Below are 72,089 nucleotides of genomic sequence, written 5' to 3'. Positions count from 1 at the left end.
GCAAAGCACGACATATGTGAAAGCAAAGCGCGGCGTATCACCATGCCTTAGTCAAAAAATTTAAATTTTTTGGATTTTTCAAATTTTTTATTTTTTATTTTAATTTTTAATTTTTTTTAATTTCTTGTATTTTTTTAATTTTTTAATTTTTTTGTATTTTAATTTTTAATATTTTTTTTGTTTTTTGAATTTAAAAGACACTAACTCTAACCTATACTAATTAGGACAGCTATATTTACAACTATGCTTTAAAAAAGTGGGGGTCCCCATTTGCAATGGGGTGATGTGTGATTTGGTCACAACACCACTGTGTTTAATATTTCTTCATAGTCATTGTCAAAATTAGTTTCTGCAATTTGTTTTATCTTTTTAAGACATGGATGTAAAGGGAAATTACAAAATGGTTGCAAAAGAAATCTCAATCAATTAATTTAGGGTTTTTTAAAGATGTTGGTAATAAATATTCTTTTGCAAATTTCTATGGATAGTTAGAAACATACCTATATGTTTCTTTGGTGTCTATCTTCTCTTGGGTTCCATGCACGAATGATTTTGTTGAAATATTTTTCTGCACTTTTTCATTGTTCATCATTCGACCAATCAAGTTATCCATGTCTGGTGATCCATGTATCCATAGAAATTCGTGTACATGTGTAGATCCTCTATGTTGTCATTCATATTGACACCAATAATCTTTAACTTGCAATCCTTTCTCAAATATCTCTTTTCTAAAATTTGAGTTTCGTAGATGCATATATTGGGCAACAATATGTGAATAATCGATGACATTTTGTTTGTACCACGATTGAGCTTCAGGTCATTAGTGCATGTAAGTCCGACCAATATAAATCAGTTGCACTTAAAGTGAAAATATATGGTCGGTGTTCCAATCTGATGTTGCATGTTTGTTAGTTCGGCTTGACATTTTGTCCAGTAAGATCTTGTACCTCTTTTACTTATTCCAAATCGCATCAACCTATCAGCTAAATATGATTTGGGAATATTCTTCATATGTTCATGTAGTTCCATTATAGTGATTGGCATTTCTCTGAAGCTTCTTTTGACAAAAACTGTAGTTGACATTTGTGCACGATGCCTCTTAATCATATTTGTCATGTAAATCGGAACCTAGGATGCTTTCCAAAATAGTTATCTTTGTATCGTAATAGATGCTTAGCATATTCATGAAGATGTACTTGTTTGATCCGAGGTTCCAACCAGTCACATTTCCTATCATGAAACAATGTCAGAAATGTCATATCAAGTAGTCCCACTATAGTATATTCATTGACTAGAGATCCACCAATTGTCAGCCAATCAATCAATGTTGATAGATTCGTGTTTTTGTTGTTTATCCATGCACTAATCAACTCCATCTCTCTTTGTGCATTTGGTGGTCTTGATGCCATTTACCTTGTGTGATCAATGATATTATCTTCTTCAATTTCTATGACTAGTCCCACAAACACTATTTCATTTCTATCAGAATCAAAATCCATGTTCATAGTTCTCAATTGTTCCAAGATATTTTGAATATCCTCATGACCCAACCTTAGTGCCCAACCTGGCTTACCTTGGGCTTAAATAAAATAAATTTTTAACTAAACAATATACATAAAATTAAATTAAATGGAGAGACCTTATTAACATGATTTCTTATATAATGAACATAAAATGTTTCATGTAGTGATTGTGTTTAACCTTTTTTTTGTAAATATGATTAACATATGATTAAAAATTAATACAATTAAAGTAAATGAATTATATAGCCAACATAAAAAATGATATGTAAATATACACAATCTTTATAAAAATATTATGCTATAAAATAAACTAGATTGAAATATTATCAACTAACAATAGGTTTAAAGTTAGTATAATGAAAAAATCAACAAATTAAATGTAGAGTTTTCTTTAATTTTTCATTTAAAAAAATAATATTATTAAGATATATTCAAGTGTGTCAGAAAATTTTGTCCTCTTATAGTATCTACTATTCTTCAGCTTGGTTATTCAGTAACTACCAGATCCAAGACATTCAGAGCGCCATCAGATCTTTCCTCTGGTCCGATGGTAAAGGTAATAAGAAGTGTCATGCTGTCAGGTGGGCTTGGTGTCATGTGGACAAGTCCTTTGGTGGTTTAGGGCTTAAGGACCTGAAACTCCAAGGGATTGCCCTCTCCGCCAAGTGGATATTTCTCTCTTTGAATGGTGACTGCCCTTGGAAAGTGCTTGTTAGGCACAACATTGAGAGAGGTTATCCCAAGAAAGCTAAGTCTTGGAAGAATCTCCCTTTTGGTGATCTTCTGTTGGGGGAATTCCCGGTTGCGGTTCAAGGTTCTATGGTTTTTAAGGCCATTTGGAAGGCCTGGGAATAGGTCAGGGACCACATTATGAATAAGAGCTGGTACCACCAAGGCTCTCTCCACGGTGAGAGATCCATTTGGTGGAATCTTGTCATTAATGGGAAACCCCTTGCCTTAATGCAGGGCTGCTCTGCTAGATCTTGGGCTAAAAAAGGTATCAAGCAGTTTGTAGACCTGTTCGAGGGTGATCTTCTCCCATCTTGGGACGCTATCAAATCTAAATTTGATATTCCTAACTCTCAGAGAAGAACGTACAATATGGTGAGACAAGCCTCCAGACACCTCCCCTCTGTTTGCAACGTGGACTCCCTTAGACATCTTCATTGCTTGTGGCCCGGAGGTGTGGCTATGGACTGCCTTAAAGCCAAACACATTCATTCTGTTATTAATCAGAATAAAGACATTTTCAGTCATGTGAACTCTACGTGGCATCTATCCCTTAATGACAAGATGTGGAGTAAAGTTTTTCAGCGGCTCTGGAAAAGTCCTGTTGAGCCGAAAATCAATTGTTTTAGATGGCTTGTTTTACTTGACAGACTTCCTATCAAGAGGTTTAGTACTGATTCTGATTCTCATTTTGATCTATGCAATCTGTGTAAGGTTCCTGAAACCGGTAAACATATCCTTTTTGATTGTCTCTTTGCTAAGGAAATTTGGAATAGATTTGGCATTATTTATCCGTTCAATATGAGCATTCTTAATATTATTTTTGGTTATGTGCCTGGCTTGCATAAGGATTCGAATTTATTTTGGAATATGCTGTCTTCTAACGTTCTTTGGTAGATCTGGAAATGCAGGAACGAAGAAAAGTTTCAAGGTAAGCCGAGAGTTCTTACTGAGTTTTTCAGGAAACTCACACATTTCAAAAATTTTCTGCAGGTTCATGTTACGATGATGGTGGAAAGGAAGAAGTTAAAGAGGTTCATTCAATGCGGTCATGCATCCTTTTATTTTCACGAGTTGAAGAATGGCCCCCTTTGGCGGAGAACCCTGGATGACCTACATGCGTTCGAGGTTGCCTGCGAGAAGTTTAAAGATGAAATCGGGAAGAATGGGAACCCCAGATTAGATGAGCTTTCCTTGCTGGCTCAGGTGCAAGCTCACAAAGACTTGGTCTGGATGGATGGTCCTCTTGGCTGGGTGGCTTGGGTTGATCGCTCATTGGACATTCTATCTTAGTCCTGTTGCAGATCTTGGTTGTAATTATATTTTTTTTGATCAGTGTCGTCCTCTGTAAACTGTATATGTTTTTGATCGAGTGAGGCTAGGCCTCTGGTTGATGTAATCTTGAACTCTTATGTAATTTTGAACTCATTATCTTTAATAATAAAAAAAAAATATCTAAGCTTTCAAACTCATGATAGGGGAAGGGTACTAGTAGCCGTTATAGCTACCTATTGTTTTGGCTTTTGGGTAGTCAAGACAAACACTTGGGATATGATATGCTAATACCTACTTTAAAGGATGCCTCAATAATTGTGCACTACAACCACCTCAACAATGTACACAACTGATCCAACATAGATTCCTCTAAGAACCAATACATTTTACTCTAATAACTATTTCTACCAATACTTATGCATAAATGCACTAATAGTCATGGGCTATGGGTACCAATAAAGTTACACAACTCCTCCAATTAAGTCTAGAAATTTTATCTACTAGGGGTATAAGTGGGCAGCTATTAGAACATGTGAAATAATTAATGTGCTTTTAATCATCATTTATTTGGTTTCTTTAGAGTTAGTGATTGGAGGATTGGGTGAGCAAAGAGTGAATGCACATGTTGGATTATGGAAGGCAACTAGGCCCCTTCTTGAGGTATATTTGATGTGCTATTTATTAATATATAATAATTTTCTTGAAAATTATTATTATTATTATTATTATTATGGCGTTCTACAATAGTAGGGTCTATAGGAGGTCATGTAAGAAAAAAATTAATTAGGTACAATAGTAGGGTCTATAGAAGGTCATGTAAGAAAAATAGAAAGTAGATTTTACCATATAAAAAAGAAATTAGATTTTATTTATTTAAAGTAATAATAACAATTTTGATTTATTTTTTATTACCTTAATGATAATAGCTATGAACATTAATTTTACATAATTATTTTTAAAATATTAGTAGACTAGTTCAAAATCATGTCTAATCTACAACTTTTAAATTACAAAAATCATTGACTTATGATTTAAAAGACACATAGATTAAATGTAGGTGATTTGTTCTAGAAGATTTAATTATATCAAAAATATTTTCAATTGAATGAATGAGTGTTAATGACGTCCATGAGATCATTAGTCTATGGGACCAAGAGCATCCTTGCTAACAACTTTCAAATTATTTTCATTGTCAACTCTTTTGTTGTGGATCTTGATCATTGGTGTAGGAGCACCTAGGGGTTGAAATGCCCTTAACCAATTTTGGCTTGTGAGACCTTCCAATGGTCATGTAAATACATAAGGATTGGCTCTAGTCCATTTTGTATGGTTGTTTAATTTGCAGTTTTTGAATTTTTCTTATCGGCAAGACCTACCCCAATCGAAGAGTCTTACCCCAATGAGTTCGCCAGAGTTTGGAGTGGTTGTATCGGGTATCGGTAGGAGTGGTTCACACTTACCTCGATGACCCGATAAGTTGTCAGTGCTCGGAGTATTGTCATCGGGTATCGGGGGAAGTAGTTTCAAGTTACCTTGACGACCCGATGAGAAAGCATAGGCATGGAATGGAGCCATCGGGTATCGGGAGGAGCTATTTCATGTTACCCTAAGGACTCGATGAGTGTTGCTATCGGAGATCGGGAAGAGTAGTTTCACGCTACACCGATGACTCAATGAGACCGCCTCGCTTGCCAAGTTGTCATCGACCATCAGAAGTCAGGTTTTGGAGTCTTCTCGATGACCCGATCGGAAGTGTGGAGCGCGGAAAGTTGTCAATGGCCATCAGAAGTCAGGTTTTGAAGTCTTCCCGATGACCTGATAGGAAGTGCAGAGTGCCGAAAGTTGTCATCGGCCATCAAAAGTCAGGATTTGTTGTTACGTCGATGAACCGATGGAACCTGTGAGATGGTTGCATATGGAAACCGTTGGTAACGAGATCTATCTCGTCCAATAGGAGGAGTTCACAACAGGGGATGAAGTGTATAAAAAGACCCAATGAGCATCTATAAGGGGTTGATCGTTGATTGTCGATTGCCTCGGAGAACACATTTGTTTTTTTGAAATGCGATAGAAAAGTCCATTTTCTGGTTTTCAATTAGAGATTAATTTATGTCCATTTCACGTATACTGTTAGTGTAATTGTTTCTTTTCTCTATTCTGTGAGTTACTGTTTGAACAAGTGAATAAACTCAGGGTCTGTAAATAAAGCTTTCCTTTTCAATTTTTGTTCTCTGTACGCAATAATCATATGGCTCTGACTTGAAACTCCATAAGATCATTGGAGGTTGTCAAGCACAGCCAAATATGTACAGTAGGTTTTCATTTGAAAGTGACTAGGAAATGGCAATCGCCATTTCTGCAAACTGGCCCTAGGCGAGCTTGGTGATAGTCTGGCTAGGTGTCAGTAATTTTGAAGGAGATAACTTGCAAGGAAAGGAAACTGCTGAGAACTGGGAAAAGATCCAGAAGCCTATAAGCCTGAAAATGAGACATTGTGTAACCATAGGGAAAGTTTACTAAACCAAACAAGATGGGTGGTTTTGCAATGAGAGAACAAATGTTGTGTGTCCTACACCATTGTAAGGATATAGTGAGCAATCTTACCTTGTGAGCTTGATGAAGGTGAAACAAGCAAACTAATGGTAGGGGAGTACATAGGAGGAGACTGCGAGCCCTAAGAGAGAATAGGATTATGCCACCAAAGAACTCCAGTTGGTGGTAAATTAGGATTCTCCCTATCATATTGGAATTAGAGAAAGTTTACACTTGGAAAGAAAATAGTTGATGTCAGGCACTGAATCAATAGGAGAAAATAGTCTCGGAATGGTGACCAATGCGGAGTTAGCCAAGAAGGTAGAAGACCAAGACGAAGAAAATAGGCCCCTCAAAGAAAGGTTATTACAACTGGAGAGAAAACTTGATGCAGTTGAAGATAAAACTGAGAAAGTGACAATCAAGGTCAATGAGGGAAAGGGCAAAGAAGTTTTAGAAGAGGATAGGACTCCTAAACTGGACCCTATTCTACCTGAAGAACCTTTCCTTAAATCCATTAAAGCCTTAGGAGGAAAATCCCTAGAAGGAGTGCCACTTTTTTCATGGGAAAATGGAACCTGAAGTAGTTATGGAATGGATTGAAGGATTGGAGAATCACTTTGAGTGTGATGAAATTAGTGAAGCCCAAAAGGTTAAGGTAGCTAAGTCTAGATTGAGAGGAGCAACCTTGACTTGGTGGAAATTTATCCAAGAAGAAAGGCAAAAAGAGGGTAAGAACGAAATAGCCAGTTGGAAAGGAATGGTAGCCAAGGTGAGGGAAGCTTATATCCCTAAAGATTATGAGATCCAACTGCACAAAAGGAGACAAAACCTGAGACAAAGAGACTTGGATGTAAGCAGCTATACTGAGGAATTTTAGAAGTTGTGTTTGAGATCCAAGGTGGTAGAGGATGAGAGCATCAAGGTAGCCAGATACTTGAATGGCTTGAGATGGAATATTCAAGAGGAGTTGAGTTTGTTATGTCCTAACACTGTGCATAAGTGCTATCAATTGGCACTAAAGGCATGAAGGAAAAGAGTAAAAATAAGAAAGAACAAAGCAACAGAGGAAGAGGCAGAGGAAAAGATGGCAGAGGCCAAAGAGGTAGTTTTGGTGGAAGAGGAGCAAATCAAAGGTCCGAAGGAGAGTCCAAACTTATAGAGAAAAGTGAGGATTCACATAGAAAGAGAAGCTATAGAGGAAGGGGATCATCTAGCAACCCAGGAAGAGGTAGATCTAGTGGATCGGGAAGAGGGTCCTACTTCTCCATCATGAAGTGTTACAATTGCCAAAAGTTGGGTCACCCTGCCTATAGATGTCCAGAGAAATCCTCTTCATCTCAAGGAAGTGAAAGAAGAGTGACATATGCGCAAGAAGATGCAGAAAGCAACAAGACACAAGATGTGAGCTTAGCTCCTGAAGATGGAGAAAATTTAATGATGAGAAGAGCCTTGACAAAGGAGCCAATGAAAGAAGAACCAACTCAAAGAAGATCTTTGTTTATAATCAAATGCAAAGTCCTTGGTAAGGTTTGTAGAGTGGTGATAGACTTAGGGTCTACTGACAACATTATGTCAGAGGAAGCAGTGAGTAAACTGAAATTGGAAAGAATCCCACATAGTAATCCATATAGGGTCACTTGGCTCAACAAGGAGCAACATGTGGTAGTGAATGAACAAACATGAGTTGAGTTCAACATAGGTAGTTATAACCTGGATAAAGTCTTGTGTGACATCCTGCCTATGGATGCTTGCCATCTACTTCTTGGTAGACCATGGTAGTTTGACAGAAAGGCCATTCACAACAGAGAGCAGAACTCTTATTCTTTTTAGAAGGATGGAGTTACATACCATATTTAGTCCCTAAGTGATGAAGGAGAGGGAAACAAAACTAAAGGCCCAAATGCATTATTGGTAGGTGAAAAAGAGTTCATTAACACTCTCAAGGAAGGAGAAGGAGTGGGGTTTACTCTCATAGCAAAACCAAAGGAAGCAAATCAAGAAAAGAAGGTTCAAATACCTCATGAAGTCCAGCAGATACTAGACAACTTCAAAGCGATCATAAGTGATGGAGCACCAGCAACCCTACCTCCCATTAGAGCCATAAGCCATCAAATTGATTTCATTCCAAGAGCATTATTAGCCAACAAAGCAGCCTATAAGATGACTCCGGAATAGAACAAGGAAGTGGCTAGACAAGTCCAAGAATTGTTGGACCAAGGGTTGATAAAGAAGAGCATAAGTCCTTGTGCCATACCTACAGTGTTGGCACCCAAGAAAGGAGGAACATGGAGGCTATGCACAGATTCAAGAGCCATAAATAGAATCACTATCAGGTACAAATTTCCTATCCCAAGAATTGAAGACTTGATGGATTGCTTGGGAGGTGCAAATTACTTCACTAAGATTGATCTCAAGAGTGGATACCACCAGATCAGGATAAAAGAAGGTGATGAATGGAAAACAACCTTCAAAACCAATGAAGGACTTTATGAGTGGCTTGTTATGCCCTTCGGTCTTAGTAATGCTCCCAATACATTCATGAGACTCATGAATGAACTGCTGAAAGATTTTATTGGTAAATTTGTTGTTGTATACCTAGATGATATCTTGATTTTCAGTAGAATTAAAGAGGAAAACCTAGAGCATCTTAGTATTGTATTGCAAAAATTGTATGATGAGCAACTAACAATAAACTTGGAGAAGTGTGAGTTTATGAAGCAAGAACTTGTCTATCTTGGATTTGTAGTTTCAGGAGGAGATTTGAAGATGGACACATCAAAGGTGGAAGCCATCACAAAATGGCCAACACCAAAGACAGAAAGTGAAGTAAGAAGTTTTCATGGTTTGGCACAGTTCTACAAGAAGTTTATCAGAGGGTTCAGTGAGATTTGTGCACCCATGCTAAATACCATCAAAGGAGGAGTTAAAACTAAGTTTCAGTGGACCAATGCAGCTAACAAAGGGTTTGAAATTTTGAAACAAAAGCTAGCTACACAACCAGTACTCATTCTTCCTAGTTTTGATAAGTTGTTCACAATTGAATGTGATGCAAGTAATATAGCAGTTGGTGTTGTTTTGAGTCAAGAGAATAGACCTGTATCTTTCTTTAGTGAGAAGCTCAATGATGCCAAGAAGAAGTATTTGTCCTATGATCTCGAGTTGTATGCTCTTGTCCAAGCTCTTAGGAAGTGGAGGCACTACTTGTTACCTAAGGAGTTTGTTGTTTACATAGATAATCAAGCTTTAAGTTTTATGAATTCACAAGATAAGTTGAGTCATAGGCATGTTAAATGGGTTGAGTATTTGCAGTCATATACTTTTTCTATTAATCATAAGAAAGGACAGTGTAATAAAGTAGTAGATGCTTTGAGTAGAAGGCTACTAACAGTGCAAGCAGTGTAGATTCAGAGTATTGGAGTTGATTACTTCAAGGATTTGTACCCCAATGATGAAGATTTTGCAGCCATTTACAAGGTTTGTCAAGAATTTCAGAATCACTTTCATAGTGAATATGCTGATTTTACTTTGTAGAATGGTTTGTTGTTTAAAGGTGGACAATTGTGTGTTCCCAAAGGATCGATGAGGGAAAATCTGATCCAAGAAAAGCACAATGGATGTTTGAGTGGTCATTTTGGTCTTAATAAGACATTGGAACATGTTCAAAGGTTCTACTGTTGGCCCAAAATGCAGAGGGATATCAGAAGGTATGTTGAGAAGTGTATGATTTGTTAGAAAGCTAAAGGTACAACTACTAATGTTGGTCTTTATCAGCCATTACCTATTCCTACAAGGCCATGGGATGTGTAAGTATGGATTTTGTGGTTGGATTACCCAAAACCAATCTTGGTTGTGATAGCATTTTTGTTGTTATTGACAAATTTAGTAAGATGACACATTTTGTTCCTTGTAAAACTACTCATGATGCTAGTCACATTGCACACTTGATTTTCAAAGAGGTTATTAGAATCCATGGTTTGTCGGTTAGTATTGTTTCAGATAGAGATGTCAAATTCCTTGGACATTTTTGGAAAACTCTTTGAAAAAGACTGGAAACTAATTTGTCTTTTGGTTCAGCCTATCATCCCCAAACGAATGGTGAAACAGAGGTGGTCAATAGGACACTTGGAAACCTTTTAAGGTGCTTGAAAAAAGAGTATGGACAGAGTTGGGATCAGGCTCTTCACCAGGCAGAGTTTGCGTATAATGACAGTGTCAACAGGTCTACTGGGAAGAGTCCTTTTGAGATAGTGTATGGTATGCACCCACGAGGTGTTATGGAATTACGAGATCTTGGTAATATGTCACACAAAAGTGGTCAAGCTGATGATGTCGCTCAATCTATGAAGGAGGTTCATGAACAAGTCAGGCGGGCTCTCCAAGATTCTTCACAAAAAGTTAAAGCCAGAGTTGATACCACATGGAGAGATGTGCAATTTTTAGTTGGAGATTTGGTGATGGTACATTTGAACAAGGCTTGACTTCAGAAAGGGGTTCCCAACAAGCTACAAATGAGGAGAATAGTCCCATGTAAAGTTTTAGCCAAGTATGGCTCTAATGCCTATAAGATTGATTTGCCATCTGATATTGCTTTGTCTCCCATTTTCAATGTCGCAGATTTGGTTGCCTACAAGGGACAACTTCCCAAGGAGGATGCGCGAGTTTCAGATGTTCAACAGTCACTTGCCGACTTTCCATTACTTTCTCCTCCAATGCCTCAGGCTGAGAAAGTGTTGGATTCCTGCGTTCTCAAGAAGACTAGACAACATGTCTACATGGAACATTTGGTCAAGTGGATGCATAAACCTGATTCTGAAGCGACTTGGCTCCTTGAATCAAACTTTGTTAAGTCGGGAATTGATCTTTCCTTGTTGTTGAGCTTTTGGGGGGAGTATGGTGTAGGAGCACCTAGGGGTTGAAATGCCCTTAACCAATTTTAACTTGTGAGACCTTCCAGTGGTCATGTAAATACATAAGGACTGGCTCTGGTCCATTTTGTATGGTTGTTTAATTTGCAGTTTTTGAATTTTTCTTATTTGCAAGACCTACCCCGATCGGCAAGTCTTACCCCGATGAGTTCGCCAAAGTTTGGAGTGGTTGTATCGGGTATCGACAGGAGTGGTTCACACTTACCCCGATGACCCAATAAGTCGTCAGTGCTCAGAGTATTGTCATCACGTATCGAGGAAAGTAGTTTCAAGTTACCCCAATGACCCGATGAGAAAGCATAGGCGTGGAGTGGAGCCATCAGGTATCAGGAGGAGCTATTTCATGTTACCTCGACGACTCGATGAGTAAACATTGGCTTGGAGCACACTCAATGAGTATTGCTATCAGAGATCGGGAAGAGTAGTTTCACGCTACACCGATGACCCGATGAGACCGCCTCGCTTGCCAAGTTGTCATCAGCAATTGGAAGTCAGGTTTTGGAGTCTTCCCGATGACCCGATAGAAAGTGTGGAGCGCAGAAAGTTGTAATCAACCATCGAAAGTCAGGTTTTGAAGTCTTCTGGATGACCCGATAGGAAGTGTAGAGTGCGGAAAGTTGTCATCGACCATCGAAAGTCAGGATTTGTTGTTACGTCAATGACCCGATGGAACCTGTGAGACGGTTGCATATAGAAACTGTTGGTAACGAGATCTATCTCGTCCAATAGGAGGAGTTCACAACAGGGGATGAAGTGTATAAAAAGACCTAATGAGCATCTGTAAGGGGTTGATCATTGATTGTTGATTGTCAATTGCCTCGGAGAACACATTTGTTTTTCTGAAATGAGATAGAGAAGTCCATTTTCTGGTTTTCAATTAGAGATTAATTTCTATTCGTTTCACGTATACTATTAATGTAATTGTTTCTTTTCTCTATTCTGTGAGTTACTGTTTGAACCCGTGAATAACCTCGGGGTTTGTAAATAAAGCTTTCCTTTTCAATTTTTGTTCTCTGTTCGCAATAATCATATGGCTCTGACTTGAAACTCCATAAGATCATTGGAGGTTGTCAAGCACAACCAAATATGTACAGTAGGTTTTCATTTGAAAGTGACTAGGAAATGGCAATCGCCATTTCTGCAAACTGGCCCTAGGTGAGCTTGGTGATAGTCCGGCTAGGTGTCAGTAATTTTGAAGGAGATAACTTGCAAGGAAAGGAAACTGCTGAGAACTGGGAAAAGATCCAGAAGCCTATAAGCCTGAAAACGAGACATTGTGTAACCATAGGGAAAGTTTACTAAACCAAACAAGATGGGTGGTTTTGCAATGACAAAACAAATGTTGTGTGTTCTACAACCCTGCAAGGATATAGTGAGAAAGCTTACCTTGTGAGCTTGATGAAAGTGAAACAAGCAAACTAATGGTAGGGGAGTACGTAGGAGGAGACTATGGGCCCTAAGAGAGAATAGGATTATGCCACCAAAGAACTCTAGTTGGTGGTAAACTAAGAGTCTCCCTATCAATCATGAAGCTTGATGTTTTGTGCAATCTTGTTTCCTCAAGTAACTCATTTAGACTGCACCCCTGCAAATTGTCTTCATATTGCTTACGAATATTGTTTTAGGCAGCACGCTCAAAGATGAAACGCTGCTCAATTTCTTTCGTCCCACTCTTCCTTGGGAACAACCCATTTACCTATCTCACACCTAAGATGTTGAGACCTAGTTTTGATTTGCACAAATAGAAGTCTAGCTTTTCCTTTAACTGCTGCCCTTATATAATCTTATTCATCATGCTCCCATAAGGGGTTTAACTCTTTAATATAGTGTGCTTTCTTCTGGCCAACTTGCTTTGTCCACATGGTAGTTCTAAATTTTTAAAACACGAACATTTTTATCTCATCATTATTGTTGGGACAATTTTGCATATCAATGTCCCACGTGTTGATCCTATTGTTGTTCTATTTCATCCAAGTTTTCTTCCTCTATTTTAATTCCTCCCCAACAACCATTTTGGGCCAGTGTTGCTTGTCCATATTTTTAACTTTTATAAAAAATAGCTTAAAAACAAACTATTGCTAAAGCTTCTACTAGAAATATTCCTACTTCTGCTAAAAGAATCTCATATGAGACTGTAGACTTGACTTTAAGATTGGTAATGATTACATGCTTTTGGATCCTTTCTAATTGTCTTCATTTGTGGTTTGACATACTACTCCCCCAAATCTCACATCCATAGAGAACAATTGAACCAATAAACCAAAAATGATTTTCTTGATTTTCCAATCCCACAACTTAGAGAGATAGAAGCCTTCCATCCTCCTTATATCCTTTAAATAAAAACCTATTAAATAACTAAAATAATCATTACTAATATTAAAAATAAAAATTAAATGGGCATTGGCATGGCCCACATGGGTATGCTAATTTCCACACAACATCTCTATTCCAGCTGTTCTTTCGCGCCTTCTAAGACCCCTCGGTGACTTCCTCGACAAGCTAAATATAAACATCGCAAAGGCGAGGAATTAAGGTGACTGGAGAGTTCTTCTTGCATGACAATTCAGGAGGGTTGTTAGACGTGGAAGAAATGTTCCAAACCCAGGGTTCCAATACATATGTGAAAATGATCTGCTAAGATTTTGGCTCTCAAAGCAGTGAGAAGAAGAAATCTCTTTCAAGTTTTTTGAGCTGAAAGATTGGAAGGTCTCTCACCTGTTTGTTCTTGGAGGTGGTTTTTGTGGAGCTCCGGGTAAGCTTCTAACTCTTGTTGTTTCAAGAAATGGAAACTGGAAAATATGATTGTCGTAATTTAGGGAAATGAGAAAGAGTTTGAGTGTTAAATGTTTTGCCATAGTATTCTTAACAATGGATAGAGTTAGAGTTTGTTTGTTCTTTCCGTATCCGAGTGCTTCCTTAGGCTTATTTTCACTGTCAATCAAACTGTTCGGTATGTTGCGATATTTGTGGCTGCTTATTGTTCATCACCTTTGAATTGATAACATTGTTTCCACAATGACCTCCGACCTAGGAGGCTCGTCGGTTGTGCGGTTATGCCTTCACAGTGATTGAGGTTATGCACTCGATGTTCTTATGAATGTTTCAACTTTAGGGTTTGTGTCAATTAATATCTCTGATATACCATTAAACTCGCATCTCTGTAATACATAATCTTGTTGTTCTCTCTGATGTTTTTTCAATGGAATCTAGTTTTTTTCCAATTAGATTGCCCTTGTCAACTTCTTGATTGCCAATCTTGCCAGGACAAAAACCTGAGAATGAGGATATGTCTATGTTTGCACATTGATAGGGTTACAGTGAGAATATTGGGTGAAGTCTATATCAATTCACCTTCTCGTATAGACTGTCTATACGGGTGGATGGAGGAACCTAGGTTGACAACTTTTTCTGTATTACGGTTTCCTGTGGCTGCAAGGGCTTCTGACTCTTTCCTACTGGCAACAGTAAGTCCTGATTATTGACTGGTTTTTGATCCACCTTGTTTTCTGTAAGGCTGGGGTCTGAGGTATGGGGGTATAAAATATTTCAGTAGGTGCTGTTAGAATTTGGAATATTTTAAAGCTGCTGGTTTCAAATTTTTGAAAAGTTTCAGCTCTGAAATTTAGGGAAGCTGGTGGAATGAACTTTAAATACAGATTAGGGCTGCTATTGTTCAGAAAAAGATTCCTTTTAATTCTGTAGCATATTTTTTTCCTTCATGAGACCCCCGCTTCTTCAAAATAGATCCTGAAGCCCTGAAACCCCAGTGTAAGTGGACTGTAAGGATGATTAGGCTCTTAGGGTGCATATTTTAATTGTTTGATAAGAATGTGATAAGAAAATTTTCTTGTAGAGATTGTGTAATGTGATAGTTGTGTTTGAACCTTCATTTATTTGTGGCTGACCTGCTCACTTTCTGAGCATGGCTCTATCTAAAGTCATGGTTATGGCTACTCGAGAAGCACCTAGTGGCAAGTCTCACTAGCTAAGTCACAGGCTCTTGTGGTTCAATCCATCATCATGTTAAATATTGGCTTATGAGTACGTCTGAGTCTGGCGATACTTCATGATAAATATGGTACAGTCCATCGGTCCTCAGTTGGGGATTAGGTTGCTGCTCCTAGGTTAGGACCCAGTTGTCCACTGTCTCTCCCATCTGTGCTAAGGACCCTTCACCATTGGCAAGGAAGCATGGATTAACTGTTGTAACTCGGTGATTGTGAGGTTTGTACCTGAGAAGGGTGATTTTAAGTTTAAATATTGAACTTAGCTATCTTGTGAAACAAATTCTAGCTCAAAAGAAGGTATAAACACATTTTTATTTGGATTGAATATGTTTAGTTGTGACAATGAATTTTGAAAAAGAATTGATTGATACTTTATTTGCTATATTAATGATAGCTGCAAAGTTGAATTATTTAAATGTTACTCCCTAGACTGCATGCAAATGTCTAGGTAACCTTGGGTAGATCTAGACATTAATAAACTTGATCCGAGTGGAAATGCTTCTTGGTAATGAACCCTAGCCTTGTGAAACTACTGAAAACCTAAAAGGGGGTGATTAGATGAGACAAGGTTTCTCAAAAAAAAATTGAAGTAAAATGCATGCAGGACAGGAGCACACTTTGTGAATTTTTTGTTGTTAGGAGCAAAGGAACAAAATGAGCCAACTGATTGCATCAAGGACATTAACCTAATTGGTTGAAACGATGAATCAAAATAAGATAACCTTAGTATGATGGGAACTGATCCTAACTTGTAATATGTTATGAAGGCTACACTGTAATGCCCCCTTTTATGAATGTAGATGGAATTAAGTATGACTGTCATTCATATTGCAGACTATATTAATATTACTATTAAATTCTGCATAAGAATATCATCAGACTTCATATATTAAGTACATCCCCATTCATACCACCGAGAACAAGGATGTTACTGCCTGCAGCTTAATAACAGTTCTGATCTGATCTGATCTGATCTGATCGATGGTGATCTCACTAATTGTGTTTGATTCCTTTCCTTTATATCTCTCAATTTAAGGGAGAGGTCACACCTCTTCGTCATATATGCCCTTTGGCAAGAGACACACCCTTTCACCATTAGCACCCTTTGAAAGAGTGCAACTCTTCATTATTTCTGCCCTTTGAAAGGGGCACAACTTTTCACAATCAGATCTGCACTTCTGATTCCCCAAAATATCCCCCTCAAATGAGGCTCTCTTCTCCCTTTTATATCTCATGTTTGAGGGAGTCGCATCTTTTCATTTCATGTCTTTTGACCATTCATTAACTTAACTAAAATTTAGTTATATTAATTATACTTGTATATTTAAATTTTAAATTTTATTATTATTTACCATTAACTTGTATTTCAGAGTGGGGACATTACAGTCCGCCCCACTCAAGATTGCTTGTCCTAAAGCAATGATCAATTTAACTGAATTTTCCCAATGCAAGGATTCCTAACTAATTCTTGAAGATTTGTAATCTTAAGACAAGTTTTTTCTCATCAATTGTAATCGTAAAAACTGTGTTTGGTTGTTTCCTTGAGACAAACAAAGGTGAAATCCTATTCATTGAGAATAGGATTAGAAGCATGGCACACATGTATGACCTTCAACTCCATTTGGTTCACTATTGTTATTCTCATATTATAGATTAACTTAAATTATAGAGCAAAACACGAAGCATACACTTGAAAATATGGAGTATACACATGAAAACACAGAGTATACACTTGAAAACACGAAGTAGTGTTGTGACCATTTCACACATCGCCCCATTTGGAATGGGGACCCCCTCTTTTTGCTCGTTTTTCGCTCGCCTTTCGCTTCGTTTTTTAGGGTTTTGTTAGTTTGTCAATTGTCTGGATTTAGGGTCAAGCCTTAGGGTTCCCTTTTCGTCTTTTCAGGCCAGAATCCAGTCAGTCTTGAGAGCTTTTTGAGCTTCCTTTCGTAGGATGCAAATTTTGAATGCAATGAATTCACCAGAATGGTCTATTTTCAATTGGAATTTTTGAGTGCAAAGTCTTAGTTTTTCTAAGTGTTAGTGATGAAATGTGAAATTTTGTCCAATTGAGCAATTTTGACCAAATTTTGAGGTTTTTGATTTTTGATCTTGGGCATGGGGAATGATTTGTTTTTGCCTTGTGAAGTGATTAAACTTGTGAAATCTTGATATTTTGGCCTGTAGGAGCAAAATCGCTCCTGTCCCTCAGTCAAGGACCGGAGCTCGTTTTCAAATATCTTACTGTCCCTGCAGAGTCAAGATGAATTTCGAATTGCAAGTGATGAAGAAAGGCGTGATCTTTCCGTTGAATATAAATTGAAGAATTTCACGAACACGGAAGTGCCTCCAGGAGTCAAAATCGCTCCTGTCCCTCAGTGAAGGACTGGAGCTAAAAATCAAATATTGCTTTGTCCTTGCAAGATTTTAACGACTTGACGATTTGAAGAGATCCAAGGAGATGCATTTTATCAAATGAATATAACTTGAAGTGCCGACATGAAGGAGAATGACCCAGAATGCCAAAATCGCTCCTGTCCCTCAGTCAGGGACCAGGGCGAAGTTCTTTGTAGCTCCCGTCCCTCTCCTAGGGACCAGAGCGAAGTTCTTCATAAGGCAAAATTCAGGCAAAAATCAAGTAAGTTATAAGTTTGAAGACAAGAAAGGAGGCGAGATGAACTCGTTGAGGACAAATTGAAGATTATGAAACGTCAACAAGGGACCCAAATGCCCAAGTTCGCTCCTGTCCCTCAGGGAGGGACCAGAGCGATTTATACCTTAGACAAATTTCTTGCTAAGTTACAATCAATCCCAAGGCATGGATGAATGAAATGAGGTATAACGAATCCATTGAATATAATTTTTGAAGGAGATAAAGTGAAATGAAGCCTACAAGAGCAAAATCGCTCCTGTCCCTCTCCAAGGGACCAGGGCGATATAATGATTATATTGCTTTTATCCAAGTTCCGACCACTCCAAGACGAAGAACAAGGTGGCAAGGACGTCTTAAGGCATCTCAATCAAGCACAAAGTTACAAAGGTCGCCAAGTTGAAGAATTTGCATTAAAATTACCTAAGTTCGCTCCTGTCCCTCAGGAAGGGACCAGAGCGATATTAATCATATTGGCTAAATCTCTCAAAAATCACGTGAGGTCAAGGTTTTTGCAGATCACACAAGGTCTAAGGCATCATAACAAGGTGATATGCAAAAGGGTTAAACGTTAAATGATCATCGAATTGAACAAAGAGGCTATATCGCTCCTGTCCCTCAGGAAGGGACCAGAGCGATTTGCATAGGAACCTTCATTTTTCTTCAAATGCATGACAAGGCAAGGATAGGCAAGGTCAAGGACGCTATTTGGAAAGCAATGAACAAAGAACAAAGATCAAAAGTTTGCAAATTTGAGCCAAGACACAAGGATCGCTCCTGTCCCTCAGGAAGGGACCAGAGCGATATTGGTTAGAACACTCGTTATCCTTTAAAGATCACGTTGAAACAAAGTTGCACAAGGTTTCAAACATCATTTGGAAGGCGATACAAAGGAGGTGAATGTTAAGATGTTATCAATTTAAGCTTGAAATGGAGAAAACACATGAATCGCTCCTGTCCCTCTCCAAGGGACAAGGGCGATGATCCTCTAAACATCAAAAACGCCTTATAGAATTCAAGTGAAACGAAAAAGGAATGAAGAAATAATATTGCTTGTCTCTCACAATGAAGATTTAAGATCGAAGATGCAAGATCTAGGAGAAAGCATGAGGATCGCTCCTGTCCCTCTCCAAGGGACCAGGGCGATATCACATTTAAAGACATTCAATCGCAAGGATAAGTTAATCAAGCTCGAAGGACCCAACGTAAATGGCAAATTCAACATGGAGATAATGACTTTGGACGTCAAAATGCAAGGATCAAGACCAAATTGATGGATCGCTCCTGTCCCCCAGTCAGGGACCAGGGCGATGAGGTACGTATATTTTATTGTCAAAATTTGGCGCTCAAAACAAATATTTTTGAATTTATTTAAATGCTAAAAATCGATAATTTTTGAAAATTCAATTTAAATGGCATTTAAAATTTGCGCTTGGTATTAATTAATTGTTTTTGCCTTGTAAAAAAATTGAAATTATTAAATTAAAAAACGTTGGCAAATAATTAATTAATTATTTTAATAAAAAATTAAATATAGCGCTTGGTATTTATTTGTTTTATGGAGGTCGGCCCTTGTATTTAATTTAAAATCGTTTTAATTTGCCTTAATTTTAACAAAGTCGGCCTAAGTGATTGGTGATGTGAGCGCTATAAAGGGAGGGTGGTGAAGATTTTTATTTTCACATTGTCATTTTACCATCTCAAGTGCGATTTGAGGAAGACAAAGAAGGTGTGAGTTGTATTCAAGGAGCGAATTTTAGTTTATGCAAGGTGGTGTGAGGTATCATCCAAGGCGTTAACTACTATCCAAAGGGGTGCGAATTTGAAGATCCATTTGTGCGAACTTGTTAAAGACATTGAGATCACGTCAAAGATTTGAGGGGTGGCGAAGTTGATAAGAAGGACATTTATTTGAAGATCACGTTGAAATATCAATTTTGCCTAGGCGATTTTGTTCATTTTGCATTCTAGAGTTAGCTCTCTATTGAGGTATGGCGATATTGCTTTATTGTTTTAATTTTGAACGTTGATCGTCATAGCCTAAATTTTGAAATTTTGAATTTTGAATTCCTAGCTCAATTATTTTTAGGAAATGATAACTCTAAGACTTATCATGAGGTTTCCTAAAAATACTCTCTAATCCATGTTATTCATTGCAAAATCTAGTTTCTCATTATGAAATGTTGTGTAGGTATGGCAACCCCGAAGGCGGGAGCATCCACCAGTCGTTCAGCTCTCATGAAAGAAGATCAGAAGACCGAAGAAGTGGAGACCAAGATCGTGTCGAAGTGGAGCAACATTGGAGATACAAACTTAGGCAACTTCAGCACGAAGAAGTTCCGAGAGGTCCCTTATATTGGCAAGCCATCACCTGTCGCCCGGAGAATAATCGAGAGTGGCATCATTAAGGCGGCCGGCTTTCCTCCAGCTGTTCAGTGCCATGAGTTGATGATCGAGTGTGCTCGTCACTATGATCCACAGTCCAGAACGATCGTGTCCAGTGAGGGAAACACTTTGGTGTACCTTTCAGAGGAAGCTATAAGTGAAGCTTTCCATCTTCCAGAGCACAGGGACATGATATACAAGAGCATAGAAGGAGCCAGGTCGATGTACGAAGATGATCCAGATGCTTGTCTAAGCATTATCAATAAGAACTGGTTACTCAAGAGCCGTCCCCGTCTAAGCAAGATCCCGAACACACCTCACAGGATTGATTTTCAGGAGGAGTACAGAGATTTGATTACCATGCTCAACCGAGTTACAGGAGCCCCTCACGCCTTCTATTTTGAGAAGTGGATGTTTTACTTCATCCAGGTGATCGTTCAAGGGAAAGGTACGATACATTGGGCTAGAATGATTAGCCATTGCTTAGACGTACAGTTGAGGAGACTCAAGGCTACTAAGTCCTTCCACACGAGTTCATACGTTATCTATGCCTTGATCAGGAGTGTTGAGTACGCAGGACTACCTCACAGAGGAGTGATTGGAAGAGGACCCAGCGAGGTCAGAGCTTGCAATTCCTATGCCTACTTGCATCATCCGCCAGGGAGCAACTATAAGTTGGTTAATGATACTTTCACGATGAACATCACAAGGACGTTGCAAGGTGGGATTCACAACAGATTATCTCAGGATGCACAGGAATTCATAAGGAGGTACGGTGCTTGGTTCATTCAGTTTCCCAAGTTCACTTATATTAGAGTGCATGGATGTCCTTTACCCCCATACATGTTGCCGAGGTATCCGACGGACATAATTGTGTTACTTGAAGTAATAAGACAGTTGGTAGCATATGCGAAGGCATTCAGACACAGACATCAGAATGGAGTTCCAGTGCCTATCATTTTGGGCAATTCAGTTGAGGTATGTCCTAATGCTTTAGCCATGGATGACGCAGAGAAGGAGTTAGCCTTGTATTCTTTTTCATCTTTTGCTTTGAGAGAAAGCTTTGATCCACATGGACATTTAGAGGAGACAGTCGGCAGAAAGTTTAAACATGAGTACCAAATAGAAGATTTTATGATGAATCTCTTAGATGATCTTGAAGTGAAACGAAAAATGCATTCTAGATTGCCTTTAGATTTCATCAGGAAATGCAGGATTTACAGAGTGGCCGACCAAGCTCAGGACAGTGGCAGACATATCCAGTCATCCTATGATCGAGAAAGTAAATCAATAAGGTTAGATTGGAATGAGCCCGAGGTCGTGGATCTAGATACTTTGATGGCTCCAGTTTTGTCTTGTACTCGCAGATGGGTTGACGTACAGCATCAGAAGTTGAGAGAGCAAGGCATAGCTATGACTTTCACTTTGGAAGAGAAACCAGCCGAAGGTGGAGCTAGTGTGAGTGAAGGCAATCCTAATCCTAGAAATTCAGGTGAAGGTAACCTTCGATGTGCCAGTGAGGGCGATCTCCATCCAAGAGGTTCGAAGAGAAAAGAGAGACCTGGAAAGAGAGAATCTTCCAAGAAGAAACCAGAGGCCAACAGAGATCGATCATCCGGTACTTCTTCTAGACCTGAGAAGAGGACACTTCAAGTGGAAGAATCCATGGAGTCGATGGTACAGAACGACAGGCAGGAAGAAGGACAGGCACAGCAAGGGTCACCAGATGGATCTCTCCAGGATTATGAGTTAGATGAAGATAAAGAGGACAACGAAATGACATCTCCTCCCAGACAAGAAGAAATAGTACATAAAGAAATTCAAGTTCAAGAGACAAGATCGATTATTCCAGATTGGTTGAAGGAAAGATTAACCAAGGTGATCGTAGTAGAGGACGAGGACAGTGCAATTGATTTAGAGAGCCTTGTTGGACGCTCACATGAAGTAACAGAAAAGAGGAAGGCTACCAAGATGTCCAAGATGATTCGAGATGAGACTCGATCCAGAAAACTGCAGATAGCTACACCGGCAGTAGACAAATATGAAGGTGAGATCCTAGCAGAGGAATATGATATACAGACATTTGAGCTAGGACCATCCACATCAGAGCAGACATTGGACGATGCTACCGACTCATTTGAGGCATTGAAAGACAAGCTTAGAGAAGAAATGGAGAAGAACAGAAAGCTTGAGAGAGAGGTCGGTGCATGGAGGACATATTTCAGTCACATCAATGAACCTTTGGGACGTTAGGATCCAGCTAGATCACCAGTGCAAGCACTTCCACTTCAATCAATCAATGAGGCAGAAAGATTCAAGAATATGGTCCAGCGCACAAGTACTTGGATGGATAAATCTCATACAGTTGCCATAGAGTTTGTAACAAGGATGATGAAGATTATTCATCAAGCTATCCAGGTTCTTGAGATAATCCACAATTTGATGATAACAGTAGCCGCATTTGCCCATACCAAAGATGTTATCATTCCTGTCTTGAAAGTAATAAGACACACATCAAGGAAGGTCTTGGCACAAGAGAAGATCATGGATGGAGGACCTCACAGTTTGCTTCAGTGGTCAACCTTACTCCATATGAAGAGTGTTTTCTTTGAGGACATCAGTACTAGATGTAGCCAAGTTGAGGAGGTGATCAATCCGATCCAGGACAGAGTATTTGAGGTACTTCGTACCATTCTTGGCAGAAGGATCGAGGTCGAGACAGATGTGGATATGCAGGAATTAGAGGATAGAATCAAGGCCATCTTTTGCAAGGACGCAAATGTTATAGATGAGCAATATGATCAGATGTTTGCCACCATGCTCCTGATTGAAAGAACGAAAGAACTTGAAACTTCATGGGACGTAGCTCTTCTAGATGCATTCGATCAAGTCATCCACTTAGAAGAGAGTATGAAGAATCTTCCCGAGATTCCAATTGCAGAAATCGAAGGAATCGTGTCAAGATTCATTGCATATGCTAAAAAAGAGAATTGGAAAGGGAATAAGATTCTAGATGAGAGGTTGTTATAGATGACATGGCATCTTATTTGTCATTGGTTTACGTCTCCTAGGTTTTTGTGCCAAATTTAATATTTGGCTATGCATTTAATATTGTTCAGTAAAAAGGAGGCCATTTGTAACAAACCCTAATTAGGGTTTAGGTGTCATGATCTTGACCGTTGATCTACTTTCAATCTGGACCTTTCATTGTAATTGAGGATGCTATTTATACCCTCATTTTTTCATTTCATAGAGTAGTAGTTGATGTAATAGTTAGATATCAGAGAGTTTATTGTATTAGAGAATTTAGAGTTAGAAGCAATTTTATCTTGTAGCAAGATTGAGTTGAGGAAAGGAATTCAAGCAATTGTTGTACATGATGACTTGGAAATCAATAAAATATTGAAGTTATGGTGTTTTGTTGCAACTTTCTTGGTTATCTTCATGGTTGTTTAATTTACTTGAATCATGCTCAATCAAAGTAGTGTATAAGTTTGAAGGACATAGTGTGAGACTTGATTTTTGGTAGGATTCGCTTTCCATACCACTAGCTTCTTGCTGATTGTAGGAACGCCTTGTGTGGTCGACTGGAGAATACTTTGAGTCCCTTAATCTTCAATCATTATTGTATCTTGGATATGTACCTTCGTGGTAGTGTCTTTGATCTTTGATGCATTGAATATCATTTTGTTACCTTAGAAGATCGCATCAATTTCAATTGAGTTGTTATCTTATGGCAAAATTGAAATTGGTTGAATCTTGCCAAGTCTTGTTCACACGAAGTCATTCTTAGGGTTAGATTAGATTAGACCTCTTTCAAACCCTACTCTTTTGTTATTTTTGAAAAGTTTCTTTAGTTTAGCAAATCTTGAACTTTCGGAAGCGTAAGACCCCTTGGAGGAAACAACAAATCACATCATACCACTGGAAGCTTGTCCACACGTAGAGACCCTACTAACCAGAACCTTGGAGTCTTTCTAACTGATCCTTTATGCGAATCTTCAGCAGTTAGAGGCTTTTTCTCAAGAGAGGATAAGATGCCTATTGGTATTTTATTCTGTGTATGATGGTGTATAAAATACACGTCAACAAGTAGACACATGGATATATTCAGCTACAAGCATACACATGTAGATATAGTTTACTTGGTTCACAAGAAGCATGAATGTCCAACCAAAACCAGATCCATCCCTTGGGCCAATCACTCTATCATTTCATCCACGAGAGGTAGGAGCGTCCAACCAGGACCATTTTCATCTCTCGAAGTAACCAATCCACAACTAGCTTGCCGGTTCGGGTTCGAAGAAGTGGTACGCCGTTTCGGCAAAATTTTGAAAAGGGGTTTGGGTTCATTAGTACAAAAACATGTAAATTTTTTTTTATATATATATATTTTAATATTTGTGCAACCTGTAAGCATGAATTAAGATTAGCATGTCACATAGCATCATATAAACAACAAAACAAACATAAACTTGTAATCATAGCATCACAATCATACCATAATGACATCATATACATCAAGTTTATTATCAAAATGACAAAATATTCAAGTATCATTGTTTCAACTTTCAACAATATAAAGTTTAATCATCAAATGGATCAGCTAATTCATCCTCCTCATCCTCCTCATCATTGACATTGACATTAGATGAGCCAACGCCACTTGCACTTGGACTATAAGTTTGCTCGCCCTCCAAGTCATCAAGTGTCAATGCAAGAAGCTGAGAACTGAGAGCATCCAAATCAGTATGCTTTGGCTCTATATCCCACATCTTCGTTTTCCCTTGTGTGTAGTCACGTTGTTTGTGTGAAAGAAGATGTAGGTTGGAATGCACATATACTAAATTCTCCGCTCTTTTTGATAGCAACCTATTGCGCTTTACTGAGTGGATGAAAGAATATGTGCTCCAATTTATTTATGAAGCAGTTGAACTAGCAACCTATGAAGACAAAGTAAACAATTAAAGTTATACATTAATAAAATTAAAATTAAAAATTACTAGCAACCTATGAAGACAAAGTAAACTATAAATAAACTTGTGATAACTTTTAATTAATTAAACTTACTTGTGATAAAACTTTTACAGCGAGGGGGTGTAGGTGTTGGAAGCATGCACCATGGAAGTACCACCAGCTATGAGCATCCTTCTTGGATCTATGACGAAGTGCCAACACTATCTCGCAAATCGTCATCAGGATATAGTCCAAGAAATGCTGCCTTGTACCCATCAGATACTTCTAGATCTCTCCATGGTGGAATTCTTCTTGGTTTATCAAGAAATTGATTGCTATAGTACTTTGGTGTCAAGGCATAGGCAAGAAGATGCAAAGGAGTGGTCATCTTATTCCACCTTTCTACAATAATTGCTTTCACTTCTTTGAAGAATTTCTACTCTGGGTCATTCTCTTTTGCATTTATAGTGAACTTTATTTTTTCAAGCATTGAGTCAATGCCATCATAAATCTCACCAATGCAAGGCCTATCCATGTCGGTATAGTGAATCATACTCATAATGGGCTCAGTGATACTTAGGAGATATGTAACAAGATCCCACCATTTCTCATTCAATATTCTCTCCCTAATTTTTTCTACCCTCTCACTGCTACTCTGCTTCCATACAGTCCAATTGTTGCTGATCACCATATTGCATAGTGCCACTCTAACATTCACAAGTCGTTCTAAGACGATTGTGTTTGATGCAAAATGAGTCTCAGCAACCTATAACACAAATTAATGCCAAAATGATTAAAAAATAAAGCCAAACTTTAAAGAAGAATACACAATATAGCTTACACAATGATATTATGAACATTGAAATAAAAAAAATAAAAAAATGTAAAATTAAATTACTATTTCACTTACCTTCAATAGCTCCAAATTCGAAAAGGATCTAAAGATCCCTCGAGACATGTGGTGGTTTGTGATGAACATTTGGATGTCCCCAGCCTTTGCATACACATCTCTAATCCATTTTATTTCAGTCCCAATCGTTTGTAGCGCAAGATTGAGTGAATGGACCGCACAAGGTGTCTAAAAGATGTGATCATAGCGTTCATCAACCAACAAACCAGCAGCTCTACAATTTCTTGCATTGTCCATTATGACTTGGACAACATTGCGGGGTTCCACTGACTCAATGGTGGAGATGAGAATTTCTGCAATAAATTGGCCATCTTTTACTTGGCCTTCACAATCTACAACTTTCAAAAACATTGCCCCTTTAGGGGACACCGCTATGACATTGATCAATGGACGATTTTTAGCATCTTTCTACCCATCTGAAACAATTGTTACACCTGTCTCAGCCCATGAATCCCTTATGGGTTTCAATGCATCTTCAACCCTCTTCACCTCTTTGTCCAATAATGTTCGACGTACCTTCTCATAACATGGGCCCTTATACCCTCTTGGAGCTTCATTAACACTTTTTATCATTTGCTTCCAATATGGGGAGCGAACAATATTGAAAGCCAACCCATTTGCACAAATGCACCTTTCTATATTTTGGTCAGCAATGTCTCTACTCTCATTTTGAAATGCGGTTTCTAAAGGCCCCTTTGTTCTTTTGCGTGTCAAGGGTGGTTCATTTTTAGGTTCATTTGTGGAAAAGGTGTGGTCTTGTACTACAACGTCGGGATTAGATGGCGCTTGCATTCCACTTGTTTTCTTTGCTGCGGTTTGATTCAATCTACGAGCTTCTCTCTCTTCTGCCTGATGCTCCTTAAAATATTTCATCACTGTCTCATCTGGTATAGGTTTACCATCTTTTCCAGGGCATTTTTTGATGCCTCTTTTCCTTTTATTCCACACAAATGGCCTACCACCTGATAATATGAACTATTACGTTCAATACCACATCCTTGGCATCTCCAACAGAATCCCCCACCTCTTGGAAGTTGGTTTAAAATGTCAACATACTTCCATAAGGGAGAATTCAGATCATTTATTTGTTTTGTAATTGTTTGTTCATTGCCAACGGAGGAAAAGGTAGATGCCATTCTAGTTCCTATGGCAAGAAATAACATAAACATATTCAAAAACAAAAACAAAATAATGAAAAACAATTAACGTTTCATGTTTGACAATTTGTGAAACAAAAATAGTTGGAAAAAAATGTTAAAAAACCTACCTCTTGTAGCCAATGGGAGCTTGCCAATGTATGGAAATGATGCTGCAACACTTGTTGAAGCTTCAAAAATCAGTCTTCAACTCCTCCTATTTGATCTTGGAAGCCAAACTTTGTTCACCCTTTCTTCAACCTGCTGTCAAAAAACTTTTGTTTGCAACACAAATGAGGAGAAATGAGCCAAGATTATGTTTTAGAAGTCACTTTTAGGGTATAAAATTGACTTTTTACATGGCGGATTTCAAAATTTTTTTAAATTTTGCATAAAAATACCCGTTTTGGGCTGCCCAGCAGTCTGGGTTGGACTTGGGTCTGCCCGAGTTCAACCTGGTTCGATCTTGGTCCACCCGAGTTTGAACTAGGTCAAACCCCCTCCGGGAAATTCGACCCCTGGTCGAACCAAGGCCTGACCGGACCCGAACCAGGGACCCGGACCGTACCGGACCCAAACCAGGGGGGTGTGGAGGCGAACCCAGTAAGCTAGATCCACAAGAGGTAGGAATGTTCAACCAGGACTAGAACCATCTCTTGGGCCAATTCACTTTACTCTCAAGAGGCAGGAGTGTCCAACTAGGACCAAAACCATCCCTTAGAGTAACCAATCCACAAGAGGCGGGAGCATCCAACTAGGATCAAAACCATCTTTTGGGTCAATTCACTTTACTCATAGGAGGAAGAAGCGTCCAACCAGGACTAGAAACATCTCTCGGAGTAACCAATCCACAAGAGGCAAGAGCATCCAACCAGGACCAAAACCATCTCTTGGGCCAAATCACTTTCCTCACAAGAGGCAAGAGCGTCCAACCAGGACTAGAACCATCTCTCAAAGTAACCAATCCACAAGAGGTAGGAGTGTCCAACTAGGACTAGAACCATCTCTATCCACAAGAGGCAGGAGCATCCAACCAGGAATTGAACCATTTCTTGGAGTAACCAATCCACAAGAGGCAGGAGCGTCCAACCAAGACCAAAACCATCTCTTGGGCCAAATCACTTTACTCACAAGAGGCAGGAGCATCCAACCAGGACTAGATCCATCTCTTGGGGTAATCAATTCATCACTTAGCCCACAAGAGGCAGGAATGTCCAACTATGACCAATTCCATCTCTTGGGGTAATCATTATTCCACAATTCACAATAAATCTCTTTCACAAATCTGCTATAAAGTTTTCCACAAATCTGCTATAGAGTCTTCTATAATCTGATCATAAGATTGTCATAAAGAATCCACAATCTCTTCTCAAAAGTCTGTTACAAACTCTTCATATACTTCACCTCAAATCTTCATATAATATTCTCTCTTAATCTGGTGTATATATGATACCATTGTCATTTAGTTGTTGCCATATTTTTGGATGGAGTTAGTATATCCCTTCTCATTGATTAGAATACATAATTGATTTATCCTTACCCTATAGGCTGGCAAGTTCATGCTCTGATACCACTTGTAATGTCCCCTTTTATGAATGTAGATGGAATTAAGTATGACTGTCATTCATATTGCAGTCTATATTAATATTACTATTAAATTCTGCATAAGAATATCATCAGACTTAATATACTACGTTACTCGAGGATGCGTTCCTGATTTTTTTTAGGCATCCCCGTCCCTGGGACAGGGGACTCCTAGGGGACGACCCCATAAATTCTGCATACAGACAGTGAATTTTGATGATGAATTCTATAAGCAATTTGACGTTGACTCTCAATTTAACACAAATTTGCCATAAGAACTCTGCTGGTTCTTATATGTTAAGGTTCTATAATGTATATGTGCATGTTTTATCCATGTTTTCATATGAATTTTATAAATTTCTTTATATATTCTAATTTTCCCTATTTTTATATAGCCGTCCCCTTTGCCGTCCCCTAGCTGTTAGTGTTTGGTAGCTTCAGGAGATATTTTTTCTCTAAATTTAAAATAATAAAACTAACGAAGGTAGTGATTCATATAAACAAAGGCAAATATAAAGAGAGGCCATTATAACAAAGGCAACAATTAATAGAGTTGTTAACTAAAGACACACCCTTTCAAATAATGTCTCCTTTCTAAAGAGGTGCATCATTTCACTAAACATGGAGATATTTAAGGAGACTCAAATCATTTGCAAAGGTGACAAATACACACTTACATTTCTGATCCTAAAAACTAACATGGTATCAAAGTGGATTTTAGAAAGATTGAAGCAAATTTCCAAGGCAGAATTTTATATCATTCATATCAGCTGGGAGGCAGTGGTTTTTAGATGCGTGAGTTGTGGAGTCATATCTCCAGGTTGCAGGCATTTTTGAACCCATACGTGGCATGCAAATGACTCAGAGCTAGCATGAATGACCTGTTAGGAGGCCGTAGCTGATTGATTCTTATTTGCTGAGTGTTTTTGAGGTGCGAGTGAGTCCATATCAGGGATCATGGGTCTGTTCCTAGCCATGGAGTCTCAGCTTGTGGACTGTAAATAAGACAACAACCTCCTTAAGTCTTGATGGGCGTTTGCAGGCATATGGGTGGATGTATATGAGCAGAAATAACATTGAATCTACAACTATCCTTTTCATCAGACGTGAAGGTGGTTAAAGGTATAGTGGTGGATAATCAATAACCCAGTAGTACTTGCATATACTAAGCATTCATAGAACAGAATAATTGTACATCATAACATGAATGACAGATGATAATAATTAGACCAGAAAGTTATATCTTTATTCCAATGTCTCCAATTGTCCATACATCCTCCCCCTGTCGAGGTTCCAACCAAACAATATATATACCCGACTGTCACCAACTCCCAACTACCCGACGGGAACCTCCTGGCAACAGCAAAACATAAACACACATAACACACTTATAATTATTATTCGTATTAACATACGTTTTTACCCCTAACATTATCCCCCCCCAAAAACGTAGTCGTCTTCCAGACGACTCAGACAAGAGAAATTGAAATAAAACATGGCTAAGACTGAGAAGAGGGAGGAGGCGTCCCTGTAGTGGTAGTAGGCTGAGGTTGCTGCCTAGCCTGAGTTTTCAGATTCTTTTCTGCCATTAACTGTCGTTCCCGTGCTTTCTTTACCATGTGAACAGCTTCCATCAGCTTTCCATCTTTTTGCTCCAGCTGTGAAGTGAGCGTCGCCACCTGGGCTGGCAATGCCTGTGCCTCCTTCTCCTGCATGCTGCAACGGGCCTCATATGTAGTCATCTTCATTTCCATCTCCTTCCTCAAGCTCTTTTCAATTGTGGCCAACTTCGTCTGCTTCCTGCTCTCTTTTTCCAGGGTTACTATGTAGATCTGTTGGGCCTCTTTCTCCACTTGATGTTGCCACATCTGTAAGTACACCTCGCGAAAATTTCCCTCCATACTGCGGAAAGTGGTGCCTAAGGTGCCTAAGCCTCCTATCACGCGCTTGTGGGTCCAGTTCTGAATCATCTCAAGTGTACTATTATCCAACCATCCTTGTTGCTCAAGGTGCTGCGTGAACTCATCTTTGTACCCCTGGGCCATAAAATGACACAGCTGTGTAGCATCGGCTGAATTACCAACCTCCATATGTCCAGTCAGCTGAGCCATGCCGCGTGCAACATCCGAGAGTCCTTGTAGCTCCGTCAGGAATCGTCTGAGTGAGCCTGTTGGGTCACTCGGATCAGGTAGTGTGATATGGAGTCTAGTGAGAGTCCCCTCCAGGGCACTGCTCTGCTCGTCCTTTCCCTACTGCTTCTGATCAGTGGGTCTCTCCTCATTTGGGATAGTGACCTCACTATCTGGAGTCACGTCGGGCCTGATAGCCATGTTATGTGGTGCGGGGGAGGGGGGCAGGTGTGGGGCGAGCGCGAACTGTCCTAGCCACCCATCCAGCGACGTGTCTATATCCTCATCTGTCATAGTACCCAGGGCTGCCTCTAAGCTAGCTGATGTCGTACCAGTCTTTGCTGCTGTCGCACCAGTCCCTGTTCTCGCCGTACTAGTTCATGTTGCCGCTGTACCGGTCTCTGCTGCCATTGTACTAGTTCCTACTTCCATCGTACCAGTTTTTGCTGCCGTCGTACCAGTTTCTGTACCAGTTCCTGCTGCCAGTACGGCTAAACTAATCTATGGCAACGATACTCGTCGTTGTGTCGGCGGCTCCCCTTCCCCAATCTTCTGGGATAATACCCCCACAGGTCGTACATCTCCTACGGGGCTGGTGACTGCAAGCGCCTCTTGAGGTACCAGGTGTGCTGAGGCTAATTTTGAGGGTGTAAACTTCACCCTCGTGCTCTTCCATTGTGCCCGCAATCCCCCTTGTTGCTCCTCTTCTTCATCTTCTTCCTGCTAGCACGACTCTGTTTTCTCCTCCTCTACAGTGGTGTGTTTCGACAGATGGAACCCTTCATCCCCACTTTCCAGTTCTTCCGTTTCTTCCGCTTCCTCGGACTCCTCAGCACTGCTAAACTCTTCCACTTCCACAGATGTGTCTAGCTGCCTCCTCTTCCGTGTGGGCTGCGCTGTGTCGCCAAGGGTGTCCAGGTGAATGTTGTAGTACACAGTGGGTTTATTTGGTTCTACCCGTCCGTGAGGTTCGAAGGTCCCCCAATCCTCTGGCGGTACCTGTAGGCGTACTGCATCTAAGAACAAACTGATGGCATGATGGCACATGTAGAATGCTTTGTGCTCTAATCTCAAGAAGTCGTGAATTCGTTTTGCCAGGAGTTGCCCCCAGTTGTACACTTTCTCGCATTTGATCCCATTCACTAACCCAATCATCCATATGGCGATATCTGAGGCCCGGTTGGCCCCTGTCAGGCGGCTTTTAACCAGGTCCATCAACATCCTCCACTCTCCTGGTGCGATAAAACTACGCTTCATTCCTCTGCTGTCGACCCAGACGCTCTTCCACTGCTCTTTTGTGAGGTCGTCTCGGCACACCAAGTCTATCAACCATTTTTTCTTCTCTCCAGTAAGGTTTTTGGTTGGTTTGGCAGCAGCTGCTCCTTTATCCGGTATGCCAAATACACGCCTAAAATCCTCAGGTTTGAATGAAACCCGCACTGTGTGCCCTTGAAACTGGATGACTGAAGCTCGTTCGTGAGGGTTATACCTGGATACCATGGTCCGTAGGATTGGCTCGGACTCTTTAATGTTAAATATGGGCATCTGCACAACGTGGTTGACTTGTGCTTTTTTAAGCGATTCCTTCATCACATGGTTTGGAGGGTTTTCCTCCCACCAGGTACGACATTCACTGCTAGTCACTCTCTCGAATGCTACATTTGCGGCTGTGAGTTCCTCTGAGTCCTTCGTTGCCTTCAGTCTGCTCCTGGTTTTCCTGCGGCTAGTAGGCTCTGTGGCAGTCATGGTTGTATTGCAATTGTCTTTCTCTGCTCTTCTACCCATACCCCTACTTGAGTCGGTATTATAACCGCCTGACAGATTGTCTCGCCAGTTGGTGCGGCCTGTTGTGTCACTTTTCGCTTCCTTGCTGTACGACCTCCTTATTTGTCTTGCTGAATGCCTATCGTACAGATATCTTTGCCTGTCCACCTGGTACCTTACGCCGTACGGATCTCCTTGTCTGCCTGTCTGATGCCGTACGCTGTATGGACTTTGCCTTATGGGTGGGGTTGATGTTGATTGCCGTACGGATGTTGCTGGCCGTACGAATGCTATTGGCCGTACGGGTACTGATGGCCGTACGAATGCCTCTGTCTGTCTGACAACTGTCACTGCTTGTTGCCATACGGATATCTCTGTTGTCGCTGTTGATTGTCGTACGGATATCTTTGCTCTGTACGTATTGGCGGAAATGGGCCGTACATCGTACGGTGGGGGACTGCCTTTGGAGGTTATGGACGTATGGTAGCTCCGTACGTCGTACGGTACTACTAGTTGGTAATGCCTTGCTTCTCCTAAGCCGTACTCGTACGGCAGTTGGTCTGCTTTTCTTGGGCCAATTCCAATCCTTGTATGCCGTACACCATACGAAGCCTGTGTGTCGTGCCTGTGCTCCCCTTTTGATGAGTTTTGTATATCGTACGGTATGACCTCTGTGTTGCATTGTGGACTCTTTCTTGCACGCCGTACGTCGTATGGTACAGCCTTCCGATTTTCCTGCCCTTTTGATCGTTCACTCCGTGCACTATGCGGAATTGTCCCCTCTTGTGCGTCCATACACGTACTCCTGACTGTTGTCTCTGTCCTTGAAGTATTCCCCTGATCCGTACGGTGTACTACTTCCCTTCGTACACCTAGTCTTGTCTGTCTGTCAGGTCCATCATCCTGGGTTGTGTCTAATGAGGCTTTGTGGGGGTTTTTATAAGCTTTTCCCTTTGCCAGAATTAGGGTTAGGTAAAAATGCCTTATCAATTTAATATAAAATAATTGTTTCTTTAGCAGTCTTACTTTTTCCCTATTATTTTTACTTCTACTTGCCTGATTTTTTAATTTGTTCCTACCTGCTAATTGAGTTTCGAACGAACTTGCTTTTTTCCAGTACCTTTCTTCCTCACCCTTCCAAGCCCCTAGTTTTTCTAGTCGTCTTGTTTCTTTCATCTGACACGACTTTTTCAATATTAGCTTCCACGCCTTTAATTTGCCCAGGTACCTTTTGGCCTGATTGTGCTCTCTGGTTGGTCTCCTGCAAGTCCCTGGCCAGTTGACTATATTTGTTTTTCCGGTTGCAAAGTTCCCCTATCTCCTTTGTTTCCATCTGGTTGGCCTATTACTTTGCTCTTTCCTCCCTTCCTTCCTTGGTTCGACATTCCTCGTCTTATCCTCCTTCCATTTCTTGTTTAGTTCCCATTCGGAATCTCCCTCCTCATTGTTCCTCCTCTTCACTCCTAGTGTATTGTTGGGTGTCCTCATTTTTATTTTTGAGTCATGCAACCAAGTACGCACATGTGGTAGTCTTCTGTAGCATTCTTGGGCGCAGCAGGTCCCTACGTATTCCAGGTCCCATATTTTGTCCACCAGTGGTGCGGGTCCCACACCCTTGTAGCGGCCGTCAATGTACCGGTCCCCGTATTGGTGGTACCATTTTACTTTTTCTCCGTCGATCTCCGGAGGTCTAGTCGGGTTGGGAATCACCCGATATAATGAGTTAGGTCCAGCCTCCATCTCGCTTGCCCCGGACGCGATGACAAATAGATCCTCTGTCTTCAGTACCATTTTTAAACATGGTCCCAGGGTTGCCCCATATTCTTCCAGGTTGAGTTTGTCCTCTAGGTCTCTCGGCTCCACTTCTGTAAGTGGGTTCCCAGTTTTCCTTCGAGCTTCTGCTTCTTCGTCGATGTCATATGCGACGTACCCTTCCCGATCTCCTTCGTATGGCGCCCATTTTTTCCAATATCCCGAGACCCGTACCCACACAACTGGGTCTCCGAAATACGCATTCGTGAGATGTTTGTGAATCCTGGGACTGCTACACCTTCCACCCTTTTTGGTACAAGTCGTTCTTCTATGGTCGTTAAGGGCTTTGCCCAATCGTCATCCCTCCTGTAGGGTTCCTCTTGTACTACTGGGTCTTCCTGGATCTCCTTGTCTTGACCAATGGTCCAATGTCCTCTCGTGGCATATCCTAGCATGTTGATCCCAATCACAGGTTTATTTCTTTCCTTGTAGATTTTTAACTTGGAACCGTTCACGGGGTCCCTGATCGGATTGTTATCCAGAGTTGCTAGTTTCACTGATCTGTTACTGCCGACCTCTCTGATTTTATAGGGCCCGAGCCACCGGACCTTGAACTTCCTTGGTCGAAGTTCGTTCCGACCGTTATACTTCAAAACTAACTATCCTGGTCAGAAATTGGCTTTCCGCAGATGCTGGTCGTACCAATGCTTCCGCCGATGTTGTGCCACCTCAGTCGCCCATTGTGCCTTTAGTCTCCGTTCATCCAGCTTTACCAACCCATCCAGCCTTGCATTCATGCTTTTGGTGTCCCCTAATCGATTTTCTACCGCCACCCGAAGGCTTGGCACGATGTACTCGACTGGTACCACTGCCTCCTGGCCATACATGAGTTGGAACAGTGTATGCCCGATAGTGACTTTGTATGTTGTACGGTGGGCCCATAGCACGGCTGGTAGTCTTTCCTCCCAGTCCTCTTGTTCCACCCCACATGACTTGTAAATTATTGATACCAGCACTTTGTTGGTTGCCTCTGCCTGGCCATTAGCACGGGGATAGTACAGGCTGGATAGGTTGTGGAATATTTTAAATTCCACGGTCATGGTATGGATTACCTGATTGATGAAGTGCACTCCTCTGTCACTAGTGATTCGAAGTGGTATCCTGTACCTGGTGAATATCTGTTCGTACAAGAACCGTGCCGTACTCAAAGCTGTGTTATCGGGCAAGGCCCTAACTTCTCCCCACTTAGTGAGGTATTCTGTGGCTACCACAATGTACTTGCACCAGTGCAGGCTACTTGGTTTCAAAGGTCCCACAAAGTCTAGACCCCATCGTTCGAATAGTTCTTGCGGCTGGGAAGGAAAGAGAGGCATGAAGTCCCTCTTGAGAGGTTTTCCGGCTCGTTGACAGGTGTCGCATCTGATCACCCACTCTCGGGCGTCTGTGTGTAGAGTTGGCCACCATAGCCCTGCCAGGAGCACTTTCCTAGCGGTTGCATCTGGTTCCATATGTCCACCTGCCAATCCGTCATGTGCCTCCTTTAGTATACCGCGGACTTCCTCCTCCACGACACACCTCCTTAGGATTTGGTCGGGGCCCATCTTGTATAGGAGTCCATTAATTAGTTGGAAGGTTTTGCTCTTTAGTGCCAATTTCCTTCGTTCCCCTGGAGGCATCTCACTTGGAAATGTGGAAGTAGATAGGCACTGCCCTATCTTTTCATACCAGGTTGGCAGTGTTGCAATTTGGAACAAGTGGGCATCTGGGAAATCTTCGTTCACTCCCTCGGCCGGTTCTCCTGATCTAATCCTTGATAGCTGATCTGCTATCACATGGGACTTTCCTGGCCGTACGACAATGGTGAAGGTGAATTCTTGTAAAAGCAGTAGCCACCGACTTACCCTCCCTTGGATGATTGGTTTATTCACTAGGTACATTAGCGCCTAGTGGTCCACATAAAATGTGAACGGTGTGGCCAACAAGTAGTATCGGAACTTCTGAACTGCATACACCATCCCTAGTGCCTCTCGTTCCGTTGTGCTATAGTTTCTTTCTGCTTTTGACAGGAGTCGACTTGCGAAGAAAACGGAATGGTCTAGTCCTTGTGCCCCTACTTGGGCGAGGGTAGCACCAATTGCAAAGTTGGAGGCATCCATGTGCACGTGAAATTCTTTGTTCCAGTCTGGGTATACCAATATCGATGCACTCACTAGTCGGTCTTTTAATTCCGTGAAGGCTTCTTCTTGCTCCGTACCCCATACAAACAGCTCTCCTTTCCTTGTCAACTTATCTAATGGCCACGACACCTGCGCAAAGCCCTTGATGAACCTTCGGTAGTAGCCTACGTGGCCGAGGAATGATTTCACCCTTGTTACGTTCGTTGGACTTTCCATGTTGACAATTACTCCTATCTTGTCTGGGTCTATCTTCAATCCTTCCTTACAGACGATGTGGCCCAGGAGTTTCCCTTGTGGTACCATAAATCTGCACTTCTTTGGGTTCAGAGCTAGCCTAGCCTTCCGACATCTCTCCATGCACTCTCCCAAGGCCTTCAAATGAGTGTCCTGATCGCTGAAAATCGACTAGTCATCCAGGAATGCTCTGAAATTTCCTACTGACATCTTGTAAAAAATGTGCAGAATTATTCGCTGGAAGGTCGCGAGCGCGTTGCATAGCCCGAAGGGCATGCGGTTATAGGCGTACACTCCTTCCTCAACCACAAATGTGGTCTTTAGCTTATCTTCTTCCGCCATACTAATCTGGTTGTACTTGGAGAATCCATCTAGGAATGTGTACATCTCGTGCTCGGCGACTTCTTCCAGAATACTGTCAGTGAATGGGATCGGGAATGGATCCTTTATGGTTACTGCATTTAGGTACCTGAAGTCCACACATATCCTTATCTAATTAGCTTCTTTTTTAAGGGAGATGACTATTGGGGAAACCTAGTCACTTGTCTCCACTTTGAATATGATCCCTGCTTCTAGCATTTTGTTGATTTCCTCATTGACTCTGGCTGCATAGTTTTTGTTCATCGTATACGGCCTCCTTCGTACCGGTTGGGCTCCTAGTACGAGGGTTATGCGATGTACGCACAGCTCTGGCGGTACTCCTTTCAAGTCTTTGTAGGTCCAGGCGAAGACATCTTTATATTCTAGAAATATCTTGAAGGCTGCTGCCTTCAGTATAGGGTTCCAGTCATCTCCTACCAGTATCATCTGAGGTACTGCTTCGTTGCCTAGATTAATCTTCTCCACATCTCGTTCCTCATACTTGGTGGGTTTATCCCTATCAAACTGGTGTGTTGGCGTGCCATCCACTCTTGCCATTCCTTCTTGATATCTACCATACTCTGGGGGGAAGGTTGTTCCTCTGTCTCCCCGCTTGATTCTCCTAACTCACATATTTGCAGCATGTGACATTCCGGGTGGAAGACCTCATAGTCCTCCATTTGCCAATGAAAAAGTCCTGCCATCGAACTGGCTCCATCCTCTGAACACCCGTCTAACTCCAATACTCCTCCTTCGTCGGATTCTTTCCCGCCTCTTCCTCCTTTAGAGCCCCACTCCCATCGATTGGAATCTTCTGAATCGGAGTCTGATGACGCGAGCTCTTCGCTGACAGACTGGTTCTTGAGATCAATTACATACTTATGACCGTCACTCTCGATTGAGAGCGTATTCCTTTTCCAGTTGTGATTAGCTTTGGCCATGATCAGCCACCCCCTTCCTAGAAGAGCGTCGTACGCTTTCCTTTCCATCGGAATGACTACAAAATCCAGGAGGAACTGTTGCGTCCCAATTACCACCTTTTGTGCCAATGAGGGTGCCGAGGGGTTTGATACCGTGTTGGTCGGCACCGACTAGGTGGAAGGTTGGTGGCTAGAGGGTAGGCTTTCCAAGGCTTCGCCAAGTTCCCTCCTTTAGTACGTTGACTCCGAACCCACCATCAACGATGGTGTTAGTAAGCTTTTGCCCCATTATATCCATCTCTACTACTGCTAGTTTTCGCCCAGCGCCCACCGCGAGTAGCATAGGATTCATGGCATCTGTACCAGGTTCCTTCCCTGGGTTCGTACTACATGGGTTCGCCACCGTTTGGTGTTCCTGTCCAGGGGTAGTGTCCATGGTTATATTTGTCAAAGCCATCCTTATCTGTGGCATGGTCTGCAGAGGGTCGTACACCCGTACAGGTATTGTGGTTTGTAACATCTGCTTGATGATAATTTTTTCTGGTTTCGGCCGGACCGACGTATCGGCGGCCAGGTGTGAGGCCCTCCATTCTCCAGCCATCACCCATTGGATATCTGCCCTTGCCTCCTGAAGTCTTTTATGTGCGAGGGTTTGGGTACATGGCTTTCTTATTTTGCAACCTTGTGATTGCCAGTACGTCTTCCTTTGATCCCTCTACATCGAGCATGTTCACCCCTTTTTGCTTTGGGCAATCTATGTCCTCGTGATTCCCTGGACCGCACCATCTGCACAACAAACTTCCTACATCACCTCCGTTTTGGCATTCTCGGGCAAAGTGATCCCATTCATTACACTTCTTGCACTGAATCATGGGTCGCCCCTTCCCGTCGTATTGAATTCTGCTCCTTGGTGTGTTATTATTGGATCTATTGTTCGCCCGTCGATTGTTTCTGTATCCTTTGGGTGAGGCATCAGGGTTTGTTGTTGGCCTTGGAGGTGTTGCTGGTGGTGTGGTTTGGTCGGGTTGGGCATAGAGCACTTGTGTGCTTTGTGCCTTCAAGTTGTACGGGCATTCCTTGGTGGAATGTCCCGTTATTGGCAGATGTCACAGAAGACTTTTCGGGGACAACCTCTTTTAGTGTGCCCTTTGGTCTTGCAATCAGTACACCATAGTTCTTTTCCTTCCCTACCACTTTCTTTGTCACCTTTTAACTCCTTCATCATCCTCATCATATCTTTGCGGAGTGCTTGCACTGTTTTTGATCCTCCGTCGTTGTCGTCGTCCGTACTGTCACCATCGCTGCTTAGTCGCTTCCCCCGGGATGTCTTGTTTTCACTTTCAATATCCATGGCATGATTGTATGCTTTATCGTACGATGGTGGAGGTACTACTTTCATCGTCCTTCTTAGGGATGGTACCAATCCTTCCACGAACCACCGCTTCTTGAGGCCATCCGTCGGCTGGTTCTCCATTTTGTTTAGTAGTTTCCTCAGCTGTCTGTTATATGTGCGTACACTTTCGTTTTTTCCTTGTTTGGTGTTGTAAATTTCCGCCACAATCTTGTTGTCGTCCCGTAGGAGTTTGAATTGTCCCTCGAAGGCCTTCTCTAGATTGCTCCAGGATGTTTTATGCTGCGCATCGAGGTCTGTGTACCAGTCAATCGCTATTCCTCGCAAGGTGGCTGGAAATGCCTTCACCCAGTAGTCCCGGCCAGATGGTAATGTATGTCTTGCAATGCCGTACGGGATCCTCTCATCCGTCGCCCATGAATTTTGGAAGTTTTTGTTTCTCTGGGGTGTGTGCCATCATTCTTTTCTGTGCGGTTTTATGTAGTGCCTGGAAATGGCTATATGCCGGGAAGGTACTATGTGTCCGGGTGGTGTCGTACACTCCTGGTTTGGTTGGGTCCCTGCCAATCGGGCTTTGGTCACCTTCACTTCTATAGTCCCTCCCTCCCGGGGTTTCCGGGTCCAATCTTCCTATTTTGATGCCCTCTGACAAAGACAAGTTTTTTAATGCCGAACAACGTTGCTTCGAAAATAGTGGCGATTTCCTCGTGCAGGTCTCGTACCGTCTCCTCTCCTTGTTCGGAAATTTTCGATTGGGTGCTCTGTGATTTTGTTTCGGAGTCTTCTTCACTTGACGTCGAGTGTGGGGCCTGGTCGGCGAGATCTTCCTCCGCTATGTCTGGAAGTGGCAGGTTCCTGGCGACCTCAGCCAACTCCTTCCACGTACACGGTTTTTGCCTCTCCCGACTACAACTCTGACTTCTGTTGTGTTTCTCCGGACTCTTTGAGTCGGCAACCTCTCTTTGTTTGGCCGTAGGGGCATCAAGTGCCAGAGGTACGACGCTGATTGGCCTCCCTCTCCTCTTCCTCCCCACGACTTTGTTCCTCGTACTGTCGGAGAACTTGTTGCCGCCGAAGTTCCTTTGCTGTTTCTTCTCTTTGGTTTTGCCGTGCAATCAAGTTTCTGGCAAGTAACCTTGGAATGCTCCCGAGGAGGTCAAAGACGGGGGTGCTGACGGTGAGTTCACCACGTATTGTGCCTTCCGAGACGGCTCTCTCCTGGGCCTCTCGTTGCACGTACTGCGTGACCGGCACGTCCCACAACTCTAGCAAGTCCGCCGTCAACTGATCCTCTCGTTCCTCTTCCGCGGTATTCTCCTTGTATGTGTCGCTGCCCATGACAATTAATTGCTGGTCGAACGGCCGGCCCATTAATCGCTTTCGCCTGCCGCCATAGTTATCTCTAGGTTCGTTCAGGCAACGGCGCCAAAATGTTTAGCCCTAAAGGTATAGTGGTGGATAATCAATAACCCAGTAGTACTTGCATATACTAAGCATTCATAGAATAGAATAATTGTACATCATAACACGAATGACAGATGATAATAATCAGATCAGAAAGTTATATCTTTATTCCAATGTCTCCAATTGTCCATACATCCTCCCCCTGCCGAGGTTCCAACCAAACAATATATAGACCCGACGGTTGGCCAAGTTGCCAATCGTCACCAACTCCCAACTACCCGATGGGAACCTCCCGACAACAGCAAAACATAAACACACATAACACACGTATAATTATTATTCGTATTAACATACGTTTTTACCCCTAACAACAACAACCTCCTTAAGTCTTGATGGGCGTTTGCAGGCATATGGGTGGATGTATATGAGCAGAAATAACATTGAATCTACAGCTATCCTTTTCATCAGACGTGAAGGCGGTTAAAATCAACATGCTTCACCGACTATATTTACTCTATCGCGGTCTTAGTGGTGGCCTATGGATTTATGGCAATTTCAGACTTGCAGCAACAACTTGGAAATTCCTCTGATTTTTTTTTTATTTTAGGGCGATAGCTTCAGGAGTGTGCTGATTCCAGTGTGTGGGACGTCTTGAGAACTTAAGGCATGAAAGATTAAATTCTATCCACTATCATTACATTAAAATAAAAAAGAAACATTTTGAGGAAGGCCTTTGTGGCATTCGAAAAGGTTGCAGACACCTCACTTTATGATGCTCAGAAAACGGGTCATTAATGTGGAGTTAATCTTCAGACGAGCAGATTACCATTACAATTTTTGGTAATCTTCTTTGGTCGATTTGCATGTGAGGTCAGCTACATTTGTAGTTCGTGGGTGTGCTCAGATTGTTGTAGTGTTCAGTTCATGTGTATGCCATATACGGGTATAGTTTGAGAAGTATGATAAATCAAAGTGCAGAGAATTAAGAAGTGTCGATTTATAAAGGGGTGCTTATAATCCTATGAATTAAGTCTGTTCTCGTGATTGGCTGAATTGAATGGAGACTTGAATGGAGACGTGTTACATGAGGATGTTATCCGTTCTTGTATTGTGTGGTGGATTGATGCGACTTTGAGAAGTCTGTTCTGTATTTCTTTGTACGAGGCAATTAATTCGTAGAAGGGTCATACAGATTGAAGGTAGAGAGCTGGTATGAATACTGATAGGCCGGGGCTCGAATTCATGCTCAGTGACACACCTCCATACATTTTGGGCATTCAAGACTCCAAATGGTCATGGTCTAAGCAAAGCCGAGAATTACAACGTTTGAGTGAGTAGCCAATTTGTGGGAAGAAACTTCAATAAAAGCCGAAGGTTCAATTCCCACTGCTGTTGCATCTGGAAACGAAAGTTTTGCTTCAAAAAAAAAAAACAAAAAAACTCCAAGCCCTAGAAAGAATTGAGGAAAACAGTGAGGTTCCTATCAAAGATCATTGGAAAAGACATGCTAATGGCTATTGGCTTGAGAGTTGTGAAAGCAAAACAGTTTTCGGTTCTTTGCGAGTAGGGTAAAACAATGACATGTCTGGGAAGAGGACTAAAATTCTGAGATCTGTCAATGGAGGGGAGTTCACATTCAGAGGGAGTTTGACAAACCAATAGAGGCAACCTTGGACGAGGAGGTCAAGAGGTTGATGCGAGTACTTGGAGCTTAAGAGGGAATCACATCATTATGAAAATTTGTTAATGCATTTTTCTCTGAGATGGAGAAATTTGAGGTGAAAGCCCTTGTTAATGCTTTTTTCTCTGAGACAGAGAAATTTGAGGTGAAAGCCCTTGTTAATGCATTTTTTCTGAGACGGAGAAATTTGAGGTGAAAGCTCGTGTTAATGCATTTTTTTCTGAGACGGAGAAATTTGAGGTGAAAGCCCTTGTTAATGCATTTTTTTCTGAGATGGAGAAATTTGAGGTGAAAGCCCTTGTTCATCTCTGAGACGAAGATGTGGTTCTTTCCACCCTTCGGGATTAGCCATGGTGGATGTCATGTTGAGAGACTCCATGACATCATCTTGAGAGACTCCGTGATGAACTCTTTGTACTTGTGTTTTTCCACACATGGGAGTAGCCATGGTGGATGTCATGTTGAGTGATTCCATGACGACATCACGTTGAGAGACTCTGTGATGGGCACTTATACATGTGTTTCTTTCCACACATGGGAGTAGCCATGGTGGACGTCATGTAGAGAGACTCCATGATGACATCATGTTGAGAGACTCCGTGAGGAACCTTTGTGCTTACCACAAATGGGTGTAGCCATTGTGGGCATCATGTTGAGAGACTCCATGATGTAAATATCTGGAAAATATCTCCCTAGCTAAGAGGGAGTGTTAGTGTTTGGTAGCTTTAGGAGATATTTTTATCTAAATTTAAAATAATAAAACTAACAAAGGCAGTGTTTCATATAAACAAAGGCAAATATAAAGAGAGGCCATTATAACAAAGGCAACAATTAATAGAGTTGTTAACTAAAGACACACCCTTTCAAATAATGTCTCCTTTCTAAAGAGGTGCATCATTTCACTAAACATGGAGATATATAAGGAGACTCAAATCATTTGCAAAGGTGACGAATACACACTTACATTTCTGATCCTAAAAACTAACACTAGCCATCTCCAAAATTGACAAAAAGTATCACCGTCCTGGAAACGAGTACTCCCATTCCCTGCCGTCCCTGTCCTGGAAACTCGGGGTAACATAGTTAATATATTAAGCACATCTCCATGCATACCACGAAGAACAAGGATGTTACTGCCTGTAACTTACAGTTCTGATCTGATCTGAGCGATGGTGATCTCACCAATTGCTTTTGATTCCTTTCTTTTATATCTCTCAATCTGAGGGAGAAGTCACACCTCTTCATCATATATGCCCTTTGGCAAGAGACACACCCTTAAACGATTAGCGTACCCTTTGAAAGAGTACAACTCTTCATTATTTCTGCCCTTTGAAAGGGGCACAACCTTTCACAATCAGATCTGCACTTCTTATTTAAATCAGATCTGCACTCTGATTCCCCAAAAATGAGGTTCTCGTCTCCCTTTATATCTCACGTTTGAGGGAGTCACAACTTTTCATTTCATGTCTTTTGACTGTTCATTAACTTAATTAAAATTTAATTATACTTGTGTATTTTAATTTTAAATTTTATTATTATTTACCATTAATTTGTATTTCAAAGTGGGGACATTATATAAACTAAACTTTTGGGCATCACAGATTCCGTCACTAACAAGAGAACATTTTCTTCCATTAAGTGGCAGCAGGCTATGCCATGGTATGATATACATGGTCATTTTGTCCTTATGGCTCATGACCTGATGTCAGTTTCAGGACATCTACTCATTCTGTCAATGGAGAAAGAACCGTGGGGGCCGTTGCCTGGCAGATTGGTATTGAGAGCACAGGTTGAATGTCAGGAAAGAGATCCTTAGAAATCAGGAAGGTACTGTAGAGTGTAGGCAACTGATGCTTGATCTTTCAGTTCGGACATATCATTGAGAGATCCACCTTGTCCTTCTACTGTGCGATCCACCATGCTTGGAAAACATCTTCAGTTAGTTTTTTAAACAGCAGTTGTAATTTGCATTAGTTTAGGTAGTTCTAGTTCTTTGCATCTGAATCATGCATGTCCATTTACATGCATAGATTTTTTGTTAGACTATTATTAGTTTATAAGTGCAGTTTGTGTAATGTCCTCATTTGGAGGTTTACCTAATTTCCCTGAGACAACAATTCCAAGTCAAAATGAGAATTGTAATTATATAATTTCATTAAATCTGAAAACATTTCATTTTAAAATTCTAAGACTAGTTCTGAGAATAGAACCTATCTTGATGGCCTTCTCTAATTTGGCAATGGGACTCATGTAATGCTGAATTCTGCTATTATCCAACATTCTTCTTAATAATCCTTCTGTAAATGTTTCCAAAGTCTGCTCATGCTTCCTCTTTAATTCTGTTCATATACTCCCTTTGATTTTGGCTCAAGATCTTCTTTTAACCCATATACATTCTTTTACTCAAATCTACCCTTTATGACTTATTTATTCTAAATATTTCCTTGAACGTATATACATTCTTTATATATAATTCACTTCTATTTCCTATACATTCTTCTTTAAACCAATTTAATGCGGGTATATGATGATATTATTTCTTATTCAAGATACTTCACTTACATATTTGTATTTCTTCTACACATATCTGAACTTCAAGAATTGTTGTATTAGCTTGTTCGATCCTTGAAGAGACTGCTTACATATACCTCATATGTCTGTTCAAATTATTTATAGATCTGCCAGTAATTCCCCTTCGCCCCTCTCCTTCATCTCAATGATCTGTTTTTATATCTGCTTCTTTGGTTTGGACAGATGTGACTCTTCTCTAGAGTCATACCCCTTGATACAAACAAATTATATTAGGTCTTAATGAATTGCACCTCTTGGTTGCCCTTGAGACTTAATTATTCTCTCGTTAATAAATCTTAATTGCTGTAGCTTTTAATATTGTCAAATTTACATGCCGCTGTTAGTTCTTTAATTGATAATCTCATTATCGCAGCTCTCCTTATATTAACTTATCGCTGCCAATCTATTGGCAGCTCCAAAACACCACCTTTTATCGCTGGCAATAAACATCTCTTGGATGATGGTTGACAGCTGTTTGAGTAGAAATCACTACTGTTATACAGCCCTCTAATATCATTGCTACCATTAGATATGGAACATTCCATTTTGGATGATGGTTTATTTGTTCTCTGTCTCTTATTAAAATCGTTAATAATGAATCGCTTAGACACATAATCGCTCTCTTAATCACTTTGGGAAATATATGGTTATATCAACTGAGGCATTGCTATCAACAAATTTATTGTATTCGATTAAATCCTTTTCATAACCAATGATTGTTCAATGCGATATAATCATTTCCTTTGCTGATAGTATGGAGAGTGTAGCGACCATCAAAGTACCTCAACCCAATTTATCTCTTTGGATGCATCGTTCCTTAGAAGATTTAATCCAATGGTTACTCAATATTTACGGCAGCATAAACGTATTTCACATTCCTATGAATCAGCATAATAAAATATATTGGATATAACTGTAGTAGTTATCAAGGTTCAGTGCTTGATGGCAGATAGACGTTTTCCTGTTCTCTTTGGATTATTATCAGCAAGCATATGTTTGTATACGTGGCAACATCTCCATGATATTAATGTCTTCTGTAATGTCCCTTCATGCTTGGAATACTCATTATGGATTATTCCATATATCATATTCTTTCTATTCTTTAATAATTTCTTCTCTGTATTTTTATCATCTTTTCTTATCCTTGATTTATTAAGTCTTCCTTTTGCTTTCTATAAACATTGTTATCTTTCCTTATACGATCACCTATATTCTTCATTGTCCTTCGTTGTATGGGCTTTGAATACTAATATTATTCATAAAGATAATGCAAGGAGCTTTCTTAATATTAACAATACTGGACGGGGTCTTGTTTGGGGACATCACAGTTTGCTTTTTGCTTAGTTTTCCAGCGAATAATGCATGCTGTGCGTGCCCTGTTTCTAGGTATTCATGCTTCTGTTTTTAAAGAGGCTACGAATTGTTTTAGAGGTGTTGGAAACTTTTTATATATGAAGAACTTTGTATCTTCTGTGCAAGCTGCAACAAAATGTTCCTCTGTAATAGAATCACAGTTCTGAAATATATTGTTTTTTATGCCTCAGCTGGTCTGGTTTCTATGGTAATTACAGTTCTGAAATATATTTATTTTATAAGGGATTACCCGCCCAGAATAGAGCACCTGTCACCAGTCAAGAAAGGTTCAGACCAGATATAGGACGTGTGAAAAGATGCTAGATAACCAATGTAAACTCCTGGTCAGAGAGTTAAGACATATATTCTCAGAAAAGGATGAACTGTTAGTAACTGTTTTCAGAAAACCGCAAATTAGGAGACTGCCACATCATTATGAGAGTGATCAGAATCAGGTAGGAGCTACGCCTGCTAAGGTAAAGCAATTTATGTTTCCTAGAATCTTCAAATTTCTTATTCATTTCCCTTTTCATGTTATAAACTGTTTAGCAAAGATGGGCCAATTGTGTATTGTAGGAATGATTCCATCCCAATTGAAAATGCCAATGTTTTTATTGAGGATCATTCTGAATTTCCAACGTTCGGGCGAGAAGTATTCTTCTTTCAAAAGAGAGAGATTTGTCTAGAATCCCAGTTACATTTTAGCTCTCAAAAGCACATGCTTGAATGAATTGTTTTAGTATTTAATTTTAAAACTTGTAGCTTAAATCCAGATTGATTTACTCTTTGATCAACATTATATCCTTCTTCACATGGAGGCATGCCACAATCTCATCCAACACCATGAGGCTTGTCTGACCCTTTGTTTCAACTCACTTGGTTTTAGCAGACCCTTGTTTTCTTGCTACATACTTTTCTTCCATTAACAATTTTGGAATCAGGTTTATTTACCTTTCCCAATGCCACAAGCATTCTTCACAATACGAGCACATGGCAAAGCATCATCAGTGCCTCAAGATTTCATAGTTGATGCAACTAGTGGTGCCAGAAAAATTCTCAACAAAGGTAAACGAACAAATTTTTGAGGAGGAATTGCTAAAGAATAACAAAAAAAATAAAAAATGATTGCTACTTTCTTACTCTGCAGGAAAAGGCTAATCCTCCTATACACTACAATGCACTGTATAAACAATTTAAGCCATCATGATTGCAATATTCACTGTTGTGCACAAAATAAATTTATTTTGTCTGTTTCGTCTTATCAATTTATTTTGTCTTTATAAAAAATAAAAAAATCCAATGAAGAAAACCATTGGTGGACATAACAGTTTCTTGTTAAAAACAGCAGCAGGATCCCCCTTATGATCAACAAATGTACAGGTCAGTGCCCTGAGTGCTTGCTGATGTAAACGAACAAATTTGTGAGGAGGAACTTGAATTGCTAAAGAATAACAAAAAAATAAAAACAATGATTGCTACTTTCTTACTCTGCAGGAAAAGGCTAATCCTCCTATACACTGTTGATTGTAACTAGGGTTATAGGGGTTTGGATTGCCTTAAGGCAACATCCAAAACCCCTTTAGGACCGGGTCCTATCCTAGGGTAACGTGACCCTATCCTATTCACAATGCCACGCTATGCTAAATACACGCCATTTAACATTGGCGCCAAAAACCAAGGAGGCCGACTTACATTTCAAAGAATAAAAGATGCATATAAATAAATGACAATTTGCAAGTCAACTACAATTATCAAGTTCAATAATATACAAGGCGATTTAGCTCTGCTGTGCGAATTCTTAAGAAGGGTGCGAACTTAAGGAAGAGTGCGAACTTATTCAGCTTGGTGTGAAATTGTCCAAGAGGACATAGTGGATTTTGATGCAAGTCTTTGAAGCATACAAGGGACAGATGTGATATGTGAAGATCAGATTCAAGCTAAGTATTGTACTTATATTTAGAGGAGAATATATAATCTGACCTGTGGGTCTTTCATGCTGGGTTTTTCCTCCTTGGAGGTTTTCCCAGGGTATGCTTGTTTGTCTACTGTTCTATATCTGATTTATGTTGGCTTATTAAATACTGCAAATCTGATTACAATCTAGGGCACAATTAATCTATGTTGGTTTACTAAAATACTGCAAATCTGATTACAACCTAGGGCATAATCAATTATATAAATCTGATTAACATACCTAGGGTTTAAAATTACATACATTGCAATGCATTGGATAAACAATTTAAGCCATCATGATTGCGATGTTCACTATTGTGCACAAAATAAATTTATTTTGTCTGTTTCGTCTTATCAATTTATTATGTCTTTATAAAAAATAAAAAAATCCAATGAAGAAAACCATTGGTGGACATAACAGTTTCTTGTTAAAAACAGCAGCAGGATCCCCCTTATGATCAACAAATGTACATGTCAGTGCCCTGAGCGCTCGCTTATATTGCAGTTAGCTCCATCTATGTCATCAGTAAATTCAGTTAGTTCATCTATTTCTGTTCTTCGAATAATTCACTTATCAAAAACACAATTTAGTTTCTTTTATAGAAATCAATTTAGCCCTTGGATTGCTTTAGTAGGTAATGAGGTAATTACGGTTGATGTGGTAGTAGGAGAAAGAATATGCTTGTTCAGCATGTTTTAATAGTTGTGATAGCTTTTGTTCAATACATTAATAATTTTGTCGAGAGGCAATCTACAATGGAATCATTGTTGTCCATAAACACAAAACCATTTCAAGAATAATTTGATGCCTGTTTGCATGAGTTGAATTGGCAGTACAGTAGTGCTAGCAGAAGAGGGGAATAAAATATTTTACGACACGTCACCTGCAACGCCCAGCTTCTTAAATGGCTGCAACCTAAAACATAATAATCCAATATTAGTAAATTTCATCCCTTGCAGTTGTGTCAGAATAATTACATCTGAATGGTCTTCAATCTCACTAACATTATAGTCATGCAGTGGCTGACACTCACCATAGTGGAAAGTGAGCGATTTGAATGCTGGCGTTACTTAATTCCATTGTGAACATTTGGTATGGTGCCCTTTAGTTGCTTGTTTTCCTTATATTCACAATTCCTTCATGGAAGCTAATCTCTTCTCTTTTCTGTGATGCGAATGGGTCCAGTTTATATTTCATCATCTGTTAATTGAGTTTCACATTTCAAAGCCGTAAGATTTGTGTCTAGGTAAGGAGATATGAATGGAGATTCTAGGAGTGGTTGGGATTGGATTGATTTTCACGAGTGACAATGGTGATGATTATCATTATGTATATGTGAGTGTCTGTAGCTTGCCACTTTATATGAGCAACCCTTCTAGCCTTGGATGTCACTATGCCAGATTTTTCTTCAATACTAACCAGTCCTGTTCACTTCTGTTGGCACCGTAATTCCTTGAGCTAAGTTTTTATTATCCTTCAACTTCATTGAGAGCTCTGTTAAATACAGAGCTCTGCCTCCGTTGGATAAGAACAATTTAGTGTATTTGATGTTTAAGACAGGATGTTTTCATTGAGGTTTGTATATGAATCCTTGCAGTTATCATTCGAATGTTTTACCACCCTCTGTAGATGCACATAACTACTTCCATACACATGGGTTGGGAACTCAGTTACTTAATGCCCCAGTCAATGTGCTCGGCCCTTTCACCAGCCTTTTTATGGCGGTCAATCTCCTCCTTTGATGGAATGGTCATCAACATTGCTACTGTTCTGGCTGAGCTGTGACAAATCGATTCGACACTGGCTATTTCCAAGGAGATGTTGTTGCTTCAGTAAATGCCCGCGAAGAAAACGTTTACCTCTACATAATTTTAAAACATTAGTTGAGAAAATGCTTTCAACTAAATAAGCGATTAATGAACGCCTTTACCTAATTAAAAAAAGATGACAAAATAAATAAGCGATTAATGAACCATATGAAAAATGCACAGATACGCTGAAGTTTCCACAATCCTTAGTATTACCAAATTTGGATTTGACAGTCCATAATAATTAAGTATTATTAATATTAAATTAATTTTTAAAATTTTTTATTAGTATTATCAATTTGATCTAAAAATCAAACGGTCAAACTTCCTTATCAGGATAATGTAGCACTAATAAATTTTTTCTGATCTAAAATAGCATAAACGGGACAATAATATTTGAGGCATTTCAGCTTTCAAAGATTCGTACTCAAACTATGGTTAAAATGCTTTGACTCGAAGGATAAGTATACGTTTGAGTGAAAATGTTTCTACGTTAGGAGAACGCATAAAATGATACTCAAGTTAGCATTAGAAATGGGATTGGGCTTAGAATGGGGGTTAAGGTTCATTATTGTTAAGATTAAGATTCAAGATTCAATTACGATTTTTTTAGTTATTTAAAAGTTTAGGTTCAATTATAATGAAGGTTAATTTTTTTCAAAAATGATATTTTTCCGCATATTTTACATAGATTATTTAAAATCTAAGTATGCTAGTATAGTATTAGTAGCTGTGACTTCAAAGTTTCTAGTTTTGACCATGACTACTCATAATTGAATGAAATGTAATTAAAATAAATCGTGTGATGTTACATGAGCACACCATAAAGCATGACTTAGTGCACAATTAATAGAGTAGTATTTTTTTGTGGACTTTTTTTAACACTTAACAAAAAACATGCTGATGTGGTATCTTATTGATGGTGTGCCCCTGAATCTTTAGTTATACATAGGGAATTTCCCAGGAAAGCTGCTGTAAAAAATGGGAGTAGTTTGAAATTGCCAAATAAGATTTTGAGAGGTGTGAAGTTAAGATACTCAACTATTAGATCCTCCCCTAACCTGTGCAATCAGCTGCACCATATTTTCTAATTTCCGTAGTGACTTGCTGCAGGTGGAGTATACATACAGTTAAATTGTGAATTGGTTTTGCAAAGCACAGGCATGGCAAGAGATAAAGCTATTGGCATTGATCTGGGCACCACCTACAGCTGTGTAGGTGTCTGGCATTGTGAAAGAGTTGAAATCATAACAAATGACCAAGGTAATAGAACCACTCCCTCCATTGTTGCCTTCAATGAAACAGAGAGATTGGTAGGAGAGGGTGCCAAGAATCAAATTGTATCCAATCTGCAGAACACGGTATATGATGTGAAAAGAATGATGGGAAGAGGGTTTTCTGATCCTGTACTACAAAGTGACATATCCCATTGGCCTTTCTCGGTTGTTGAAGGAAGTAATGGGAGGTTTGAGATAAGAATCACTTACAGAGGTGAATCTAAAACTTTTGCACCTGAAGAAATTTCTGCCATGGTGTTGTTCAAGATGAAAGAGATTGCAAAAACGTTCCTTAAATCTGAAGTAATGAATGCTGTAATCACTGTGCCGGCCTACTTCAACGATTCACAGAGACAGGCCACAATGGATGCAGCCCACTTGGCCGGGATTAATGTGTTACAACTTCTGAATGAACCAAATGCTGCAGCCATAGCTTATGGGTTGGATACCAAGACATACTCATCAACCACAGGTAAGAATATCCTTGTTTTTGATGTTGGAGGCGGCACGTTTGATGTTTCTGTTATTACCATCAGGAGGGGTTCATTTGATGTGAGAGCAGTTGGAGGAGACACTCATCTGGGTGGTGAAGATTTTGATACTAGACTGCTTAATCATTTTGTTGGAGAATTCGAGAGGAAGAATAAGAAGCGAATTGGCGGCAATCCCAAAGCACTTCGCAGACTTCGTACAGCATGCGAGAAGGCCAAAAGAAGCCTTTCTGCTGCTACAGAAACGACTGTTGAGATTGAGTGCCTTTGTGGAAGTACCGATTTCTATTCCAAAATCAGTAGAGCCAAGTTTGAAGATCTTAACAGTGATCTCTTCCACAAATGCATTGCTGGTGTGAGACTGTGTTTAGCTGATGCGCACATGGTAGCAAATGAAATTGATGAAGTTGTTCTGGTTGGAGGCTCCACCCGGATTCCAAAACTACAAAAAATGATTGAAGGGTTGTTTGGCCAGGAGAAGTTGTGCAGAAGCATCAATCAAGATGAAGCTGTGGCTTATGGAGCTTCTGTACAGGCTGCTGTCTTGACCGGCCAATGTTCAGATGTAGTTCTGCAAGATGTCACTCCTTTGAGCTTGGGCATTGCAGTGACTCGAGATGATATCATGAGCGTGATAATTCCGAGGAATACCCATATACCTGTAAAGAAAGTACAGACATTCCGCACTGCTGAAGACTATCAAACAGTTGCGGCAATTTCTGTCTATGAAGGTGAGAGAACTTCTATTATGGACAATAATTTGCTGGGAAAATTCGATCTGCCTGGTATACCAGCAGATCTACGGGGAAAAGAATCATTGGATGTGTGTTTTGAATTAGATGCCAATGGGATATTGAAGGTCTTGGCCAAAAACAGAGTAGCAGTTGAAAAGAGCATAATAATTAGAAAGGATACTTGTGGGTTGAGTAAGGAGGAAATCGCTAGAATGAAATTTGATGCAGAAAGATACAGCATTGAAGATCAACGGGTTGCTCTCAAACACAAAGCCAGACATGCATTGGAAGACTCTGCGTACGACAGGAGGAATAGAGCAAGAGAGGAGAGCCTCAGAGGAACTATAATGGCTGCAGAAGCAAACAAAATTGAGAATGTCACAAAATCTACACTCGATTGGATAGAACAGAATGATGATGCGGACATTGAGGAATTCAAAAAGAAACTGGAAGAGGTGGAGCAGCTATTTAATGCATTGTCAACTTCAACCTCTAAATGACAATTTGAAAAATAGTGCAACTCTTATTTGAGAGCTCGATAGGCGCCGTGTCTAAGTTTCCTAGATTAGCGGATGCTTGAGTAATTTGATCAACTTTGTCATGTCGGCCAAAATAATAGAGGTCGAATTTTACTATGGTTAACAAGTAAATAGTTAACTTCATAACATTAAACTATCGTTCTTTTGGCGAAAACTAGAATAACATAAAAAATAGTACACATTTCAAATGAAGTATTGATCACAACATATGAAGTTAAAATTTCAATGAAAAAAAGAAACTCAGAAATTTAAAAGTAACATTGTATGATTTATGAGAAAAGAGTCATAGGAACAACAAATGCGTTTTAAATTTTAAGGATTTTTTGTTAAGTAATATTATAAATATATTTTATGGAATTGATAATTAAGGGAATCGTATTTAATATTTGATGGGTTTGTGGTTTATTGGAGGAATATATTTTAGTTGGTCATCGTAAAACGTATTCTATTTGTGAACTGATTTAAGGTATTGAAGTGTTTTGGAGAATATGTCATCACTACATGTGTATATGGTAATAAATAGTACAATTGTAAAGAATTTATTTATCTAGTCATTTGAATTTTTTTTCGCAAAATTCCTTATATCTTATTTGGATTATACATCGAGCCTCTCATTATCATGCTTGCATGTGCACCGATTGATCACAAGAGAATTTTTTTTTTGAAACTTCACAAATTTAACTCAATTAGATTAATAGATAAGAAAAATGACATTAAAATGCTATCCAACATTGATAAATAAATAAAGCATTTGGTTTTATTAACGCATACTTAGCTTATATAATCTACATTTATTTTTTAAGTAATAATACTACACTTTTGTTGTAAAAATACAATAGAAACAAGAAAAGAGAAACTAGTATAGAGATTTAAAAGAGTTGACATAGAAATAGGAATACAATGTAGATTGTGATGAAAACACGCTCCATAGATGTTTGCATGGTTAGGGTAGTCTCTACAAGCACATAAACATCCATGGTGCATAAAATATTTAGTATATAATTTTAATAGCTAAAAATTAAAAGCATGACGAGAAGAAAGATGATTCTATAGGGGAAATACATAAAAGTACATGATCTAGCATATATACCTAAAATTTAAATTTAATCTATAAAATATGTCGAGAGATATTCTTCTTGAGTCACCTATTTTTAATGAATTTTACATTCTAAAGTCAACTAGGCACTTTGAGAAGGATTTCTCTCAACGTATTTTATATAGATTAAATTGAAATCTAAGGTATATATGCTAGTTGATATTAGTTTTATAATTTTTCACAATTAATAAGCAATATATTTATCTTTTAATATTTGTTTAATTAAATTAACATGTTTAAATTTGTTAAGATCAATTACAATATTATGTTATTAATAATATTAATATTGATATTTATAATTATTCTAGCATAGGGTTTGTTTTAGGGTTTAATTTGGTTTAGGGTTAGGGTTAATTTTATATTTGGTTGAGTTCACTTATATGGAGGTGTAGTGTTTAATTTTGTTTAGGAAATCAAGAATATATATCTTAAATTTAATTTATGCTTGATGATATCCCTTATCTATTCCTAATGTAATATTACAAACCCTTATAAATCAAATGTAGAATTTTAAATAGCTTATACATCTGGTGTTTAATAAATATAAATTATGTCAACATATATCAAGGCTCTTATTTTTTTCTGTTATACACTAATAATTTTAAGTTTAATTAGGTTTATGATTATGTAAACCTTAGAGTAGATAAGCTTTACCATGTTGGCTTATGGTTAGGGTTTAATATGGTTTATGATTAGGGTTCATTATATTTTAGTGTTAGATGTAGACTTCAATTTGGTTTAGGGTATGATTAGATTTAAGCTTAGGGTACTGTTGCCTATTTTTTGCCTTAACAAAAATAGCCTCCTAAATTGCCCTATGTCTTATCATGAAGTTTTATGAGGGGTTAAATTGTTAAAAGGGGAATTTTGGTCGATCCCAATCCTTTTGGTTTATGTTGCCAATATGAATACGTGATAAATAATGTTCACTGTTTTCCTTTAAAAGCTCTAGAATGTTATAAAGCACATTTCAAATTAAGGAGATATTCATGCATAATCTTGGAGGGAAACAAAACATTTAAAAGGGAGATAAAGCTTTTTCAACGTGGCATGAAGAGAGAGGATTTTGAAGATGCATAATTTTGTGAGATAACAAAAGGAAAAGATAACTTTCCACGTATGCAACTTTGAAAGTAGGGTTTCAATAAACAAAAAGATTGAGTTATTTTTCAAAGAGAGCTTATCTTTTGAGATATCTTTATGTTTATAGAGTCATTCATGGTCACCAAAACTTATAAAATCTCCAACATGTAACATGCAACATGCAACAACTTTTCAGTAGAAAGGAGGAAAAACCACCTATTTTAAAAAAAATCAAATAACTGAAATGAAACTAGATCTTAACTAGAATTTGCATTACAATGATCCATACTATAAGAAAGAACTATATGTATGAAAGTAACTTAAAACATTTCAATTTAAAAGAAGAGGAAGGGTTTAGAAAGTACATTTCTTCGGATTCTAACATTATGAGCTTTCACAACTTTATCAACAAACCAATGAGGAGGGAAAGTATCATTAGGGCACTTTTATGCCCAACCACAAACTTACTAGTCCCTTGTGCCATATTCGACTAGATTGGCCCGACCCTTCGCAGTGAGGTAACAAGGAGTGGAAATCATGCCATCTGAACTGAAGGGTAATCCTACACATATCCCTAGTCGAACATACACGTTAGGCTACCCCTAACTAGTATGACTTTTGACTGGATTGTGTATCTGGATTAACATACTGATTGGTGCTTACAGAAGTAACCTCACCTTAATTGAGGGTTTCTATGTTATTGAAAACATGAAAAATCATGAAGTCAATTGATCGACATCTTGCTTGGTTGGATTGAATTTCTGAAGGTGACCAAGTCCTCATGCCTGTCTCCATGCTACTACATTTTGACTCTATGAGGCTCAATGGCTGTCATACATGTTTGGACCCAAGTTTACCATGCTAGTCAACAAACTTGAGGTAACTTAATACTTTTATAATGTATCCTTTCTTTGACAAAACCCTAGATTAATTTAATATAGAGTTCATACATGTTCCCTTGAGCTAGCAACCCGCTCTCTCACAAGTACAAGGAAGTATCCAAGCTTAAAGGACATGTAGAAATCACCATCGTTTTTTATGAACCAATGTTCTATACAAATTTACCAATCTTAAGTACAATAGGAGATTAATTTGTATTTCACACAGTCTCAATGTTGTTTATGCAAGAGAAGCATCCCATACTTGGCCTTTATTAACTGGCATTCGCCATTAAGTTGCAAATGATTAACATACAATGCCCTTTTTCACACATGAATATTACATGAATATCAAACAGCTAGTAGTTCTTCCTAGTTCGACATGTTTGATTGTATCGACTGGTACTCTACCTCATCCCGAGGTTTAAGGCCTTACTCTATATTAGTTGTAAATTGTTCCCTTCTAGTTTTATTGTAGCATGGTTTAAATAGGTAAACTTACCTTAATAGTGAGGAAAAGATGAGATAGACAACAGATTGCTATCACCCTCATCAACATTAGCTTCTATGTTCTATGCGTATTATAAGCATTTGTGCTGCTACTATACTATTCAACGAAACTATATATTTGTTTGAATGCCAAATTGCATTAAGAAGTTGTGAAGCCATGCATTTCTATATATAGAACTATCTGCATTAAGAGGTGTTATAAGTTCCCTTCTCTCACCGAGGTAATTTGTGAAGCTATGCATTTCTATATATAGATCTATCTGCATTAAGAGGTGTTTATAAGTTCCCTTCTCTCACCGAGGTAATTTTTTTTTAAAAGTCCAACTGCTCCTATAATATTTATTATGCCCAACTACATTAATGAGCACTGAAATACTCCTCTAGTCGGACGTTTCTTATCAAGATGATGATAACTTAACCATCTTGATTGACGCTCTGGTATGAAGACCTCCTTAGCCCAAAGGTTTTCAAATAGATGCGATCGCATTTACGTGTGATCATAATTACCCTTCTCGACTGCAATTTAAGGACTCTACAAAACAGGTCTAGAACAAGTAAGTTTACTTATAATTGATCATTTCTGTACTGACATGGAGACTTCTGGTCACACAATGGTTTTACATAATTTTTGTTATCAACACTATTCTCATAAGCAGTTTCAGTTTTAATTTTTTCTCATTCAAGATTGCAAAAGGTATTAATAAGACAACTAATTCCTTGGATTCAGAAGGTAAGGGGTTTGAAAACCACCAACTGTCCATTTGATCCTTAAGTTTAGAATGAACACCATGCGAGACACGTCTCTACTGTCATTGCAATTTTGAAGGTATTCTCTTTGGTTGAGATGCTAACTGCATCATAGTACTGTTGTACCCCTCTCATCCATAACCTTCCTAGACTAGGGTTTTACTTTTATCAAGAGCTAGACATGGTAAATCTCAAATAGATAGGCCATCCTTATTTCTGAGACTGCTCAAGTTATGAAGGTAATTTCTTCATATTATAAGTCTTTTGGTATGCTTACCCTCTAATCTGAGGTAAATTTCTGCACAATCATTATCAACTTTACTCTTTATAAATTTCAGATAATAGTTCATACCCAAATTTATCTCCTTAGATGTAAATAAATTTATTATATATATACATATAGTAATACACACGCATTCGTATGCATATAAGTTATACAACAACACATAATTCTGGCAGGTTAAAACTCATCAACTAGGCTACACATGCCTTATTATTGTTTTTTACTTTTTGGATCTCACACAATGCAATTGAACCCTTGTTAGGCTCAAGTAAGCGCTTAACAATTTAAATAAAGATCATTCCAACTAGTCATGAAAAGAAAGATCACATGCTACATACTTAAGTATAAAAATTCTTTTCTTATCACTGGTAAACGAGGCATGAAAGAAGAAGGAAATATGGTAAAATAACACCACATATATTAATTTAAGCTTCATTCTATGAAAATACTTTCGGTAAGACTGCATTCTGGAGCAAATTTCTAATTATTGTATTCTTCCCTAACTTGTCTAGAGAGATGAAATACGCCCAACCCTTTTCAAAATTATTTTTCAGATGCTAAGTTCTCAACCAACTAGACAACAAATTATTTCCCAATCAATCATTTATTCCTATTTCAAGACCTTAGAAAGGAAATAAAGGTATTCAGCCTTACTAGGGTGGAATAAGTAACATGACCTGAGAGATGAAGGAAAAATCTAATTGAGAATGTCATGCCTTAGTCCTCTGTCACCTGTAAGTCTTTTGAAGTTTTACCAGATGAAATACCCTCTCAGATTTGTTGCCAATCTGTTAAGTGGAAAGAATTGCAGAGAGTTCGCATTGCTTAACTTCCTTCCCAAAATGTATGCCGATTTTTTTTCCCAGATGAAAATGAGAGCCTTCCCAAATAATATCCCTTAATGTTGTTTTTGTACTCCTTTTACCTCCTCGGGTCACACGATTTTCATTTCATCTTAGCGTGAAGATCAAGCTATTGCTCACACCAAAATAGCTTTCATCCCCACTCTTCTAGAAGGGTTGATTTCTTAATATTTATTTTTTTAAATTTATTTGCCCCCTATAAACGAATTTTGATATCCAAAAAGAAATATGTGCTGAGGATTCTCTTACATTATGCCCAAAGAGGTTATTAATAAGATATCGTTTTGAGTATAGGTTTAATACAAGATTATCACCTTAGCTTTGTGCCACAATATGCCTTTTTGGTGGCTATAGAAGGTTTGGAATAAATTTAAGTCAAGTTCAAAGTCCCCCCCTTTCTTTTTACATAGCTTTATTAACTTTGCCAAATAAAGTTGGCTTAAGCATTTTAAGAATGAGCCTTACTTTAGCAAAAATATTAGTATAATATATTCATATATATGAATCTATACATCTTATGTATGCATGACTATGGGAGCACGTATATGGTTGTGTATACGTACTCTCATATATATATATGCTATAAAACTTTAGCCACTGAAAATTTTAATTTAATTATTAATAACATAATTACTTATAAATTAATCATTAATAATTATAACAGATTAACGCATAAAACAATCAATTACTTAGGGTCGTGAACACTTAAATCTCTGTACAGACCAAGTAGGGTTACCTGAGGCATCAATTGACGTAATTACCAAGGTCAGCATGAGACTATCTCACTCAAGGTTAGGGTTTCAGATGACGTAATTTCTTCCCTCTCCTTACCTCCTGACCTGATGATACTTCCCCTCCCTTCTTAGAGGATGACGAACTCTTGCACAGACTTGACCAGTTCAAACAATTAGTCTAAAATCTTGTCATAATTTGACATTTCAAAAAATATTATCAGCAAGATAAACATCTTAAATATCATCATGTTAAATATCAAAACATCAATTTAATCGTTGCCAGTCATCATTTCATTGTATTGAGAACATATACCATCTAGGGCATCATCACTCAGTTATAACATAAACATCTAGGGAACGCTAAACATCTTGCAAGTATAGCATGAATAAACTAGGGCACACATATGACATGGTGTAATCACAACATATAAACAACTAGGGCACAAGTGGGATGCAACACAAATAGGCACTTAAGGCGCAAATATATGCATGCATCACATGTATATTTGTGAAGGAGGAGCTTATTCAATGTATTTTTAGTTGTCAAAGGCATGCACAAGTGATTTCAAGGATTATTCACGTATGATGGACTTCATTGATGATGGAGAGAATATTGCAAATCACACCAACCACTGTCAAAGAAATGCAAAGAACAAATCTACACTCTTAAGGAGTTACAGTAGTATGCATCACATAACATCAAGAATGATACTCTAGGTCAAAATATTCAAGAAGATCAAGCTAGTATCTAGTTCATAATTACATGCTTTGCACAATGAGCAAGAGAAGAAGAACAATCATCCATGAAAGTACAGAGAACCATCAATAGAAAAACAGTGGATCAATTCTTAGATTTAAGGTTTGATTTCAGTCAAAACACAGTTTTTAGAACACAAAAATATAATGCAGCCATAGTCGCGTTTTAGTCATTTCTCAAAAATTACGAACTGGCTTTTCGTAATGTTTTCATAGAAATTAGAGGATTGTAAAACGAAAAAACCCAACAAATGTTATGCAAACCCAGTTCATAGTTTTGGAGAAAACCTCACCAGTCCGAAGGCCAATGTTTGAATTTTTTTTTAGTGTGTTTTGATCATAAATATCTTATAAAAGGCCATGAAGATTAGAAGATCACCATTTAGTGCTTTAAAGGATTTCAAAGAGCAACAATTATAGTCCTAGAGCAACAAGCTACAACACCCAAAGATTGTCCAAGCCAACACAAGGTCAAAATAGTGAGTAAAAGGCAATGAACAAAGATACAACAACCATATACGTATGAGAGAAGAATCTTCAAGATTCATTGATAAACAATCCTTTTCTATGGTCAATCACGTAAGAAAGTAGCCACCAAAGTGTATGAAGAGAAAAGAATAGTGAATGAGCTACAATGTTTTGATAATGAGGATCACAGTCACCTACAGGTCAGTCACAACCTTGATAGAAGCCATCAACAGTTTAAAGACAATCTGTAGAACATAAAATGTAGTCTCAAAGCATGGGAATATGAAGATCATACATGGTGAATGTTGCTTGAAAGACAGATGTAGCCATGGTCACAATATAGGAGTCAACATCATGAATATAAAGACAGTTTGAATGACAAGTGGTGATAGCAATAACAACAAATTGCAAGATAATGCACACAAAGTCATTGTGATAGTCAAAGAAATAGTCCTTATCAATATATGACAAACATCAGCCAAAGAAGACAACATCTACAGTCAAGGATGCCATCCATCAAAAGAGTAGAGTCTCACAAAAAACCACAATTCATTACACATTACCATGATAAAGATAGAGCAGAGGTCATCATATGAGAAGAAGCAATGATTTTGCATCTACTCAGGTCAAGAGGAATCAGTCAACAACATAGAAGAGAAAAGGATAGCCTTGTAGCAGTCGCAATCATGAAGGATGACAATGGATAGAGGAAGAATACAGTTCAAAAGAAGTCCTTTGATAGTAATGGGTGAATAATTAGAACATCCAAGACACTATTCATATGATTAAGAGTATCAGAAGACACAGTCCATGAAGTTTGGACAATAATAATTGCACACACAATGAACATATAGTCCTAAGGAGTCAGGGATTTGACATATGTGTCATCACAGGATTGATAGTCCCTTCAGAATACAATGAAAAGACAAAGGTTGCAGTCTCATAAGCATGTTAATAACCTATAGGAGGGACTAAGAACTGGCATTGCAATCATTTGCATGATATGAGCTACAAAGAACAAATAAGGCAGTCAATGAAAGTTTGCAAGATAGTATTAGTAATCCTAACTGTGAATCTCAAGATGGCATTTATCAAGAACATAATAGTTTTTTTTAGTGCAGTCCTCCAATCTCAGTAACACAACAAGTATCATGACATAGGAAGGAGCAATAAAAAAATACATATAGCATAAAGATGAGCAACGTGAAGGACTATTGCAAGCCCGATGAACAGTTCTAATAAAGATCAAAGGATAGTGCATAAGTCTGAAATGAAACACAGTAGCATAGAAGGGTGACATTTCAAGAACTAATGACCTAGCTATACCCACAAACGACTGAGTAGAAGAGTAGATCCTAGAGTCTTAAGCAACCAAAGGACAAAGAGAAGACTTAAGATATCACAATCATGGAAGGATAGTTCATGAAGTCATGAAAAATGCATTCACAGTTATCAAAGGGGTTTGTGAAATAATGGTCACAATATTTGAAATTCAATTTCAAATAAGTCACTAAGGCATCCATCAATGCAAATTTGAATTCAAATTTCAAAAGAAGCCAAAGGGGGTTGGCCAGAAAGAAATTCCATGATTTGAGGAGGTTTTTAAGGGGTAAGTTCAACATTTTTACACCTGATTTTGGGGCCCCAAGGGTGAGTCATCAACTTAGGGCAGTTTAGGGAGGAAACTCAGCTCCGTATCTTCAGTTCCAGGCCCCTTTTTTTGGGATTTTCAAGCCAATTCGCCCAAGCAACTAATTTTCAAATTCAAAAGTCAGTTGGACTTGATTTTGAGGAGAAAGAGTAGCCAGCTCATCAAGTCAACTCAGTTATCAAGCCAAAAGGAGCTAGAAATTCAAATTTCAAATTTTGGACTCAAATATTTTGAGTTCATTCAAATATTTTTAGGCATTGAAATATGATTCTTCTACGAAACCAATGAGAAAACATATGCTTCCTGCCTTTCTTTTGTCATTTACATGAAGTTGTATGAAATTTTATGAGATTTATTGTGATAGTTTCAATCCTTTAGTTTTATTTCATCTATGTCATGTTATTTGGCAAGTAGTTTATGTGTTGATCAGGTTGTAAGATGTGTAAAAACTTCATTTCAACATACAATATTGTATGAATTCGTGTCATCTCTATGCAAACTGTAATAAGTTACCTTCATATGAAATTTTTATGATCCACATGAGCATGAATAGATTGTGAACATAATTGTTTTCTTAGTTGATTAAGTTGTAATCAGTCATTTCAAAATAAAAATAGAAAAACAAAATATTTGGGTGCATCACCTTAGATTAGTATTGGTTTTCATTTACAAAGCATTATTCTCCCTGTTTTCTTTGTCAAAGTTAGTAATTTTAGGAAATTTTGAAGGGAACCGACCCTCTTTGGAGGTCTATTTTCGTTATAGGGTACCCACAACTTGAAAGTAGTCCCATGTGTCATAGGTTAGTTGAGTCTAGGCTTAACTAGGGTTGAAAACCTTAGTGATAATAGGTACAATTAGGCTTAGGGTTAGCATTCAATTTGGTTTAATATTTAATTATTGGGTTTAGGGCTAGGGCCAAATATAGTTTAGTGTTAGGTTCACAATTAATATTAAATTTAAGGTTGAGTTTAAAACACTAACCTTACTATGATATGGGTTAGCATTCAATTTGATTTAATATTTGATTAGGTTTAGGGTTAGGGTTAAATATGGTTTAGTGTTCAATTTGGGTAACTCTTAAGGTCAATGTTCAATTGGGTTTAATGTTAGGATTTAAATTGGTTTAGGGTTAGGGTTCAATTTTGTTTAATGTTATAGTCAAGGTTTAATCTAGTTTATTGCATATTAATGCATTGGTTCAATGCTTTGTAGTGATTTTTTTATTATCTAAAATGTCTTTGCTCATGTATATTAGTGTCTCTACTCTTATATCTATTTTCCTCTTATTTCATGCTCTTAAAGTGTTATTTTGATGATTTCATGTTGCCAAATTTCACATATATCAATGACAACCATACTGAAGCATCAATCAACTTCACATTTGCAACAAAAACATCATCTTTAATTGTGGAACCTTTAGGAGAAAGGGAAAAGACAACCTTTGAGTAGAAATGCAAACCTCCCTTATAGACTCCTCATTTAGGGGGAGAAGTCTTACAATCCAGAGAAAGAGTAGGATCAACAAAGGAAGAGAACAGGTACTTGAGTACCCAATAGAGTGGGTAGTAACTACCAAGGCAATTGACTCGAGGGGAAGGAGGCACTGAATCTTTAGATTGTGTTGACTCATCATTTGAAGCAGTAGGAAAGACAATGAAATGGTGATGGTCATCACCTTTTCACTTGGTGGAGGAAAAATTGCGAACGGGACCCACGAGGGCAAGAGGAAACCAAGTGGCTTGTAGCAAAGCAACATCTACAATGGAAAGGGATCGCCTCATAGTCAATCATATCTGTCTAAGTTTTCTCACCCACCTTCAAGATTATGTTGTTGGGTAGAGCATTTGAAAGATCCATCTCCACTATGATACAAGCATATGATGTATGTTAGGGTCCACCTTGAGGAAGTGGACTAGCTCATTTCTAATAGCCTCATAGGTTGATGTGCACTAGAAATGGAGGGGGAGAAGGCAACCTTACCTAGATAGGAGTGACAATTGTAGATTTATTCAAAGGGTTGATGAAGGGTATCTAGGGGTAGAGAGAGGGGGTGAGAACCCCAATTCTAGTCCCCCATAGTAAAAATAGACTCACAATCTTTAAAGGAGTCAAAGTCAACAATAAAAAAATGACAAGGACAAGGGTAGATATCAACCTTACCTACAACAACCAAGTACTAGTGCTCAGTAATCTAGGTGTTCAAATCTAGTAGAGAGGGCAACAAATTGCCAAATTTCTAGACTAAGCCTTTCCTTTCAAAGTGGGAGATACAATCTAGTACCTCTTGACCCAATACCACACAATGGAGACATTTACAAGCAATGTCGGAAGGAGCACCACACAAGGGATTACACAATAGGTCAACAAAGGAAGAGGACTTCATCATATCCTTAGAAGAATTTTCAAGAGTGTTAGGTTTCTTATTAGCATGGCCAAATGGTTATACCGAGCTCGTAGTCAAGATATCAACTACTAAGTTGTAGGTAGGAAATCCATTAGCAACATTACAGTTGAGCGGGAGTCTGAATTTTCAAACCCATGTACGTTTTAACCTAAATTTAGAAAATAAAAAATGATACCCCCTCTGCACCCAAATAATGCCACCTCTACAACCATTATAATTTTAATTGTCGGCCAAGAAAATGCCTCCTTGCGAGTGACTTAAAATAGTATGTAATGCAATGCAAATTCAACTCACAATAGTATGTAATGCAATGCAAATTCATAACTAATCCACTTGTGGTGCATAAAATATCCATGTAAATCATATTGATCAACAAAACATCATATATTCATAGGATTTTCTATTGAATACCTGTGGTGTAGTGCTTTTGTGACTACTGCATGGGAGTAATAGAGTCAAATTGATGATAATAAAGGTTTGTTTTCTATCCTTCTTTTTTTATTTGTGATTTTAGAATCAAATTTGTATTAGAGCTGAGGAGAAAAGTTTTATACCTACCAATTGAAAAATATTTTAAAGGCTTTACTAGAAAATCTCATCTTGTGTGTATTTGCAATCATGCATGTCCATACCCTATTTTCAAATGCGCATTTTGGCACACGTTATAATTCCATTGCAAACTGCAAACTAATCTGGTTGGAAATCTATTCAAGCAATTTTCATTTCTCGCCTACTTGTAATCCACCATCATCTAAATTACACGTCTATGAGAAATTATTTGACTTTAGTGTTAATATTTTTAATAGATTGCTTAAATTAAAGAAATTAAATGCATTCTTGGATAGAGATCAATGCATTCTGCAACAATAGCAGTTTTGGTTTCTTCTGTATCGTCTGTTGCTTCTTGAACATCTCTACTAGGTTTTGTAGTGGGAGGATTTTTATAGCAGCAACGAGAATCGACCCTCTGACCTCAGTTAAAACTCTACATCTATGGCCAATAGGAAAAATTTCAAACAAGGAAATTGGCTTACAAATGATGATAATATGCACCGATTTGTTTTCCTACACCAAAATAATAATATTGCTCACCATGGTGAGGAGGATACTGAGAGGTTGGATATCAATTTATCCACCACATCGGTGTGATTGCATCTCTCTTTCTAAAATTGAACAATATACATTCAATGTTTTTGCGTTTTTGTCTAAGCCATTGGTTATTTTGGCCAATAACATTTTTGAGGAATATTTTTTTAATTTTATAAGAAATAGTTTCAATATTAATAAATATTTGTTTTTAATCTATAAAGATAAATAATTACACTATTTTAAGTAATTTTCTTTTAAAACAATTGAAACAAAAATCAAATAAGAAACATTAAAAAGAGTTTTGATTTTTCTTTAGCTTTCAAAACAAGCTTTCTATATCAATTATAAATTTGTACATAGGTAGGATATATTATTAATTTTGACAACATGACATATATATAGAAAAATAAAGAAATTGAACCAATGCATTGAAATAGTTCAATGATACTAGTACTTGCTACTGTAGTTTGGTTAAGATGAAAGAATGGCAACCATTATGGATAGAGTGTGGTAACTGGTTAGGGACAAATTGTGTTCTTTTGGCATATTTTAGGCATGCGGCTTGTGGATACGACTTTGGCATTATATCTAATCTATGTGGCTTCAGGCCACCATGTTATTGCCAGCTATTATCTATATTTGTGGCTTGAGATCACCATTCCTCTCCTCCCCTTTGGTAATGGTGGCTATAGCACAATCAAATAGTGAATGTGATGTGTAAAATTTGTGAGCATGAGCATTATTGTAAATTTCATTTGAATGAATCTTGCTCGAAGATTAGTGCCAACAATATCATGTTTAAAATTTTTAATTATATATACATTTTTTTATTCTCCCTTTCCTACTTTAAATTTTAATTATGGTCCTTTTGCCTTGAGAAATTATCTTGATTTAAAATTATTTCCGTTATCACCCAAGGTTATGAATTTGGCTTCTTATTTTTTTATTGATACTTTTCTTTTTGACATTTCTAATTATGATTTTTGGGTAATTCCACTCTCTTGAATATTGAGGCTTATTTTTGTGTTCCTACCATTGGCATGTGTATTGTAATGTGAAGTCATAATTCATATAAGGGAGCAGATAGCCTGGGGTTCCATGTGATCATGGAAGGACCCTTAGAAAAGGATCTTGATTTTATCTTTCATAATACAAAATTCTATAGTAACATGCTTTACCATATTTAGTGATTCATGACACCATTCATCTTCATAAATCACTTGGTATGAGCCTTCAAACTTATACGTGATAGAGTGGGAGTGGAATTCTTGTATGCAATATAGGGTATGACTACCCAGTTCATTGGTGCATTTGTATTGATGAGTTGTTAACTATATTCAAACGTAGTGATGTTGATTAATTGTATTGATATATATTTTGAATCTCATTGAGATGTTCTCGTACTCCCCTTCTCAAAAAAATCTAGTGGGTATTCTTTGTGTTTGTTGGGTAAGTTATCGTACATTGTAATAACCCTTGATGTTGTAGTTTGTTATTAGTTATGTGTATCATCTAGTGTTGAGATGTTGTATAAGATGATCATGGATTGTCATGTATTCCCTAACTCAAGGTGATTTATGTAATTAGTGTTATGGATGGGAAGTGAGATCCCAATGTCTACAAAATTTATAATGAAGTTCCCATTTGTGTTGTGTGCTCCTATTCAAAGTACTTCTATATATACTATTTTGGGTAAATAGAAATATTTGTTTCATGATTTATACTTAAGCACAAGATTATCCAAATTTACCACACAAAAGAATTATATAACTGCTTATTTGAGGACTTCCAGGAGGAAGCCCAATCCCATGGGAGAGGATGTCAAACCCCTCATTTAATCAAATTATATTTATAGTATTTGACTTAGTTGGAGTTTTTATGTGTTGAGTTATAGACTATTTTATATCATGCTATGGATATCACAATGGACCATTTTATATTATTCTTTAGATATTATGAGCATATGTGGTCTCTTCTTAGTACTATACTCTTTACATTATGTTACTCATTTGATGATCTCATGGTTTTGTGTTATTATACGATGGACAATATTTGACATCCATAGTTCTTGTGACATGTGAATTGATTTGAGATTTAGTTTTATTATTATATGTTGTAATGTGTTTCTACCATTACGCTTATGATGAGTAGTAGGACATGTTGATATTAAAAAACTAAATATATATGATGTTGTTCATTTTATTATGTTTTATGCACATTCTTCTGAGTGTTCAGGTAAATGCCAATGGGAATTCGGGGACAAGGTGTAACCCTTATTGTGTTTATCCCAATTAAGCCAATTCTACCCTATATGGAAAGGTTAAGACCTATTGTAATGCGTTGTGAATGTGTATTTCCTTGTAAATGTGATGTGACTTTTTATGTTGGATTTGTGTTACTGTTTTTAATTGTACGTCCATTCAGATGTGTTTCTTTTGTACAAATCACTTTTATTTGTAATGGAAAATGACCCCTAGGTCATAAGGCTAGGGGTGAGGAGTGTTTTGAGGGGGTTTATATTTGGTTATTAGGATTTTTGGCCCTTTTTATTTTTTATTTTTATTCACCTACGGGAATGAGGTGGTTGAAATGGATAAGATTCTATTCCAAACTTCCCTCTCTCCCAAGAGGTGAGAAATAATCAAATCATATTCTTGGTGTGAGTAAGAGGAAAATTGTTGGAAGTAAAATGATACGCGTAGCTAGGTGGAGGATTGGAGAAGCAGAGAGATGACACCATCTCCATCTCTCCCATCCTTGAGATGGATGGTACGAGGAGGTGACAAGTGTCACCTCCTCCCTCCATGCGAGTTCCTCTCACTTATTCTTTTAGGGAGTGGGAAAGAAGGGTAGGTGACTTTTTGCATCTCAAATTTTTGGGAGAAGAAAAGAAGAGAGGAGTGGAGAAAAGATGGTGTAAGATGAGGCTGGAGTGAAGAGGCTTGTCCAATATAAAGAGATCCCCAAGTAGGTGCTTTCTACTCTTGTTAAAAATAATGTTTCCATTTTCTTGTGTGATATGATCATAATAGAGTAAATATTTGATGTGTTTTTTGTGAAAAAGATTGGGGATTTTTATTTTGTGGTTGAGTTTGTAATTTAAGTGTTGTGTCTATGTATTTTCTTTTGTTGTATTCTTGTGTTATTGTATGGTGTAATTGAGAGTTTACGATTTTGGTGCTCCTATTGGAGTAGAGGATATGAGTACTCTAAATCTTTATGGTGGTTGGGATATGAGTATACCTTGGTTGGAGTTGAAATGGAGAAGTTGATCTTGTATGGGAGATATTTAATTTATGGTGAAAATGGAATTTATTCTCCATAGGATGTGTCCCCATTACTACCCTCTTATGAAATTTCTTAGATTTTTAAGGGTGACTACCTTGAGAGTATTGTGAAGAACCATGTAATTTGTAATTGTATTAAAGTATATGATGTTGAAAATTCTATGTGATTTTCCTTGTGGCTTGTGTGTGTGGTGAAACCAAGTTACATTTTGCCTCCAAGCTCGAGGGTGGGTTGGTTTTATCCCTGTGGCTAGGAGGTGAGCTCTCAATGGAAAACATTCTTCTTCTACTTGCATGTTTTAATTTTTCTTATCTAGACCCTTCAAAGAAACTTATAGGAGTCATAGTGATTTCCTAGGTTGGTGAATATTCTTGATCAAAATTTTTGATTCCTTATGTCTCTCTCATGTAGACTTTTCAAAGATACATTATTATAGTCATAGTGATATTCTAGGCTTGTGAATAATCTTGATTAACATGTGTAACTTCTTAAAGAAATTGGGAGAGGTAGAACCTTTTTTTAATGCTTTCCCAACTTCAACCTCTAATATTCCTTCATTAGATGAGAATTTCACCATTTTTATTATACTTTGAAAACTAGTTGTACCCTTATTAGAGAGATCATTATGCGTGGTGTCTAAGTTTGCTATATTATTGACTCGGTGGGTAAAGTTATAGAAGGGACATTATTTTCAATAGTCTAATTAAATTGAAAAAAAATATTGACCTTTTCACTAAACTAGAAAGAAATTTCATAATAAACATTAAAAATGAGTTATTGGTAACAATATTCAATGATACACATAGGATTATTTAATTAGCACATAATTTATTATTTTGAGTTTGACCAATTGAAATAAAATGAAGTTTAAAGAATTTGATATACTGGTTTTGCATGAAAAGAAACTTAGAAATTTAAATGTAACATTGTATGATTTCTGTTAAAAGAGTTACAAGCATAATTCTATTTAGTTTATAAAGGGATTGTTCTTTATTAAGATGAGAGGGATTGTTTTTTATTAAAATGAGTGAGTTTTTGATAGGGTCCAAACCTTATAACAAAGTAGGAAGGTTGCTAAACGGAAAAGCAAAAAGCAAACAAAGACAAAATAGCCAAATGTCAAAAAGAAATAGGAGAGCAGAGCTGTCATAAGAAACAAAACAACAAAGAAAACCATAATTGGAAATCAAGTTGGGGCCCAACTTCAGCCCCAAGAAAAGCATCTATGAGTCAAGAATTGTGAGGGAGTGAATTTTTTTCTTTCAATGCACAACAATCTAGGAAGCATCATCTTTAATCGTGGAACCTTTAGGAGAAAGGGAAAAGGCACCCTTCAAATAGAAAGGTAAACCTCCCTTAAAAACTCCCTATTTAGGGTTGTAAGTCTTACAATCTAGAGAAAGAGTAGGATTAACAAAGGAAGATGACAAGTATCTAAGTCCCCATCGGAGGGGGCAACAACAACCAAGGTAGTTGACTCGAGGGGAAGAAGGCACTAACTCTTTAGAATGTGTTTTGTCTTCATTTGAAGCAATAGGAAATACAATGAAATGGTGATGGTCGTCACCTTTCCACTTATTGGGGGAAAAATATGGACGGGACCCAAGGGGGCAAGAAGAAGCCAAGTGGCTCGTAGAAAAGCAACATCTGTAATGGAAAGGGATCCCCTTGTAGTCAATCATTTGTGTGTAGGGTTTCTTACCCTCCTTCAAGATTATATTGCTAGGTAGAGCCTTCGAAAGATCCATCTCCACCAAGATATGAGCATATGATGTAGTGTTAGGGTCCACCTTGAGGAAGTGGCCTAGCTTATTACTAATAGCCTCACAAGATGATGTGCACTAGAAATGGAGGAGGAGTTAAGGAAACCTTACCTAGATAAGAGTGACAGTCATAGATTCATTCGAAGGGTTTTGAAGGGCATCTAGGGGTAGAGAGATGAGGTAAGAACCTAGTGCAGTCACGGTGGAGAGGGTCCTCAAAGAGAATAGTCCAGACTATGCAACAAGAGTCACACAATAGAAACAACTCAATGTGATGGAGGCAATGCAAAAAAAACTATATTATATCATGAAATTCAATTACAAATTGCCCGCAACATGTGGGCTTGCAAGATTCGGCTCACAGGCCCGAGAGCAAAACATGTGTATTACGCAATATTTGAGCTCAAGCAAGAATGCAAGCCAACCCTGGATATCCTAGCCTTATGATTATTCTTCTATGTTCTAAATCACTAAATTCTAGATGCTTAATTACATTGATTTATATGATCAAGAATGATCGACATCGGCCCAAGATGGAATAAATATTGATGAACAAGATGAAACATGTAAAATAACAAGGTTGGCCTTCGTGAAAGAGATCCCTTCGGAAACTCTAAAGAATGAAATGAAAACCCAAAGGAAGGTTGGCCACATGCCAAGGAACGTTGGAAACAATGAGCAGAAGCTCCACAAGCTACATAAATGATCCGCAAGGCCTACCAAAGCCAAATAGATCCAAGTGGTTCTGGTGTTGTAAGCCAGAAAACTATCCTAGATTCTGGAAGTGATAACTTGTTGGAAAATGATCTAAATGTCCCATAGACACAGGATAAGATAGATGAACAAGTCCAAAATCAAATCCCAGCTCCAAAAGATCTGGTGAGAAAATGCAAAGAAACACAAAAAGAAATGCTGAAACTGCAAAACAAGAATAAATTGAAAGGAAATATTTTTGGTTGATGCAAGATTGCCATGAACTAGGGATGCTCCTACATCAGACATCTGGGGTTGTTGAAAAAAAGTGAGTCCCTCACTTTGCTGGGGTCAGAGGAAAGCCAAGATGATCCACCTCTGCCTGAGAAATGCATGATGAATCTTTAACTGGTTTGTCTTTCCACTTCACAAGATACTCTTTGTATTGGGTATTTCAGGTATTATGCCCAATCCTACTGTCCAAAATGTTTTCAATCTAATCTATTATTATCTGGGGTATCTGCTTCTCCAAGTCTGCTACACTGTACTCACTGAATTCTGTCTCATGATACTGATGTAGATCTGCAATGTTGAATATAGGTGAAATACCCAAACTATCTGGTAACTCTACTTTATATGCATTTTTAGAGCTAAATTTCTTCAAGA

At 38.5% G+C, this 72,089-nt stretch overlaps 1 protein-coding gene across 1 annotated transcript; it reads left to right on the top strand.

The window, feature by feature from the left end:
* The first annotated feature begins 13,461 nt into the window (after positions 1 to 13,461).
* On the top strand, positions 13,462 to 53,306 carry LOC131028304 (heat shock 70 kDa protein 5). The gene is made up of 2 exons (XM_057958550.2): positions 13,462 to 13,739; positions 51,187 to 53,306. Exon 2 carries the CDS (start codon positions 51,237 to 51,239, stop codon positions 53,073 to 53,075), a length of 1,839 nt encoding a protein of 612 aa, XP_057814533.1. The 5' UTR covers positions 13,462 to 13,739; positions 51,187 to 51,236; the 3' UTR covers positions 53,076 to 53,306.
* Positions 53,307 to 72,089: the final 18,783 nt, after the last annotated feature.

The sequence above is a fragment of the Cryptomeria japonica genome, chromosome 7, assembly GCF_030272615.1.
Source record: "Cryptomeria japonica chromosome 7, Sugi_1.0, whole genome shotgun sequence".
In the NCBI taxonomy this organism is placed as follows: Eukaryota; Viridiplantae; Streptophyta; class Pinopsida; order Cupressales; family Cupressaceae; genus Cryptomeria; species Cryptomeria japonica.
This window is presented reverse-complemented; position numbering and strand designations above follow the sequence as displayed.

Bases quoted from the DNA above. Each gene is read 5' to 3' on its own strand.
- LOC131028304 (XM_057958550.2), top strand. From the start codon at position 51,237: ATGGCAAGAGATAAAGCTATTGGCATTGATCTGGGCACCACCTACAGC.